Source organism: Ursus arctos, unplaced genomic scaffold (genome assembly GCF_023065955.2).
Source record: "Ursus arctos isolate Adak ecotype North America unplaced genomic scaffold, UrsArc2.0 scaffold_4, whole genome shotgun sequence".
Classification (NCBI taxonomy): Eukaryota; Metazoa; Chordata; class Mammalia; order Carnivora; family Ursidae; genus Ursus; species Ursus arctos.
In genome coordinates this window covers 93,148,237-93,216,946 of record NW_026623056.1, presented here as the reverse complement: position 1 = coordinate 93,216,946, position 68,710 = coordinate 93,148,237, and the positions used below count along the sequence as shown (strand labels likewise).

Below are 68,710 nucleotides of genomic sequence, written 5' to 3'. Positions count from 1 at the left end.
ATGATAATTGTCTTTCTCTCCCCGACTTATTTCACTTAGCATTATCTCCTCCAGTGCCGTCCATGTTGCAGCAAATGTTGAGAATTCGTTCTTTCTGATAGCTGAGTAATATTCCATTGTATATATGGACCACAACTTCTTAATCCAGTCATCTGTTGAAGGGAATCTCGGCTCCTTCCACGATGTAGCTATTGTGGACAATGCTGCTATGGACATTGGGATGCATATGGCCCTTCTCTTCACTACGTCTGTATCTTTGGGGTAAATACCCAGTAGTGCAATCACACAAACACCATCTTGCACGCCAGACCAAGGGTCCCCCATTTTGACTTGGAGACTCCGTGACCCAGAAGATCTTCCCAATGGACCAGAGCCAAGCGGCTGGGCTCCTCATCGGGGACAGCCGTGGCCGTGTCACCCACCATGTCACCCAGTCCCAGCTTTGTGCCGGGCGCCGTGCTAAGCCTTTTACCTGGATCAGCTCATCACTGACTAGTCACCAGTCCTTGCAGCATCCAAGGGGTGGGTGACACTCCACTTACACGGATGTGCAGTTAGATTCCATGATGTGTGCGCGCTCAGCACTGGGGCGAAGAAGCAGGAATTCGAAGCTGCTGGGTCCACGCTGGAGACTGTGGTCTTTACCATTGTGCCAAATTATGCGGGGGCTTTAGAAGTTCAGTAGTGACATATCCTCACGTGGCCCAGTAACAAGTCACACTAGTTAAGTCATTCCAAGACTGTGGTCTCCGGAGCTCATGCTGTGGTCAGAGCAGAGACAACAAATAGCCTGGAGTCCCCCTGAGACCGCACAGCAGTGTGACCTTGAGACCTGTGGACAAGCCACGAGCTCATGAGGTCCGCCGTCCACATGCTCCTCTGTTGGCTCTGACCACAGGTTAAAACCACAGTTAGGACCAAGAGGATTGAGGGCGACCGCACGTGACCACATGTCCAGATGTGACCTAGTAACAGAGTTGCACATTTGCATCGGTCACTGTCGTCCAAGCCAATGAGAAGAACAGAGAGCCTCTTACACTCCCTGCTCCTTCGTCCTGCCCGTAGGGCTCCTCCCAGCCCACCCCCGCCAGCGTTCCTTGTCGCGCACTCTGCTGCTGGTGCTTCTCTTCGCTTTCGTCTTCCCGGAAAGGTTTCATCTCACCCTCTTTCAAAGGACTTTCTCTCTTTTTTGCTGTACATGGAATCCTTGATTGGCCGTGTCTGTCTTCAGCATCTCGACACTGTTCTCCGGTCTCCGCTTCTGATGAGAAGTCAGCTGTTAATGTTTTTTTCTCGTCTATAAAGTGTTTCTCCTCTCACTGCTTTGAAGGCTTTGCTCTGTATTTTTGGTTTTCATCACTGCAACTATTATGTGCCCAGAGATGGTTTTCTTTGTATTTATCTAGCTTGGGTTTTTCTCTAAGATCCTAGGATCTGTAAATTGGTGTCATTTTTTTGTTTTAAGTCAGGTTTGGGAGACTTGTCCATTGTGTCTTCAACACAGTTTTATACTTTGATTTCATTCTCTCCCCCGGAGGTTGAACTTAACCTGTGTGTTAGACTGTCTGACACTGGCTCACAGGCTCTTTTTCTTTTTTTAAAGATTTATGTATTTATTAGAGAGTGAGCGAGAGGGGGAGACGCAGAGGGAGAGAGAATTTCAAGCAGACTCCCTGCTGAGCGCAGAGTCCAATGTGGGGCTCAATCTCACGACCCTGAGACCATGACCTGAGCTGAAACCAAGACCCGGATGCCCAGTGGACTTAGCCACCCTGGTGGCCCTCTTTTTATTTTTCTTAGCTCATCCTTCTCCGTCAGGTTAGATGATTTCTCTTGATGTGCATTCACTTTTACACACTCTACTCTTCGATCTTCCACTTTCCAGTGGACATTTCATGTCCACCTTGTGTTTCAGTTCTAGAATTCCTTTTTTTTTTTGACCAGTTTCCGTTTATCTCCCTAACATTCCCTCTCCATTCAGTCATGAAAATAATACTTTCCTTTAATTCTTTGAACATACCTTCCTTGGATTCTTGAAATGTATTTATAATAGCTGCTCTCCCACCATTGTTTGCCTGGCCAATGTCCAGACCATCTCAAGTTTCATTACCATTGATTGACTTGTTTCTTTAACTGTGGATTATGTTTTCTATATCTCTTATGTCTAGTGATTTTTTAAATTGTATATCGAAATTACTTATGACATAGATATAAGATGTCTGCATTCTCTTTTACTGGCTGTTGATTTTTGTTCTGGTAGATAGTGATTAGCTGGCCATCTCGGACATGTGCAGCCTGGGTCTACTCTTTGTTGGGTGCGTCTGTTCCATCAGCTGCAGGTGTCCAGGAGCGTGGCTAGGTGTGTGGCTTCCAGAACAGAATCAGACAGACTCTCCTGTCGGTGACAAGCTGTCCTGGAACATCGTAGATGACACCCCCACCCCAAAGAGAGGTCTGAGTCCTTATGCTGAGATTGCCCCGTCCAGGCAGACCCCAGCAGGCACACCCCAGCAGGCCCACCAGGCAGGTGGGCCCAGAGTCTCTTTGTGCAAGGAATGAGTGACACGGAGGAGGGGGTGCCGGAAGCAGATAGATGGTGCTCCTCACAGGGGGACTCTAGAGTGGGGACAGTGTCTCCCTGACAAACAGGCTTGGCCTGTGAGTGTATGGGTCCAGGTGTGTGTGCCTCGGTGTGGGTGCCTGAACCTCGCTGAGCTCTGTGTCCGTCTTTGGGGCCCTGCTCTGAAAGATTCTCGTAAACCAGCCCGAGTCTTATAACTCAGCAGCATTTTGCAGAAGTTTTTTCAGAAATACCATCTTTTGCATTAGATTCTAGAGGCGTCCTCACCATCAAGAGAGGGGTGGGAGGGGAATGCAAGACCGTAGGCTCTTTATAAGAGCATGTGGACTCCGGAGGCTCCCAGCCAGAGCCCCACGGGGGCGGACAGTGGTAGAAGTCAGGCGAGAGCCCCAGGAGGAGAGGAAGACCCGCTACCAGACTCAGCCAGCCCTTCTCTGAGTCCCACATGACGGTTGGCATCTGTGGGCCGCATGGGCGCGGCTGGTGTTCTCTCCCACTTCCCGGGGACACCCCTGCTTCTGGTGGGGCTGCGCCTCCCCGCAGGAGGTCCGTGCCTTTGTTTACTGACGATGAGGCTTTCTCAAGACAAGGGCCCGAGGTCGCTGGCGCCAGGAGTTCTCTGCGACCCGTGCCCATCCCTCCACACTCATGCTGTGGGCAGGTGGTTGCCGTGTCCTTCCTGAGTGTCGGCCATGCTTGACCTGCAGCCTGAGGCTCCTGGAACTCTCAGACATGAGTCGGACACACCTGTTCTCCCGGCTTCTGTCCCAGAGCCTTCCCGATGCAGTGGAGGCTGTCCAGGGGCCACCGTCATGTGCACAGGGGGATCGGGACGCCCATGTTTTCAGATCCACACAGAAGTAGCTCTGGCAAAATCGTAAGGAAGGAGGCAGAATCTGCCTGGTGCTGGTGAGACACGGGCAGGCTTCCAAGTGTAACATGTACTTGAAGAGGGGCCATGAGTCATGAAGGTGAGGGCCAAACAAATAAAACATCTGCCACAGAAAACAAACTTCTGGGAGACAGCCCAGAAGAAGCACAAACAAGGAAGACAGCAGTTGCGTCCCATGCTGTCTGGACACCTGCAGCCCGGGTATAAAGGCTGCCCAGGGAAGGAGCCTTCAGACATCACTGCCCTCCTCTCTGACTCCACTCCAATCCCACGCCACCATGTGCCACACCAGCTGCTCCATGGGCTGCCAGGCTTCCTGCAGCACCCCCAGCTCCTCCCAGACGTCCTGCTATGTGCCCGTGAGCTGCCAGCCCACCGTGTCCGTGCCCGTGAGTTGCCAGTCTGCTGTGTCCGTGCCCGTGAGCTGCCAGCCCACCGTGTCCGTGCCCGTGAGCTGCCAGTCTGCCGTGTCCGTGCCCGTGAGTTGCCAGTCCTCTGTGTCTGTGCCCTTGAGCTGCCAGCCCTCTGTGTCCATGCCTGTGATTAGCAAGCCTGCCATGTATGTTGTCCCCTCCTCCCAGTCCTCTGTGTGTGCGCCCGTGAGCTACAAGCCTCTAGTGTTCGTGGCCCTCTCCAGCCAGTCGTCCGGGGGCTGCCAGCCCACCCGCCCCACCCTGCTCTGCAGACCCACCTCCTGTAGCACCCCATGCTGCCTCTGACCACGAGCCTCCCACCCAGCTGCTCCCAGGGCACAGGGGGCCACCCCTGCACCCCTCCTAGAACAAGTCTCCAGTGGCCTCCAGGTTCTGCATGGGGCAGGTGAAGAGCATGCCCAGCAGACCCTCTGAAGCCTGTGGCAAGGATGTAGCAGGGTGATCGGGATCCCTCTGTGACCCTGCGTCTCCCCTCCGGGAGGCCCTGGTTCCCAGGTCGCCTTCTCCAGCATGGAACCAACCCTGTGTGAGCCAAATAAACAAGTCTTCCTGATGCGGCTCTGTATGCCTGTCTTTCTGTTTCTGTTTTCTGCCCACCTAGTCCGTGCTACAAAGGGGGGAAGGCTAAGCCCCTTCTCACAGCAGCTCACAGGAAGTGGGAGCCCCTTGGAGGGAGTGGCAGTGCACGTGGCTGGGGCCGTGGCTCACCCTCTCTCCACGGCTGCTCTTGCTTCCCCTTGGCTGTCGGTTCTTGCCTCAGGGCTGGAGGACGGGCTTTCCCCATCACGTCAGAAGATGTCCTGTGTCTTGGGTCCCGTGTCCCATGTCCCAGAAAGTTGAGTCCAGCTTTTTGCCCTTTTATACCTTAGATCTGCAGAACCCAGTCAGTTCTGGGCCCCAGCTCATGACTCACTTCTGTTGCCGGTCCACATGTGGCCCATTTTTAATTGATTGATGATCAGTTATTGATTATTATAATAACCCCCCATGAACCTAGTTCTTACACGGATGCTAGAACACCATCAATATTTTACCCCTGACTCTCGGGGTAACAAGTGTTAGATTTGTGTGCTCTTTGCTGCCTTTTAAGCAAGAGAGTGGAGCCACCCCTCTGTGCCCCAGAAAAGCGAGTTTTCTCATGCGGGGCTCTGGATGACGGCAGGAGGTATCGTCCTGCACATACTGGCCTGGAACTTACTTGTTCACTGCGTGTGCTGTTGCTAGTGTTCCTTGCGTGTCCCATGTCGTGTGTCCTCTTGACCCTTCCGTGCTCTTCTCCTCGGGGGCTGTTTTAGGTCACACCTGCTCCTGCACCTGGCAGGTGTGGGTGCCAAGGGAACTGGGGCGGGAGGGCCTGGCCGTGGACTGTCCTTGCCCCTCCTCTGGCACCTGTGACCCTTCCACGGAGGCCAGCCGACCTCCCGTCCCTGGCACGGCGTTCATCTGTGCATTGGGCAGCGCCTCAGGCCGGGCAGGAGAGCGAAGGTGCACGGGAGCTGGGCTGTGTGGCCGCGGGAGCCAGTGTCCCACCGGGAACGGACACCAGCTGGAAGTCCCAGGCCACGGTGGAGATTTGGGGAATTCGGGTTCTCATTCACCTTGTCTCCGAAGACACCATAGCTCTAGGCCTTGTTTCTGGGGGTTTGTTTCGTAATGAATTTTCTGGGTCAGAGAGGCAGGTGAGGTTTGAGACCCACCAGCCTGGCACCTCACGGGCCTGTAGCAAGAGGAGGCCTGGCTGCAGGCCCCTGGGCAGCACGGGGACGGGCAGCCACGTGGAAGCTGGCAGGAGGCGCAGCCCTGCCATGCGGGGGGCACCACGCAGGGGGCAAAGCAGCAGCTCCTCTGGCCTGGGGGGGCGCAACAGTGTGGCTCACGGGGGTGAGGCCAGGGTGGGACAGGGTAGGGGACAGCAACACAGAGCAGAACTGCTGTCTCCCTGGACGTTCCTGCCACGCAAGGGTCTGGATTTGGTTGTCGGAGGCTGTGCTTGGGCTGCGTGCGACACCTGTCACAAGCTCTGCAGCCCCTCCCACTGCAGAAGAGGAGCCTGGTCCTCTGTCTCCACGTCAGTTCTGTACTCCACCTCCCAGGCAGCTGTGGTGTGGACAGACCACTGATTTGACTCAAACCCGCCCCAGTGTTGCCTGTCGTGGGCATCAGTGGACCGTGCACCAGGAGACAGCCCAGGAGAGGCCCCTCAGCAGCCCTCCCCAGAACCTCTCGCCTGAGTGCCTCCTGTCTGCCCCCATCTTCTGCCTCACCCACCTCCACCTGGTCCTGTGCCATAGACAACACAGGCACACACATAGGCACACACATGGGCACGCGAGCACACATGAGCACACACAGACACACACATGCATATGTGAGCATGCACACATGGACACACATGCACACACGGGTGCACACACACGGGCACACAGGTGCACACACAGGCACACACACACATGGGCGCACACACGCACACACAAGCACACACACAGACACACACAGGCACACAGGTGCACACACAGGCACTTACACACAGCCCTGTGCTGGCTCCCTTGTTAAACTGGCCGGTGGGAATTCCCATGAAGCTCACAGTGTCGGTGGGACACAGGATGCCTGTGTGGGGAACCTTCGGCTATGTTGCTGCGTGAGAGGCGTGTGGCAAGAAAAAGGCTATTGGCAGAGTCCAGAGAAGGAAAAGGAGTTTTACTGGGTTAGAAAAGCCCTCCCTAGTGCCCCCTGCTGGAACCCCACTTGAGGTTGGGATTGATCACCCCAGTGCGTGTCTTCACCCATGTCTGAAATAATGCATTATATTCTGGCAGGTTTTGAACATTTAAATGACATCATAACTGTGCATCCTTTTGTAACATGCTTTTCTCCCCCCTTAACATGTTGGAGCAATCCATCCCTGAAGATACCTGTGGCCCTTGCCCCTTCTGTTCATGGCTGTATAGTATTCCACTGTACGAATGTACTGCAATCCATTTGTTTTCCTTCACGGACATAAGGTTGTCCTTAATTTTTAGCTACTGCCTCAGACGCTGCCAGTTTCCATTCTTCTAACTTTTCTGGTGCACACGGCCAGTGTTGCTCTCTCCAGAAGTGCTCCTGCTCGTGCACGGCCTTCACCTGCACTGGACCGAGCAAAACACTCCGCAGAGCAGCTGTCCCCACCTCACACACCAGCTTCCACGGCATCAGCTATCCCCGTCTTCAAAAAATTTTTTAAATTTAAATTCAATTAATTAACATATAGTGTATTTTTAGTGTCAGAGGTAGAGGTCAGTGATTCATCAGTTGTAATAACACCCAGTGCTCATTACATCAAGTGCCCTCCTTCGTGCCCATCACCCCGTTTCCCCAACCCCCACCTACCTCCCCTCCAGCAGCCCTCAGTTTGTTCCCTAGAGTTAAGCGTCTCTCATGGTTTGTCCCCTCTCTGATCTCTTCTTGTTTTATTTTCCCCTCTCTTCCCCTATGATCCTCTGTCTTGTTTCTTAAATTCCACATATGAGAGAAATCATATGATAATTGTCTTTCTCTGATTGACTTATTTCACTTAACATGATACCCTCTAGTTCCAGCCACATCACTGCAAATGGCAAGATTTCATCCTCTCTGATGTCTGGGTAATATTCCATTGTATATATGAACCACATCTTCTTTATCCATTCAGCTGTCGATGGACATCTGGGCTCTTTCCCCACTTTGGCTGTTGTGGACATTGTTGCTGTGAACATTGGGGTGCAGGTGCCCCTTCAGATCACTACATGTGTATCTTTGGGGTAAATACCTAGTAGTGTCATTTCTGGGTTGTAGGGTAACTCTATTTTCAACTTTTTGAGGAACCTCCATACTGTTTTCCAGAATGGCTGCACCAGCTTGCATTCCCACGAACAATGTAGGAGGGCTCCCCTTCCTCCGCATCCTCTCCAACATCTGTTGTTTCCCAACTTGTTGATTTTAATTATTCTGACTGGTGTGAGGTGGGATCTCATTGTGGTTTGGATCTGCATTTCCCTGATGCCCAGTGATGTGGAGCATTTTTTCATGTGTCTGTCGGCCAGCTAGATGTCTTCTTTGGAGAAATGTCTTTTCATGTCTTCTGCCCATTTCTTGACAGGATTATTTGTTTTTTGGGTGTTGAGCTTGATTTATAGATTCGGGGTACTAACCCTTTATCTGATAAAACATTTGCAAATATCTTCTCTCATTCCTTCGGTTGTCTTTTGGTTTTGTCGACTGTTTCCTTTGCTGTGCAGAAGTTGTTTATCTTGATAAAGTCCCAGTAGTTCACTTTTGCCTTTGTTTCCCTTGCCTTCGGAGATGTGTCTAGCAAGAAGTGCTGCGGCCAAGGTCATAGAGGTTGCTGCCTGTGTTCTCCTCTAGGATTTTGATGGATTCCTGTCTCACATTTAGGTCTTTCTCCCATTTTGAGTCTATTTTTGTGTATGGTATAAGAGAATGGTCCAGTTTCATTCTTCTGCATGTGGCTGTCCAATTTTCCCAGCACCATTTGTTGAAAAAACTGTATTTTTCCTTTGGATATTCTGTCCTGCTTTGTCAAAGGTTAGTTGACCATAGGGTTGAGGGTCCCTTTCTGGGTTCTCTATTCTGTTCCGTTGATCTGTGTCTGTTTTTGTGCCAGGACCATGCTGTCTTGATGATTGCAGCTTTGTAATAGAACTTGAAGTCCGAAATTGTGATGCCAACAGCTTTGGTTCTCTTTTTCAACATTCCTTTGGCTATTCAGGGTCTTTCCTGGTTCCATACAAATGTTAGGATTGTTTGTTCAAGCTCTGTAAAAAAAGTTGATGGTATTTTGATAGGGATTTCATTGACTGTACAAATTGCTGTAGGTAGCCTAAACGTTTTAACAGTATTTGTCTTTCCAATCCATGGGCATGGAATGTTTTTCCATTTCTTTGTGTCTGCCTCAATTTCTTTCATAAGTGTTCTGTAGTTTCTAGAGTACAAATCCTTTACCTCTTCGGTTAGGTTTAATCCTAGGTATCTTATGCTTTTTAGTGCAATTGTAAATGGTATCGACTCCTTAATTTCTCTTTCTTCTGTCTCATTAATAGTGTATAGAAATGCAGCTGATTTCTGTGCATTGATTTTATATCCTGCCATGTTGCTGAATTGCTGTGTGAGTTCTAGCAATTTTGGGGTGAAGTCTTTTGGGTTTTTCATATAAAGTATCATGTCATCTGTAAAAAGTGGGAGTTTGACTTCTTCTTTGCCAATTCAGATGCTTTTTATTTCTTTTTGTTGTCTGATTGCTGAGGCTCGGACTTCTAGTACTATGTTGAACAACAGTGGTGATAGTGGACATCCCTGTCGTGTTCCGGACCTTAGGGGAAAAGCTCTCAGTTTTTCCCCATTGAGAATGATATCTGCTATGGGCTTTTCATATATGGCTTTATGATATTGAAGTATGTTCCCTCTATCCCTACACTGAAGAGTTTTAATCAAGAAAGGATGCTGTACTTTGTGAAATGCTTTTTCTGAATCTTTTGAGAGGATCATATGGTTCTTGTCCTTTCTGTTTTTAATGTGGTGTATCACATTCATTGATTTGCAGATATTGAACCACACTTGCAGCCCAGGAATAAATCCCACTTGGTCGTGGTGAATAGTCCTTTTAATGTACTGTAGGATCCTATTGACTAGTATCTCAGTGAGAATTTTTGCATCCATGAGGGACATTGGTCTGTAATTCTCCTTTTTAGTGGAATGTTCATGAGGGATATTGGTTTGTAATTCTCCTTTTTAGTGGAATCTTTGGTTTTGGGTCAAGGTAATGCTGGCGTCATAGAAAGAGTTTGGAAGTTTTCCTTTCATTTTATTTTTTGAAACAGCTTCAGAAGAATAGGTATTAATTTTTCTTTAAATGTTTGGTAGAATTCCCCTGGGAAGCCATCTGGCCCTGGGCTCTTGTATTTTGGGAGATTTTTGATTACTGCTTCAATTTCCTTGCTGATTATGGGTCTGTTCAGGTTTTCTATTTCTTCCTGTTTCAGTTTTGGTAGTTATATATCTCTAGGAACGCATCCATTTCTTCCAGATTGCTTAATTGGTTGGGATTTAGTTGCTCATAATATGTTCTTATAGTTGTTTGTATTTCTTTGGTGTTGGTTGTGATCTCTCCTCTTTTATTCATGATTTTATTTATTTGGGTCCTTTCTAGTCTGGCCAGGGGTTTATCAATCTTATTAATTCTTTCAAAGAACCAGTTCCTAGTTTCGTTGATCTGTTCTACTGTTCTTTTGGTTTCTATTTCATTGATTTCTGCTCTAACTTTATTATTTCTCTTCTGCTGGATTTTTGAGACTTTTCTTGTTTCTTGAGAAAGGCTTGTATTGCTAAATACTTCCCTCTTAAGACCGCCTTTTCTGCATCCCAAAGATTTTGAACAGTTGTGTTTTCATTTTCATTTTTTTCCATGAATTTTTAAAATTCCTCTTTAATTTCCTGGTCGACCCATTCATTCTTTGGTAAGATGCTTTTTAACCTCCATGTATTTGAGTTCCTTCCAAATTTTCTCTTGTGATTGAGTTCAAGATTCAAAGCATTGTGGTCTGAAACTATGCAGAGAATGATCTCAATCTTTTGATACAGGTTGAGACCTGATTTGTGACCCCACATGTGATCTATTCTGGAGACTGTTCTATGAGCACTCGAGAAGAACGTGTATTCTGTTGCTTTAGGATGAAATGCTCTGAGTATATCTGTGAAGTCCATCTGGTCCATCTGGTCCATCGGTGTGTCATTCAAAGCCCTTGTTTCCTTTTTGATCTTCTACTCAGATGATGTGTCCATTGCAGTGAGTGGGATGTTAGTCCTCTACTATTATTGTATTATTATCTATGTGCTTATTTAATTTTGTTATTAATTGGTTAATATAATTGGCTGCTCCCATGTTAGGGACATAAATATTTACAATTGTTAGATCTTCTTGTTGGATAGACCCTTTAATTATAATATAATGTCCTTCCTCATCTCTTATTACAGTTTTTGGTTTAAAATCTAATTTGTCCGATATAAGGATTGTTACCCCAGCTTTCTTTTGATGTCCATTAGCATGATAAATGGTTTTCCACCCCCTCACTTTAAATTTGGAGGTGTCCTTGGGTCAAAAATGAGTCTCTTGCAGACAGCATATGGATGGGTCTTGCTTTTTTATCCAATCTGATACCCTGTGTCTTTTGATTGAGGCAGTTAGCCCATTTGCATTCAGAGTAGCTACTGAAAGATGAATTTAGTGCCATTGTATTACCTGTAAAGTCACTGTTTCTGTATATTGTCTCTGTTCCTTTCTGGTCTATATAACTTTTGGGCTCTCTCTTCTCTTAAAGGATCCCTTTTAATATTTCTTGTAGGGCTGGTTTAGTGATCACAAATTCTTTTAGTTTCTGGGGCGCCTGGGTGGCACAGCGGTTAAGCGTCTGCCTTCGGCTCAGGGCGTGATCCCGGCGTTATGGGATCGAGCCCCACATCGGGCTCCTCCGCTATGAGCCTGCTTCTTCCTCTCCCACTCCCCCTGCTTGTGTTCCCTCTCTCGCTGGCTGTCTCTCTCTGTCGAATAAATAAATAAAATCTTAAAAACAAAACAAAACAAAACAAAAAAAAACAAAAAAAAAACAAATTCTTTTAGTTTCTGTTTGTCTTAGAAGATTTTTCTCTCTATCTTGAATGACAGCCTTGCTGGATAAAGTATTCTTGGCTGCATATTTTTCTCATTTAGCACCCTGAATATATCATGCCAGTCCTTTCTGGCCTGCCAGGTCTCTGTGGACTGATATGCTGTCAGCCTTATGTTTCTAGCCATGTAGGTTAAGGACCGCTTGTCCTGAGCTGCTTTCAGGATTTCCTCTTTGTCTCTGAACTTTGCAAACTTCACTATTATATGTTGAGGTGTTGACCTATTTTTATTGATTTTAAGGGGGGTTGTCTGTGCCTCCTGGACTTGAATGCCTGTTTCATTCCCCAGATTAGGGATGTTCTCAGCTATAATTTGCTCTAATATACCTTCTGCTTCCCTCCTCTTTCCTGTTCTTCTGGGATCCCAATTATTCTAATATTGTTTCACTTTATGGTATCACTGATCTCTTGAATTCTCCCCTCATGATCCAGTAGTTTATCTCTCTTTTTCTCAGCTTCTTCATTCTCCATGATTTTGTCTTCTATATCACTAATTCTCTCTTCTGCCTCATTTATCCTAGCAGTTAGAGCCTCCATTTTTAATTGCATCTCATTAATAGCCTTTTTGATTTTGACATGATTAGATTTTAGTTCTTTTATTTCTCCAGAAAGGGATTCTCTAGTGTCTTCTATGCTTTTTTCATGCCCAGCTAGTATCTTTGTAATCGTTATTCTGAACTCTAGTTCCAACATCTTACTTATGTCCATGCTGATTAGGTCCCTGGCAGTCAGTACTGTCTCCTTTTCTCTTTTCTGAGGTGAGTTTTTCTGTCTTGTTATTCTTTCCAGCTCAACAGGCCTGCCTGGGATGTATCCCACATCTTAGACCATGGCCACTACAGTCATGTGATCCACACGTTGGCAGTCTGGTAGTTGTGAGATACATCTTGGGAGTTTTATTTTCTATTTTTTAAAAATAGGATGACATGGAGGAAAGCACACAAAACATAAGGGCACAGAGCTTGATGAACATTCACGAAATGAGTGTTCCCTGTAATCACCACCAGGTCCAAGGAGTGGGCACGCCCTGTGCTCAGACCCTCTGGTTCCTCCCCCACCACCCACCCCCATCCTCCTGGGGTGGCTGCCACCCTGACCTCCAGCATGATTGAGGACTTTCCCCTGCTTCTGAACTTGTGGGAATGGGATTTCTTGCTAGCTTACAGTCTGTTTCTGGTGTTCAGGGTCGTCTGGCTCATAAAACAAGTGAGGGAGCGGTCTCGTTTTTGTGTTCTCTGCAAAAATTTGCACAAGCTTGGAGATGTTTACTCCTTGAATGTTGCCATCAGACACCTATAGATCCTCTGGGTCTGCTGTTGTCTTGGTGGGGACGGTGACTCCTGGTTCGATTTCTGTAATGGTTTCAGGCTATTCAAGTTCTAAATGATTTGTTTTGAAAAGTTATATATTGTTAGAGAATTTATTGGGGTTAAGTTGTTCGTAATAGCCATGGCTGATTTGAAAATCTCCATTACATCTGTAGTCCTGCCACATTTTTATTCCTGATTTCCTGATAGTCTTTATTTGTGTGTCTTTGTTTCATCCTTGTTTCTGTTGATCTGTGTGGTGTAACTCTTTCCCACTTCATTAATTTCTGCCTGTGCTTTTGCTATTTCTATATGGAATGACTTTAAGCACACTTCCATGACACTTTCCGTAGAAAAACTTCAGAAAGCTGCACAAATGCTTTCCATATGTCATAGAGTAGAACAAAGCAAAAAAGGAAATCTAAGTCCCTTGTCTTACAAGGATGATAAACTCAGGTTTTCAACCTGTCATGGCTGAGCGTTGTTTGTTGTGATAGAAACCAGGTTTACTTTTATTATGTTCAGTTAGCCACCGTATAGGACATCATTCGTTTTTGCGGTAGTGTTCCGTGCTTCATTGGTTGCAGAAACCAGCTCGTTTTGATCTTGTTGAAATTCTTTATTGACAGACGTGAAAGAGTCTATGTATAGGCACCATGAACTCAGTGTTCAGGCCATGATGATCTATATCTATATCTATATATGTATATCTATATCTATCTATTTGGCCCAAAAATGAAATACATGATGGCATTTTGTCATATATTTGAAGGTTTTTGAGACAAAACACTCATTGCCAGTGTCTCACTTCATCACGATTCATCTAAAGCTAAAGAAAAGTGTTTGCCATTTTTCAGAGGTGCCCCAGGCGACAGTTTGTAGACGGCAGGGCTGTGACTCACAGCCAGCTCCACCCGGCTGTGCAGCACAGACTTTTAACCGTGGCCAAGTCTCTGGAGATGCGGTGCTAAGCTGCCCTTTGTGGGAGGGATAGGGGAGGGTGGCCCCGGGCAGACCAGGAACCCTGGGAGGAAGGAGCGGCAGTACGAGCACAGCAGGTGCGCTCACACGTGTCCCTGTGCACCTTCCCGTGTTCTGGCCACAGCAGCACCTTCACCGGACCTGCGCGGTCGTCCCCGCCCTGCCTGTGCTGGCTCACGGGCATCCACCCTGAGCCCCACGGTGGTGCTTAGGGAAGAGCAAATGTGGTGTCAGGGGTCAGAGAAGGGCCTGGTGTCCTTATTCTCTCTGTCCCCAAGGGAGCTGCGGCCAGGAGCAGGACAGCCCTGAGATGGTGAGGGCCACCCGTGCACTGCTCGGGAACCTGGCTGAGGAGCCTGTAGGTGCCGCACTCAGACGGGGAGGCCCCACTGCTCCCTGCCAAGGGCAGGTCGGTGGCAAAAAGCACTGACCCGGGGAGCCGAAGGGAAGGGCCTGGCTGGGCTCCACCATCCCCCGTACCACCTTGGGGCTGGTCCCCCAGAGGCAGCCGTGACCCTGCAGTGCTCTCTCACAGACGTGACCACACATCGCAGGCACAGGAACGAGGGCAGCGTGGCGGCCAGCCCTGTGGAGAACAGCGGGTGGGTACCCGGCTCAGGCCACACTCAGAGCGGTCCTCATGAGGACCGGCCAGCCCCAGCCCTTCATCCCAGACCCTGCTTCCAGACAGTGAGGCACCCCTCCTAGCGCAGGGCTGGGGAGGGCCGACGACAACTTCCAAGGAGGGAATGCCTGATCGAGATGGGTTTACTAGCCAGCCCTGGGGGCGGCTCCGAGCTCAGTCACCTGTGGGAGCCGTGCAAATGTCCCGGTGGTCATCCAGAGGCCAGTATGGAGCCTGGAGATGTGGGAGGGGGGCGGGGCTGCAGTGCGAAGGTGTGCAGCGCGGCCCGCTGCCTGCGACCTGGGAGGTGCCGGCTTGCAGCCCCGGCTTCAGCAGGAGGCCGGGATGCAGCAGGGGATGACGGGCACGCAGAGGAGGCCCGCGCAGGGCGGGGTCGCGCACGCCGAGGGCTGGCAGCACACGGGCGCGCAGCAGTCCGGGCCGCAGGCCACTGGGCAGCAGGGGTCCACGCAACCGCAGGCCGGTGGGCAGGAGTCGGTGGTGCTGACCCCCGGCCCACACAGCAGAGCCGCGCAGGGGACACAGCAGAAGGCCCCCTGACCCGGGAGAGGGCAGCAGCCGGGGGCACAGCCCGGGGCAGCGCTGGAGCCGCTGATGGGGCACATGGTGGCGCGGGGCTGGGGCGGGGCCGGGGCGGGTCCGCCGGCCTCCTCCCTGGTTTGCTCGCATCCTGGCAACACGCCTGCTGTTTGTGCTGCTACTGCTGATTTCACTTCCTGTGCTGGGCATTCCGTGAAGCCAGTCCCACAGGAAAACCCCAGACGCGGAGCGCAGCCTCTGAGCTGGGAATGGCCGGGGCCAGGCGTTAGCCGGGGCAACGCGGGGCTGGGCGCCGGGCCCTGCTGGCACGTTGGCCTGTGGCCTGCTGGACAAATGGGCCCCACAGGATCATTCCCCCTGCACGTCAGTCTGCCCGCTCCCTGGGTGTCCCTGCTGGGTGCTGGCACTTGCACCCTGTGGTGTGTCCGTGCATGCTGTGGGCTGGGGGTTGCACTGCCCGGGACCACCGGCTCAGGTCCATCAGCTCCCCATTCTGGGCCTCTTGCTGCGGGGACGGTGGGGCATCCAGCCCACTGGTGTGCGGCCCTGGCCTCGGGAAGCGGGGACGACATGGCTGGATATGCCCTTACTCCTGCCCACAGGGGGCCACGCGGGCCTGGCCCGTGATGGAACTGTTTCCCCCCCCCACCCCTGCCGTACATGGGGCCCAAGGTCCTGCAGCCCTGGGAAGGGCTGACCAGATCACGCCCCAGCCAGCAGGCAACCCACTGGGCAGGATAGACTTCAACCCCACAGGTCCCATCTGCCCCACACTGCAGAGATGTGGGGTCTTTCCACATATGATCTTGATAAAGCTTCACTTTGAGTCTCCAGAGAAAAAAATATTATTCCTGTTGGTACAGTCAAGGCACCCGGTATCTGAAAGGCCGAGAGCTAGTCCCAGGCCAGGCAGTGGCCGGTGACTTGAAGCCATGTTGAGCTGTGTCCCCAGTTGGTGGGCAATCCTGGCACAGGGTGGATGCTGGAGCAGGGGGCAGGGTGGGCCCACCAGGCTTCACGCTCCTGGGCATCGCAGACCCTGCATGTGAGCAGGGCCAGGGAGCAGGGGCCGCGGCTGCCTGTGTCTCTGCTACACACCTGCTCCATTGTCTCTGGGACTTCAGACGGAGCACAAGGTCACAGATGCAAGAGTCGGAGAGAGTGACAGCAGAGAATAAAACCTCTTGGTCCCTTTCATCGTGCTTCTTCTAGAATGCCATAGAAATGGAACCAATAGTCTCTCATGCTTCATTCCCCCTTCTGATTACCCCCCCTTTCTTTATCCCTTTCTTCCCCTACCGCTCTTCCCAGTTCTTATGTTCCATAGATGAGAGAAATCATATGATAGTTGTCTTTCTCTGCTTGACTTATTTCACTAAGCATTATCTCCTCCAGTGCCGTCCATGTTGTAGCAAATGTTGAGAACTCGTTCTTTCTGATAGCTGAGTAATATTCCATTGTATATATGGACCACAACTTCTTAATCCAGTCATCTGTTGCAGGGCATCTCGGCTCCTTCCACGATTTAGCTATTGTGGACATTGCTGCTATGAACATTGGGGTGCATATGGCCCTTCTCTTCACTACGTCTGTATCTTTGGGGTAAATACCCAGTAGTGCAATTACTGGATCATAGGGTAGCTCAATTTTTAACTTTTTAAGGGACCTCCACACTGTTTTCCAGAGTGGCTGTACCAACTTGCATTCCCACCAACAATGTAGGAGGGATCCCCTTTCTCCACATCCTCTCCAACAATTGTTGTTTCTTGCCTTGTCTATTTTTGCCATTCTAACTGGCGTAAGGTGGTATCTCAGTGTGGTTTTGATTTGAATTTCCCTGATGGCTAATGATTTTGAACATTTTTTCATGTGTCTGTTAGCCATTTGTATGTCATCATTGGAAAAGTGTCTGTTCATATCTTCTGCCCATTTTATGATTTGTTTATTTGTTTCTCGCGTATTGAGTTTGAGAAGTTCTTTGTAGATCTTGGATACCAGTCCTTTATCTGTAGTGTCATTTGCAAATATATTCTCCCATTCCGTGGGCTGCCTCTTAGTTTTTTTGACTGTTTCCTTGGCTGTGCAGAAGATTTTTATCTTGATGAAGTCCCACGAGTTCATTTTATCTTTTGTTTCTCTTGCCTTTGGAGATGTGTCATGAAAAAGGTTGCTTTGGCCAATGTCGTAGAGATTGCTGCCTATGTTCTCCTCTAGGATTTTGATGGATTCCTGTCTCACATCGAGGTCTTTCACCCATTTGGAGTTTATCTTTGTGTATGGTGTGAGAAAGTGGTCCAGTTTCATTCTTTTGCATGTTGCTGTCCAGTTTTCCCAGCACCATTTATTGAAGAAACTGTCCTTTTTTCCACTGGATGTTTTTTCCTGCTTTATCAAAGATTAGCTGCCTAAAGAGCTGAGGGTCCATTTCTGGGTTCTCTATTCTGTTCCATTGGTCTATGTGTCTGTTTTTGTGCCAGTACCATGCTGTCTTTGTGATCACAGCTTTGTAGTACAGCTCGAAATCCGGCATTGTGATGCCCCCAGCTTTGTTTTTCCTTTTCAACAGTTCCTTGGCGATCCGTGGCCTTTTCTGGTTCCACACAAATTTAAGGGCTGTTTGTTCCAGTTCTTTGAAAAATGTCATTGGTATTTTGATCGGGATAGCATTGAAAGTGTAGATTGCTCTGGGTAGCATGGACATTTTAACTATGTTAATTCTTCCGATCCATGAGCAAAGAGCCCATCAAAAAGGAGAATTACAGACCGATTTCCCTGATGAATATGGATGCCAAAATTCTCAACAAGATGCTAGCTAATAGGATCCAACAGTACATTAAAAGGATTGTCCATCATGACCAAGTGGGATTCATCCCTGGGATTCAAGGGTGGTTCAACATTCGCAAAGATATCAGTGTGGTAGATCACATCAACAAGAAAAAAGCCAAAAATCATACGATCCTCTCAATAGATGCAGAAAAAACATTTGACAAAATGCAGCATACTTTCCTGATTAAAACCCTTCAGAGTGTAGGGATAGAGGGTACATTCCTCAATCTCATAAAAACCATTTATGAAAAGCCTACAGCAAAAATAATTCTCAATGGGGAAAAGCTGGAAGCCTTCTCTTAAGATCAGGAACATGATAAGGATGCCCACTCTCGCCACTATTATTCAACATAGTGCTAGAAGTCCTTGCAACAGCAATCAGACGACAAAAAGGGATAAAAGGTATCCAAATCGGCAAAGAAGAAGTCAAACTGTCTCTCTTCGCAGATGACATGATACTCTATATGGAAAAGCCAAAAGAATACACCCCCAAACTATTAGAAGTTATAGAGCAATTCAGTAATGTGGCGGGATACAAAATCAATGCTCAGAAATCAGTTGCATTTCTATACACGAACAATGAGACTGAAGAAAGAGAAATTAGGGAATCCATCCATTTACAATAGCACCAAAAATCATACGTTATCTTGGAATTAACTTAATAAGAGATATAAAGGATCTATATTTTAGAAACTACAGATCACTCCTGAAAGACATTGAAGAAGACACAAAAAGATTTTTCTATTCTTTTGAGTGAGGCTTGGATGGGTATGTATTTCCCCCTTAGGACTGCCTTTGCAGTATCCTATAGGTTTTGGACTGTTGTGTTTTCATTCTCGTTGGTCTCCATAAATTGTTTAAATTGATTTTTGATTTCCTGGTTTATAGAATCATTCTTGAGCAGGATGGTTCTTAGTCTCCAAGTGTTTGAGTTTCTTCCAAATTTTTCCTTGTGATTGAGTTCCAATTTCAAAGCATTGTAGTCTGAGAATATGCAGGGAATAATTTCAGTCTTTTGGTATTGGTTGAGACCTGTTTTGTGACCCAGAACATTCTTGAGAATGTTCCATGGGCATTAGAATAGAATGAGTATTCTTTGGTTCTGGGGTGTAGTATTCTATATATGTCTATGAGGTCCAACTCATCTAGTATGGCATTCAAAGCCTTTGTTTCTTTGTTGATTTTCTGCTTAGGTGATCTGTCTATTGCTGATAGTGGAGTGTTGAGGTCCCCTACTATTAACGTATTTTTATCTATATGTCTCTTTATTCTGGTTAAGAGTTGGCTTGTGTATCTTGCTGCTCCCCTGTTGGGGGCATATATACTTATAATTGTCATATCCACTTGTTGGATACATCCTTTAAGAATGATATAGTGCCCTTCTGTGTCTCTAACTATAGTCTTTAGTTTAAAATCCAATCTGTCTGATATGAGAATTGCTACCCCAGCTTTCTTTTGAGGTCCATTGGCGTGAAAGACGGTATACCATCCCTTTACTTTCAGTCTGGATGTATCTTTAGGTTCAAAATGAGTCTCTTGTAGACAGCAAATGGATGGGTCATGTCTTTTTATCCAATCTGCAACCCTGTGGCATTTTATTGGGAGCATTTAGGCCATTTACATTGAGACTGATTATTGAGAGATATGATTTTAATGATGCCATGTTGCCTGTAAAGTCTTTGTTTCTATAGATTGTGACTTTCTGTTCTGTATCCCTCTTGGGGCCTTTTTACTTTTATAGAACCCCCCTTAATATCTCCTGTAGGGCTGGTTTTGTGGTTACGATATTGGTTAGTGACTGGCGATTCTGGAAGGTCTTTATCTCTCCATCAATTCTGAATGACAGCCTTGCTGGATAAAGGATCCTTGGCTGTATGTTTTTCTCTGAAAGAGCTTTAAAAATGCCCCCCCCCCCCAACCCTTTCTCTCATTCCAGGTCTGTGTAGACAGGTCTGACGTAATTCTGATACCTTTGCCTTGGTACATGAGAAATTTTTTTTTTTTTAATTTTAATAATGATTTTTTATTATATTATGTTAGTCACCATACAATACATCCCCGGTTTTCGATGTAAGGCTCGATGATTCATTAGTTGTGTATAACACCCAGTGCACCATGTAATATGTGCCCTCCTTACTACCCATCACCGGTCTATCCCATTCCCCCACCCCCCTCCCCTCTGTAGCCCTCAGTTTGTTTCTCATAGTCCATAGTCTCTCATGTTTCATTCCCCCTTCTGATTACCCCCCCTTTCTTTATCCCTTTCTTCCCCTACTGATCATTCTAGTTCTTATGTTCCATAGATGAGAGAAATCATATGATAGTTGTCTTTCTCTGCTTGACTTATTTCACTAAGCATTATCTCCTCCAGTGCCGTCCATGTTGTAGCAAATGTTGAGAACTCATTCTTTCTGATTGCTGAGTAATATTCCATTGTATATATGGACCACAACTTCTTAATCCAGTCATCTGTTGCAGGGCATCTCGGCTCCTTCCACGATTTAGCTATTGTGGACATTGCTGCTATGAACATTGGGGTGCATATGGCCCTTCTCTTCACTACGTCTGTATCTTTGGGGTAAACACCCAGTAGTGCAATGGCTGGATCATAGGGTAGCTCAATTTTTAACTTTTTAAGGGACCTCCACACTGTTTTCCAGAGTGGCTGTACCAACTTGCATTCCCACCAACAATGTAGGAGGGATCCCCTTTCTCCACATCCTCTCCAACAATTGTTGTTTCTTGCCTTGTCTATTTTTGCCATTCTAACTGGCGTAAGGTGGTATCTCAGTGTGGTTTTGATTTGAATTTCCCTGATGGCTAATGATTTTGAACATTTTTTCATGTGTCTGTTAGCCATTTGTATGTCTTCGTTGGAAAAGTGTCTGTTCATATCTTCTGCCCATTTTTTGATTTGTTTATTTGTTTCTCGTGTATTGAGTTTGAGAAGTTCTTTGTAGATCTTGGATACCAGTCCTTTATCTGTAGTGTCATTTGCAAATATATTCTCCCATTCCGTGGGCTGCCTCTTAGTTTTTCTGACTGTTTCCTTGGATGTGCAGAAACTTTTTATCTTGATGAAGTCCCACGAGTTCATTTTATCTTTTGTTTCTCTTGCCTTTGGGGATGTGTCATGAAAAAGGTTGCTTTGGCCGATGTCGTAGAGGTTGCTGCCTATGTTCTCCTCTAGAATTTTGATGGATTCCTGTCTCACATCGAGGTCTTTCATCCATTTGGAGTTTATTTTTGTGTATGGTGTGAGATAGTGGTCAAGTTTCATTCTTTTGCATGTAGCTGTCCAATTTTCCCAGCACCATTTATTGAAGAGACTGTCTTTTTCCCACCGGATGTTTTTTCCTGCTTTATCAAATATTAGTTGCCCAAAGAGCTGAGGGTCCATTTCTGGGCTCTCTATTCTGTTCCATTGGTCTATGTGTCTGTTTTTGTGCCAGTACCATGCTGTCTTTGTGATCACAGCTTTGTAGTACAGCTCGAAATCCGGCATTGTGATGCCCCCAGCTTTGTTTTTCCTTTTCAACAGTTCCTTGGAGATTCGGGGTCTTTTCTGGTTCCATACAAATTTAAGGACTATTTGTTCCAGTTCTTTGAAAAACGTTCTCGGTATTTTGATTGGGATAGCATTGAAAGTGTAGATTGCTCTGGGTAGCATGGACATTTTAACTATGTTAATTCTTCCGATCCATGAGCATGGAATATCTTTCCATCTTTTTATGTCTTCCTCAATGTCTTTTAAGAGTGATTTATAGTTTCTAGAATAAAGGTCCTTTACGTCTCTGGTTAAGTTAATTCCAAGGTAACGTATGGTTTTTGGTGCTATTGTAAATGGGATGGATTCCCTGATTTCTCTTTCTTCGTTCTCGTTATTCGTGTACAGAAATGCAACTGATTTCTGAGCATTGATTTTGTATCCCGCCACGTTACTGAATTGCTCTATAACTTCTAATAGTTTGGGAGTGGCTTCTTTTGGGTTTTCCATATAGAGTATCATGTCGTCTGCGAAGAGAGACATTTTGACTTCTTCTTTGCCGATTTGAATACCTTTGATCCCTTTTTGTTGTCTGATTGCTGTTGCAAGGACTTCTAGTACTATGTTGAATAATAGTGGCGAGAGTGGGCATCCTTGTTGTGTTCCTGATCTTAAGGGAAAGGCTTCCAGCTTTTCCCCATTGAGAATAATATTTGCAGTAGGCTTTTCACAGATGGCTTTTATGAGATTGAGAAATGTACCTTCTATTCCTACACTCTGAAGGGTTTTAATCAGGAAAGGATGCTGTATTTTGTCAAATGCTTTTTCGGCATCGATTGAGAGGATCATATGGTTCTTGAGTCTTTTCTTGTTGATATGATGTATCACGCTGATTGATTTGCGAATATTGAACCACGCTTGCATCCCAGGTATGAATCCCACTTGATCGTGGTGGATAATCCTTTTAATGTACTGTTGGATTCTATTAGCAAGTATCTTGTTGAGGATTTTGGCGTCCATATTCATTAGGGAAATCGGTCTGTAATTCTCCTTTTTGAGGGGGTCTTTGCCTGGTTTGGGGATCAAGGTAATATTGGCCTCATAGAATGAGTTTGGTAGCTTTCCTTCTGTTTCTATTTTTTGAAATAGCTTTAGGAGAATAGGTATTATTTCTTCTTTGAATGTTTGGTAGAATTCCCCAGGAAAACCGTCCGGGCCTGGAGTTTTGTTATTTGGAAGGTTGTTTATCACTGACTCAATTTCTTCATAATTAATTGGCCTGTTTAAGAAATCAATTTCTTCCTGTTTCAATCTTGGTAGTTTATAGGTTTCCAGGAAGGATTCCATCTCTTCCAGATTGCTTAGTTTATTGGCATATAGCTGTTGATAAAAATTTCTAATAATCCTTCCAATTTCAATGGTGTTCATCGTGACCTCTCCTTTTTCATTCCTAATTTTAATAATCTGGGTCTTTTCTCTTTTCTTTTGGATAAGTCTTGCCAGTGGTCTGTCAATTTTATTGATTCTCTCCAAGAACCAGCTTCTAGTCCTGTTGATCTGCTCTACTGTACTTCTGGTTTCTGCTTGATTGATTTCAGCTTTAATTTTGGTCAACTGCTTCCTTGTGCGTGGATTAGGCCTGTCCCTCTGTTGCTGTTCCAGCTTCTTGAGGTGAGAATATAAAAACTGCATTTTAGATTTTTCTATTCTTTTGAGTGAGGCTTGGATGGCTATGTATTTCCCCCTTAGGACTGCCTTTGCAGTATCCCATAGGTTTTGGACTGTTGTATTTTCATTCTCATTGGTCTCCATAAATTGTTTAATTTGATTCTTGATTTCCTGGTTTATCGAGTCATTCCTGAGCAGGATGGTTCTTAGTCTCCAAGTGTTTGAGTTTCTTCCAAATTTTTCCTTGTGGTTGAGTTCCAATTTCAGAGCGTTGTGGTCTGAGAATATGCAGGGGATAATTTAAATCTTTTGGTATTGGCTGAGACCTGTTTTGTGTCCCAGAACATGGTCTATTCTTGAAAATGTTCCATGGGCATTAGAATAGAATGAGTATTCTTTGGTTCTGGGGTGTAGTGTTCTATATATATCTAAGAGGTCCAACTCGTCGAGTATGGCATTCAAAGCCTTTGATTCTTTGCTTAGTTTTTGCCAGGATGTTCTGTCTATTTCTGAGAGTGGAGTGTTGAGGTCCCCTACTATTAATGTATTTTTATCTATATGTCTCTTTATTCTGGTTAAGAGTTGGCTTGTGTATCTTGCTGCTCCCCTGTTGGGGGCATATATATTTATAATTGTCATATCCACTTGTTGAATACTTCCTTTAAGAATAATATAGTGCCCTTCTGCATCTCTAACTATAGTCTGTAGTTTAAAATCCAATTTATCTGATATGAGAATTGCTACCCCAGCTTTCTTTTGAGGTCCATTTGCATGAAAGATGGTACTCCATCCCCTTACTCTCAGTCTGAATGCATCTTTGGGTTCGAAATGAGTCTCTTGTAGACAGCAAATGGATGGGTCATTTCTTTTTATCCAATCTGCAACCCTGTGGCGTTTAAAGCAAGATTTTAAACCATTAATGTTCAGGCTGAGTACTGAGAGATATGCTTTTAATTCTGCCATGTTGTCAGTAAAGTCTTTGTTTGTATTGGCTGTGACTTTCTGTTTTGTATCACTCTTGGGGCCTTTTTACTTTTATAGAACCCCCCGTAATACCTCCTGTAGGGCTGGTTTCGTGGTTACGAAATTGGCTAGTGACTGTCGATTCTGAAATGTCTTTATTTCTCCATCAATTCTGAATGACAGCCTTGCTGGATAAAGGATCCTTGGCTGTATGTTTTTCTCTGAAAGAGCTTTAAAAATGCTCCCCCAACCCTTTCTCTCATTCCAGGTCTGTGTAGACAGGTCTGACGTAATTCTGATGCCTTTGCCTTGGTACGTGAGAAATTTCTTTGCCCTGGCCGCTTTCAATACTGTATCCTTGGATCTCATATTTGCGAAATGCACTATGACGTGACGTGGTGTAGGTCTGTCATGGTTGAGCTTGGGAGGGGTCCTCTCTGCCTCTTGGACACGAATTTTTGTTTCCCTTGCTAGATTAGGGAAGTTTTCAGCTACAATTTGTTCAAATATCTCTTCTAGGCCTCTGTTTTTCTCCACCCCCTCGGGGATGCCGATGATTCTAACATTGGATCGTTTCGTTGAGTCAGTAATCTCCCGTAGCCAACATTCGTGGGCGTGGATTTTTTTAAGACCATCTTCTATTTTTATTTTTTCCTCTATTAACCCATCCTCCAATTCACTAACCCTTTCCTCCGCTTCGGTGACCCTGGCCGTCAGAGCCTCTAGTTTTGCCTGCATTTGGCTCATAGAATTTTTAATTTCTGTCAAATTCGCTCTCATTTCCGCCCTTAGGGATTCTATATTCTCAGTAATATTTTCCTGAATACTTTTCTCAAGTCTACTCATTATCTTGACCATTGTTACTCTGAATTCCATTTCTGATAATTTGATTACATCCATATCCGTTACTTCTGTGGCAGAGGCCACTGACTCACTGTCTTTTCTTTGCTGGGGGGGGGCTTCTCCTTCTTGTCATTCTGATGAAGAGAGGTTGCGGGGTTTCCAGAGCCCAAAATTATTGACTGGGTCCCAGGCCGTGCCCCTTGTTTTATAGGGATCTTAGAGATGTGGGCTTCTTCTTTAAAGATTTTATTTATTTACTTATCTGAGAGAGGGAGACATACAGTCAGCAAGAACGAAACAGAAGCAGGGGAGTGAGAGAGGAAGAAGCAGGCTCCCAGCGGAGGAGCCCGATGAGGGACTCCTTTCCGGAACGCTGGGATCACGCCCTAAGCCGGAGACAGGCGCTCAATGACGGCGCCACTCAGGCGCCTGGGTTGTGGGCTTCTTGATTTTTCAGCCTGCCTTCTGTGTTCTGGGGGAGGGGCCTGCCGCGCCGATACTCAGGCAACCCTGTTTGGTTAGAGTCTCTGTGTCCCCTGCGGGGTGGGGGTGGGGGGATGGGGATGGGCACTCTCTGAGCCGGTCTTTCCAGGCTTTTGTTCTCTGGCGGCTTTCCCTGGCGGCCGGCTATGCCTCTTCTGAGGGTCAGAGCAGCAGAGGCTGCATTGTCGCAGAACAGAGGGATTGCGGCCCGTTCTCCACTGATGTTCTGGCCACTTTAACTCTATTACTGTTGGTGCTGCTCAACCCTGCAGCGTCCCGGGATGTGCGCCCCACACCCAGCGTCCCTGCCCTCACTTCCAGGGCCGGTGCGTCTCTGTCCTTTGTGTTTCTAATACCGCCAGCCACCAGCCGCCCCCGCGCGCTCCCGGGTCTCCCGGTCTCAGTCTATGCCCAGTGAGCACACCTCGATTCCGGAGTTTCGTGAGAAGCCTGATGGGGCGCGCACCCGGTTCAGGGTCTCAGTCTGCTGTTTCGCGGGTGCCGACCGCGAGTCCGCCCGCTCCCCCGTGCAGGTGGCCCGCCAGCCGCCAGCCGCCCCGTGCGCGCTCCGGGAGTTCCCGGTCTCAGTCTGGATCCCGTGAGCACACCGGGATTCCGGTGTTCCGGGAGATGCCTGGTGGCACGCGTTCACGGCTCACCGGTCTCAGTCCGCTCTCTCGCAGGTGCCCTCTGTGAGTCCGCCCGCTCCCCCGTGCAGGTGGCTGCCGCTTCCCGGCGCCCAAACGCGGTGGCTCCCTCCCCCTTCCGTTTATCTTCCGATATCCATGCACGGTTTACAGCTCCCCTCTTCGTACCTCAATACTCAGCGCTGGAGATGTTCATTTGTAGAGATCCAGATGCATCATCCTGCGTCTCAGGCTGATTCCGTGGTTATTTAGGCTGGTCTGGTACCTATCCAGCTCGACTCAGGGGACCGGCTGAAAAAGGGGTCCCCTACTCCTCCGCCATCTTAAGTCCTCCCCACATGAGAAATTTCTTTGCCCTGGCCGCTTTCAATACTGTATCCTTGGATCTAATATATGCAAATTGCACTATGACGTGACGTGGCGTAGGTTTGTCGTGGTTGAGCTTGGGAGGGGTCCTCTCTGCCTCTTGGACACGAATGCTTGTTTCCTTTGCTAGATTAGGGAAGTTTTCAGCTACAATTTTATTTATTTATTTATTTTAATGTTTTTTTTTATTATATTATGTTAGTCACCATACAGTACATCCCTGGTTTCTGATGTAAAGTTCGATATTCATTACTTGCGTATAACACCCAGTGCACCATGCAATACGTGCCCTCCTTACTACCCATCAATTATCATATGATTTCTCTCATCTATGGAACATAAGAACTAGGAAGATTGGTAGGGGAAGAAAGGGATAAAGAAGGGGGGGGTAATCAGAAGGGGGAATGAAACATGAGAGACTATGGACTATGAGAAACAAACTGAGGGCTTCAGAGGGGAGGGGGGTGGGGGAATGGGTCAGCTATAATTTGTTCAAATATCTCTTCTAGACCTCTGTTTTTCTCCACCCCCTTGGGGATGCCGATGATTCTGACATTGGAATGTTTCATTGAGTCAGTAATCTTCCTTAACCTAGATTCTTGAGATTGGATTTTTTTGAGCCAAGTTTCTGTTTTAGCTTTCTCTTCTACCATCCCGTCCTCCAATTCACTAATTTGTTCTTCTGCCTCATTCACCCTGGCTGTCAGAGCCTCTAGTTTTGACTGCATTTGATTCATAGTATTTTTAATTTCTGCCAGATTCGCTCTCATTTCCGCCCTTAGAGATTCCATATTCTCATTAACATTTTCATTAATACTTTTTTCAAGTCTACACATCATCTTGACCATTGTTACTCTGAATTCCATTTCTGATAATTTGGTTATATCCATATCCATTAGTTCTGTGGCAGAGGCCACAGACTCACTGTCTTTTCTTTGCTGGGGGGGATTTCTCCTTCTCGTCATTCTGATGAGGAGAGGTTGCAGGGTTGTCCAGAGCCCAAATTATTGACCAGGACCCAGGCAGTGTGCACTTGTGTTAGAGGGACCTTAATGATGTGGGCTTCTTGATTTTTCAGCCTGCCTCCTGGGGGAGGGGCCTGCCACGCTGATACTCAGGCAACCCTGTTTGGGTAGAGTCTCCGTGTCCCCTGCAAGGGGGGATGGGGATGGGCACACTGTGAGCCAGTATTTCTAGGCTTTTGTTCTCTGGAGGCTTTCCCTGGCAGTTTGCTGTGCCTCTTCTGAGAGTCAGAGCAGCAGTGGCTGAATCCCAGCCTCTGTCTCAGAACAGAGGGATCGCGGACTGTTCTCCACTGATGTTCTGGCCACTTTAACTCTGTTTCTGTTGGTGCTGCTCAACCCTGCAGCATCCTGGGATGTGCGCCCCACACCCGGCATCACAGCCCTCACTTCCAGGGCCGGCGCGTCTCTGTCCTTTGTGTTTCTAACACCGCCAGCCGCCAGCCGCCCCCACACGCTCCGGAGCTCTGTTTCAGTGTGGTTTGCGCACACTCTGGAGCTCTGGTTTTCAGACTGCTGGCGCGCGTTCCCTGGCTCATGGTCTCAGTCTGCTCTCTCCCGGGTGCTTGTCCGCGAGTCAGGCCGCTCCCCAGTGCAGGTGGCTACTGCTTCCCGGTGCCCGAACGTGGTGGCTCCCTCCCCCTTCCGTTTATCTTTCGATATCTGTGCGCGGATTTATGGCTCTCCAGGTCGTACCTCAATACTCAGTGCTGGAGACGTTCATTTGTAGAGATCCAGATGTATCTTCCTGCATCTCAGACTGATTCCATGGGTGGTCAGGATGGTTTGGTACCTCTCCAGCTCAACTCAGGGGACCAGCTAAAAAAGGGGACCCCTACTTCTCTGCCATCTTAACTCCCGTCTCTCGGGTCTTACTTTTTTTTATCCAATTTAAAAATCTCTGTCTTTTGATTTTGATGTTTAGACCTTTTACATTTAATGGAAGTTGTTGATAAACTTAAATGCAAAATACCATTTGCTGGTTGTGTTCTATTTTTTCCTCTTTTTCTTCTTTTTAGGTTTAGTATTTTTAATTATCCCATTTCATATCTACTTTTGTCCTCATCAGTTACGCATCTTTTCGAAGTGGATTCGTCAAGAGTTTGTAATTTACACCTTTAATAGAACACAATCTACCTCCAAATGATATTATGCTGGTTATCCATAGTGTTGGGACTCCCCAGCAGTGTATTTCTGCATCACATCGTCTGGGGGGGTGTGTCTCCTTTACTTCTACACATGTGAAGGACCCCCAGTGCATTGCAGCAGTGTCTGCTCTAGACAGTAGATTATCTTGTAAAGCTTTTTATATTTAGCTTCTCTTTAGAATCATTTCTAGAGCAGTTTTTCCCCTTGTGTACATCAGGTTTCTCTCTGCTCTCCCAACCACTGGCTTGAAGAAATTTTCTTAATATTTCTGGTAATGGCTGTCTGTGGTTAATCTCTCTCAGTTTTTGTTTATCTGAGCAAGTGTTTATTTCACTTTAATTTTTAAAGATGCTTTCTTAAAAGTTTCATAGTTAACAGATTTTTCTTTTAGTATTTTAAAGATGTCATTCTGTTGTCTTTTGAACTGTATGCTTTCTAATTAGACTCTGAAGAAATTCTTATCTTTGTTCTGTATGGAGCGTGTCTTTCTCATGTGGATGCCTTCAAGATTTCCTTTTCTCTTTTGATTTTACAGTCAGACTTTAATGATGTGTGCATGTCATTATATTTTATAGGTGTTGGGGGTATATTTATCCTACTTGAGGTACTATGAGTTTTTGGATCTATTGCTTTATGTATTTCATTGTTTTTAGAAAGTTTCTCAGCTCTTATCTCTTCAAATATTTCTTCTACCTTATTCTCTCTCTCCTGCTTTTCTGGGACTTTAATTACATGCATTAGTGATGACTTGATATTATCCTAGAACTCTTTGATGCTTTGTCCTTGTCTTTCCTCCCACTTTCTCTTTGTGTGTGTGTGTGTGTGTTTAAAGATTTTATTACTGTTTTTTAAGTAATCTCTACACCCAACATGGGGCTAGAACTTACAACCTGAGATCAAGAGTTGCATGCTTCACTGACTGAGCCAGCCAGGGGCCTCTCTTTGTGTTTTAATACAGGAAATTTCTATTTACTTATCTTCAAATTTAATGATTTCACACTTGGCTGTGTGAAGTGTATGCATGAGCTCATGGTAGGAATTCATCTTTGACCCTGGATTTTGAATTTTATATTATTTGTTTGGCTCTTCCTTATAGTTTCCATCTCTCTGCTGAAATTCCCCATCTCTTCATACATATAGTCTGTGTTTTACACTCTATCCTTTTATGTGTTGTGATACTGTGAGCCTGGAGAGTCATGGAAGCTCTGCACCCTCTCTCCATGCATGCCTTGCCTTCTGCCTCTCTTCTGTCTGGCTGTTGCTGAGCTGTGGCCTTTTATAATAAACTGGTAATCTAGTAAGTAAAAGTTTCTCAGTTCTGAGAGCTGCTCCAACAAATCAGTTGAGCGTTAGGACCTCTGATCTAGAGCTGGTTGGTCAGAAACACAGGTGACAAGCTAAGCTTGCAGCTGGCACCTGAAATGGTGTGGGGTCAGCCTTCTGGGACTGAGCTGTTAACCTCTGGGGCCTGATGCTGCCTCCAAGTAGGTAGTGTCAGAACTGAGCAGAATGTTAGGACACCAAGTGGTGTCCCACAGCACTGTTTGTTGGAGGCATGGGGAAGCATCCCCACACATATATGAAAATTGTGTCTAAGAACCCAATTTATGTACTAATCACAGTTAATTAATTAATTACTTAGAAGCCTTCTTTGCCCTACATGATTCAATGCTTCACTCCATCCCACAGGTAACTATCACCCTAAATTTAATATTTGTCACTCTCATGCTTTTATCTATATATTTACCACATGTCCTCCATAAATATTTACATCTCTTACATATTTGCCACTTTTTTGACTCTTCTTGCGGCATCCTGGATACTTTCTTCGGACCTGACTTCTGATTTTCCTAATTCTCTCTTCAGCTGCATCTAATAGTCTATTTAAGGTATCTGCTGTTTTTAATTTCCATTACTTGACTTTTTTTTTAATTTTTAGAAGTTTTCTTTGTTTCCCTCAACTTTGTTTCTTTCTTCTATTTTACTAGACACTCCGTTCTCCTATTTACATTTCTCTCCTTTATCTCTTTAAATATAATAACGTGTTTTCTTTTACAGTCAGCAGACTGTACATTACATCCCGAGGACTTACTTATTTTGTAACTGGAAGTTTGTATCTTTTGATACCCCTCACCTATTTCACTCTCCCACCCCCTACACCCACCACCAGTTTTGTTCTCTGTATTTATGACCTTGTTTTATTTTGTTTTGTTTCCTTTGTTTTGTTTTTTAGATCCCACATATAAGTGAGATCATACAGTATTTGTCTTTCTCTGACTTATTTCACTCGTCATAGTTATTTTACTGTTTCTCTCTGATAGTTCCAATATCTGGATCATTTTTGAGTCCAGTTTTGTTGATTCCTTTGTCCCCTGACAATGGACAGATTTTTTTTTCCTTGCTTTCTTGTATGTATTCTAACTTTGATTGAGTATCAGCCATCACGTGTTAATTGAAATGGACATAAACAGAGTTTCTTCTGGGAAATGGGTGCGTCTCTTCTGTCAGGTCATCTGTGTGGTGGGGGCAGTTTGGATCAGCCTGCTCAGCTGTTTTCCTTGGTTTGGGTTCTGTTGTTATTGTGGTGACCTTCAGGGTCATTCCTTTGTGGTGGGCTTCCAGTGCCATGTGCTTAGGGCAAGGGCTGGAGGCACAGCGTCCTTGCTCTGCCCTAAGTTTTCAGCTGCCCTGTGTGCCTGACCCATGGAGGGGACCTCTACACGTGCATGCCTCCCCCCAGTGACTGCTGCTGCTCCTGCAGCTGTACCAGCCAAGCTGACTTGGGGCCAGGAGGGCTCCACTGTCCTACCCCAGGGTCAGTCTTGAGCAGGCCCTATGTGCCTGGGTCTTGGAGGGCAAAGCTTTCTCACATTCTGCTGCTCCTCCCTGCCATGTCCAGACTCCACTTTGTAGTTAGGGTGGTTGTGTGAGCTTTCCCTGCCCTCCCAGCTGTAACGGTCTGATTCCTGTTCCCTATTCAGTGGGGGTAGTTATTCCTCTGCCCTTCCCCATATACAAGGTGAGTCCCAGGTGGTGGATGTGGGCAAGACATCTTCCCCCTGCACCCTCCCAGGACCCCCTCCCCACCTCCCGCTGAGCTGTTGGAGAGAGGGCTCTTTGAGGAGGGGCTGCTCTGCTTATGGCTATATATGTCTTTGAGAAAAGAACTTCAAAATACAGGACGATAAAACAGAGGGACAAGCTGTATCAGGAAAGCATGATTTATTTGGCTCACACAGGGTTGGTTCCCTGCTGGAGAAGGGCCTCCCAGAGGGGACACGCAGGGTCACAGAGCGATCCCGATCACCCTGCTACATCCTTGCCACAGGCTTCAGAGGGTCCGCTGGGCATGCTCTTCACCTGCCCCGTGCAGAACCTGGAGGCCACTGAAGACTTGTTCTAGGAGGGGTGCAGGGGTGGCCCCCTGTGCCCTGGGAGCAGCTGGGTGGGAGGCTTGTGGTCAGAGGCAGCATGGGGTGCTACAGGAGGTGGGTCTGCAGAGCAGGGTGGGGCGGGAGGGCTGGCAGCCCCCGGACGACTGGCTGGAGAGGGCCACGAACACTAGGGGCTTGTAGCTCACGGGCGCACACACAGAGGACTGGGAGGAGGGGACAACATACATGGCAGGCTTGCTAATCACAGGCACGGACGCAGAGGGCTGGCAGCTCACGGGCACGGACACAGCGGGCTGGCAGCTCACGGGCACGGACACGGCGGACTGGTAGCTCACGGGCACGGACACGGCAGACTGGTAGCTCACGGGCACGGACACAGAGGGCTGGCAGCTCACAGGCACGGACACGGTGGGCTGGCAGCTCACGGGCACGGACACGGCAGACTGGCAGCTCACGGGCACGGACATGGCGGGCTGGCAGCTCACGGGCACAGACACGGCAGACTGGCAGCTCACGGGCACGGACACGGTGGGCTGGCAGCTCACGGGCACAGGCACGGACACAGCAGACTGGCAGCTCACGGGCACGGACACGGCGGGCTGGCAGCTCACGGGCACGGACACAGCGGGCTGGCAGCTCACGGGCACGGACACGGCGGGCTGGCAGCTCACGGGCACGGACACGGCGGGCTGGCAGCTCACGGGCACGGACACAGCAGACTGGCAGCTCACGGGCACGGACACGGCGGGCTGGCAGCTCACGGGCACGGACACGGCGGGCTGGCAGCTCACGGGCACATAGCAGGACGTCTGGGAGGAGCTGGGGGTGCTGCAGGAAGCCTGGCAGCCCGTGGAGCAGCTGGTGTGGCACATGGTGGTGTGGGATTGGAGTGGAGTCAGAGAAGAGGGTGGTGATGTCTGGAGGCTCCTTCGCTGGGCGGCCTTTATACCCGGGCTGTAGGCGTCCTGGCCACACAGAAGCACAACTGTTGACTTCCTCATAGTTGTTTCCACCATGTTTCCCCCAACATCTTATCGTGGGACGCGCTCTCCTGTGCTACGCTCCACTATAATAAGTTTGGCTTAGAGGCCAACTTCTTCTGTAAACAGGATGTTCTGGTTTGCCTTTATGTGGGCTTTGGGCAATTTCTCCGGGCCGGTACTATGCACACAGCACCCCTGGCTCCGCTCAGCACCGCATCCTCTATTCCTTTCTGTCTCATGCGGTCAGTGGTGACTGTGAGGCAGTAATATATTTTGAGCTTCTATTTTGCACAGGAAAACATTAAACTAGGGATCTGTAAACTGGGAAGCAGGGAAGTCTGTGGGACGAATCTGGCCTGCCTCTTGTTTTGTAAATAAAGTTTTATTGGAAACAGCCATGCTCATTTGCTTACGTATTGTCTGGGGCTTGCACTATAATGCGGAGTGGTTATGAGAGAGACCACGCCACTGCAAAGCCTGAAGTATTTACTATCTTCCCTTTATAGAAACTTGACCAACCTCTGCCTTCTAGTAATCTATGCAGTAACTGATTTGTTCATGCAACAAATATATATGGTGTGCTGGCTACAGAGACGTCTTAGCCTCGTGAGCCTCGTGGGGCAACGAATACACGAGAGCGTGAAAGTTAATGCATGAAATGATGCCAGAGCGGGCTGAGTCCCAGAAAGGAAACCAGGTTCAGCAGGTAGAGAGCAATAGGGGTGCTGGTAGGTGGTTTGGGGACCTCTGTGTGGAGGTGATGCTGAGCTGGCATGTGGGTGATGTGGAGGGGGCAGGGGCGGTGTTCCAAGCAGAAGCAGCCGTGGGACTGTGAGGACACTGCTGCAGAAACGGGCACGTTCCCGAAACAGTGGGAAATCCTGCAGTGTGGGCTCTGGGCTGCAGGTGCAGGTGGACAGGTGCAGACCACTCAGCTTGAGGTCCAGGCATCACAGTCCCAGGCCAATAGAATGAGAAAGACAGTCAATGTGAAGACACGTCAGTAGGAATTACCCAATCCGAAGAAGAGAAAACAGAATTAAGAATCATGAAGAGGGTCTATGGACAATATCAGGAAGTCCAACAGTAAACAATTTCAATCCACGGAGGAGAAGAGAATGACATCGAAGCATAAATAATGGACAAAATTCCCCAATTTTTGTCAAGTAGGCTCCACGCCCAGCGTGGAGCCCAACACGGGGCCTGAACTCACGACCCTGCGATCAAGATCTGAGCTGAGATCAAGAGTCAGACGCTCAACCAGCCGAGTCGTCCACACAACCCCCAAATTCGTTTGTTTTTAAATTCTAACTTACAGATCCAAGAGTCTCAGAAAAACCCTAAAGCCCCCACATAATTTGGCACAATGGTAAAGACCACAGTCTCCAGCGTGGACCCAGCAGCTTCGGATTCCTGCTTCTTTGCCCCAGTGCTGAGCGCGCACACATCATGGAATCTAATTGTGCATCCGTGTAAGTGGGGTGTCACCCACCCCTTGGATGCTGCAAGGACTGGTGACTAGTCAGTGATGAGCTGATCCAGGTAAAAGGCTTAGCACGGTGCCCGGCACAAAGCTGGGACTGGGTGACATGGTGGGTGACACGGCCACGGCTGTCCCCGATGAGGAGCCCAGCCGCTTGGCTCTGGTCCATTGGGAAGATCTTCTGGGTCACGGAGTCTCCAAGTCAAAATGGGGGACCCTTGGTCTGGCGTGCAAGATGGTGCTTGTGTGGACAGAGGACAGGGTGTGCAATCTTGGGGAGGACCTCAAGCATCGCGATGTGGGGTCCCTTGTCCCCAGCTGATGGTCCTTCACCACCCAACCTGGGCTCTGAGCCAGAAATCACAGGGCTTCTGGGTCACGCCAAGCGTCCCGCTGATGCAGTTTCCTGAACCGGGTCACTTCCAGCAGAAACTCCAGGAAGAGACGCACGGAGGAGGAGGAGGAAGAGGAAAACAATCAGGCAACCAGGAGGAGGGCACCTGTGTGGCTGGTGGCCAGGATGCCACAGCCCGGGTATAAAGGCTGCCCGGGGAAGGAGCCTCCAGACCAGCCCTGTCCTCCATCCCGACTCCACTCCAGCCCCACACTACCATGTGCCACACCAGCTGCTCCACGGGCTGCCAGCAGGCCTGCTATGTGCCCAGCTCCTGCCAGACGACCTGCTATGTGCCCAGCTCCTGCCAGACGACCTGCTATGTGCCCAGCTCCTGCCAGACGACCTGCTCCGTGCCCAGCTCCTGCCAGGTGTCCTGCTCCGTGCCCAGCTCCAGCCAGGTGTCCTGCTCTGTGCCTGTGATCTGCAGGCCTGCCGTGTGCCTGCCTGTGAGCTGCAAGCCTGCTGTATGCCTTCCTGTGAGCTGCAAGCCTGCTGTATGCCTTCCTGTGAGCTGCAAGCCCATCGTGTATGTGGCTTCCTCCTGCCAGTCCTCTGGGGGCTGCCAGCCCTCCTGCCCCACCCTGGTCTGCAGGCCTGTTCCCTGTGGCACCCCTAACTGCTGCTGAGCCCATGGCCTCCTAGGACCCCTCCTCCGTGTGGTCAGAAGTAGCACCTCTCCGAACTCCTACAAGGCAGCCCAGACATCATCCACTTCAGACCTCCTGGACCCCATAGACCATCTTACAGCAAAGCCACTTGATCCCCTCTAACCAGGCAGAGAGAGTCGCCCCCAGTGTCCCTGGCCCCGGCCTGGGCCATCCACACAGCACCCACCCTGGCTGGTGCGGAGGGCCTAGGCTCTGCAGCCACCAGCACAGGGTCCAATAAATCCCAGAGTGCATCGATGCCCACTCGCGTGTGTGTGGTGTCTCTCCTTTAACGCCTTTCCCTAAACTGCTTCCTCCAGGGGAACTCCTGGAATCCAGGAAAGCTCCTGCAGAGAAGCCACACGGTACCGGATGCCTGTGCCCAGGGAACTCTTGGGCGAGTGGGCGCTCCTAGCTCAGCCTGATGGGCCCCCAGGGCTTCCTTTGTCCCCCTTTGTCCCTTGAACCTGCGAGGTTATTTTTTACTCTGCTGGGTGGGGCTGAGAGTGAATCTCTAACTCTCTGATCTGACCCCTTTTAGGTAAAAAGGTCCCCTCCTCGGCCATTAATATGCGGAGCCAACCTGGTCTAAAAATTAAAAATGTACGCTCCATCGAGAGTATAGCTCCTCCTTCTCCCTTTCGGGGGACAGGGCTTTGTGGGTAACCTCCGTGGCCCCGGGAGATGCCCACATCTCGTCCCCAGAACCGGTAAATACAGCCCTACAGGCGAGGCGGCTTCCCAGACGGGGTGAACTGAGGGTCTTGCAACGGGAGCCGTCCTGGAACAGTTGAGGGGGACTCCCATCATCCTAGGGACTTGGGAGAAGGGAGAGGAAGGGCTGCCACGGAAGAGGAGACCGCGGGAAGCGGGACACCGCAATGTGGGCTGGGACCACCATCACCTCCGACTCATTCTCTCCTTGGGCAACGGTAGCCTGCTGACCGTGTAGACGCCCCATCTACGAGCAGTTCAGCTGACCTTGTAGACGCCCCCCAGAGCAGGTGGCCCCGCTAGCGGCTCAGAGGGACAGGAGACAGGTTGTGCGGGCGCTCCGGAAGGACCCAGCCCCGCCACACCTTGGTTTCAGCCCGAGAGGCCCTCTCCAGACTCCGGCCTCCGAGCCGTGTCCGCGGGTCCTGCGGCAGCCACCGTGTGCGTGGTCCGTCTCGGGGCCGCGGCACAGACCCCGCCTCTCTGTCGCACAGCCTCCGTCCGCCGCCCTCCCGTGTGCTCCCGCGGGGAGCCTGCACTGTTCCGGGTCGGGAAACCTGGCCCAGAAACCAGACTGGCCCCCGACAGCGCGGCTTAGCCCTGTGGTGTGACCACCGGCCACCCGAGAGCAAGGGCGCTGGGGCCGCCCCGGGCAGGCGGGAGATGCCCAGAGGGGGCACGGTCGTCAGCGCGGGGCAGCCGAGGCACACCAGGGTGCCGGGGGGAGCTGTCTGAGCACCAAGAACTAGCCCAAGAGGAGCGCAGCGGGTCCTTCCTGTGGGGGGACCACGTGTCCACGAATCTGGAGACATCCGTTATCGTGAGGTCGCGGGATAATGAGGAAGGGGCATTCGGGAGCGACTCTCGGAGCACCTACTACGCGCAGCTCTACGTCCCCCTCGGTCCCGTGCGGACCCCACCGCCGGCACCGGCCTCCCCACCACGGGTGCGCGGCCTCGCCTCGCAGACGCCCTCCCTCCAGGCGCGCCCGGCAGCCACGGCGCCACCCACCAGACAGGGGGTGGGGGGCCGCGCCGGCTCCTCAGCGATGCCTTCGAGGGCGGGGACGGTCCAGGCCGGGAGCTGCCCACGGAAGGGCTCGCCGCCATCGCAGGGTCTCAGAGCCCTTGGCGTTGTCGCTGCACCATGAACACGCACCGAAGAGCTTCCCAAAGTAGAGACCCCACCCCCTCCGACTCATTCTCTCCTTGGGCACGGCGGCCCCATTAGTGAGCCCCGTCTGTGAGCAGTCTGTGTAGACGCTGTGTCAGTGAGCGGTCGGGCTGACTGTGTAGACACACCATCAGTGAGCCGTTGGGCTGACTGTGTAGACACTGCCCCACCTGTCTGTGAGCAGTCTGCCTGACTCTGTAGACTCTGTGAGCGGTCGGGCTGACTGTGTAGACACCCCATTAGTGAGCAGTCTGACTGTGTAGACGCCTCGTCAGTGAGCAGTCGGATTGACTGTGTAGATGCCCCATCTGTGAGCAGTCCTACTGACTGTAGACGCCCAGTCTGTGAGCAGTCAGGCTGACTGTGTAGACACCCCATCACTGAGCAGTCCAACTGTGTAGACGCCTCGTCAGCGAGCAGTCGGATTGACTGTGTAGATGCCCCGTCTTTGAGCAGTCCAGCTGTGTAGACGCCTAGTCTGTGAGCGGTCGGGCTGACTGTGTAGACTCCCCACCTGTGAAGAATCTGGCTGACCATGTAGACTCCCCATCTGTAAGCTGTCTGACTGACCGTGTAGACGCCTTGTCTGTGAGCAGTCTGGCTGACTGTGTAGACTCCCCATCTGTGAAGAGTCCAGCTGATTATGTAGATGCCCCGTCTTTGAGCAGTCCAGCTGTGTAGACGCCCAGTCTGTGAGCGGTCGGGCTGACTGTGTAGACTCCCCACCTGTGAAGAATCTGGCTGACCATGTAGACTCCCCATCTGTAAGCTGTCTGACTGACCGTGTAGACGCCTTGTCTGTGAGCAGTCTGGCTGACTGTGTAGACTCCCCATCTGTGAAGAGTCGGCTGATTATGTAGATGCCCCATCTTTGAGCAGTCCAGCTGTGTAGACTTCCCATCTGTGAGCAGTCTGGCTGACTGTGTAGACTCCCCATCTGTAAGCTGTCTGACTGACCGTGTAGACGCCTTGTCTGTGAGCAGTCCAGCTGGCTGTGTAGACGCCCTGGCCGGGAGCAGGGTGTCCGGCCGTGCCTTCTGCAGCTGTGACCGACTTTCCTGCAGGAGCCATCAGGAGGTCCTGGACATTCTCGTGCCGCTGGGCCAGAGCAGGGGTGCGTCCTGCAGGGGCCCCCGCCCGTCCCTCCCATGCACTATTTTGGCGACACTGTGGTTTGCTGGTTTCCATGTGAGTCTACATCCCTGAGCTTCGCTCTTTTTGGTTACGGATGAGGTGGAACCTTCCTCCACGTCTTTAACTCTGTGCTGTGAAGAATCCATCGAGGTCTCTGTCCGTTTATCTATGCAGATGGGCATATTTTTCTTAAAATTTGAATGAACAAGTGGGCACAGGTTTTGGATAAATTCAGGCCAACTGAGGGATTTAACAGCCAAGGTGTGTTTACAACCCAGTCCCTTTCTCTTTAAAGGCCCCCTTAGGGTTTTTGCTCTGTCTCTTCTTCCGTGGGGTAGAGTTAACAGTCTCTGGGAGGAGGTACCATCTATTCCTTCCCCTGTCTGCTGGGCCTGGGCTGTTCTGCTCCTGGGGGCCTCTTCTGTCTGTTCCTGGCACAGGGGGTAAGTAGGAAGCCTGATGCTGACCTGGCTGGTCTGACTGGTGCCCACTTGACTCTCTGGTGCTAGTGGTCCACTGAGACTGCAGGCTCATCCTCTCCCACTGTCCTGAGGATTCGTCAACAAGGCATCTTTTTGCTCCCTGTCTCTCCTCAATCAGGCCTTGAAATCTTGAGTAGAACGAACGATGTCTGAACCGACCCCTGCACCCCTCTTGGGGCTACAGGGATTTGCGGATGCTTCAGAGCGCCAGCCCTTGTGCCCAGACCAGCGTGCAGGCATTCCTTCGTGCGGGCACCTCTCTCCAAGGGAGTCAGCATGTGCGGGGTACTGGACCCTCAGGTGCTCACCAGTTAGGGTCGTGCTGCTCCCCATCTCACCCTTAACCTGCACGGGGAGGGGCCAGGCGAGGGCTGGAGCCCAAAGCCCACTCAGGGTCTAAGCCTTGTACAACTACGCTCACCCCCCAGGGCCCAGGCTTGGAGGGCTCTTCACTGTGGGGAGGGTGGGGCTGCGGGGTGGGGAAGGGACGTGGAGCATGCAGATGGCATCCGCGTTCAGACCTCTTCATCACTCTAGTGTTTTGAACTTGGAATTTGAGAATGTCTTTATTGTTTGCTTCCACCAGACAGAGCTCCACTCTGGAGGGGTCTTTGGGCTCCGAGGAGGAGAAGAAAACAAACACCAGTCTATGTCATGACACAAACATTTTATTGATTATAGCAATCGGCCTTTGTCACGTGGAACACAAGCAACCAATTCTACAAGGAGGGTTCCCAGGGTGCCGCAGTCCACCACCATGGAGGGACTTATGGGCCATCTCTTTGCAGAAAGGGATGGATGGCATGTTCGAATCGCTGGCAGGCAGCATCTGTGTGCTAACTGAGGGGCAGAGGGGTAGTCCTGGCGCCCAGAGGGGCTCCAGGGCTCCTGAGAGAGGAAATTAGTGCCCTGGAGCAGAGATGGCAACACCAGAGGCAGAAGTACGAGCTTCTCAGCAGCAGGACTTCTGGGCCAAGGCGGGGATGCGGCAGGTCTGGCGGGAGCACACGGGGCGACAGAGCAGGGACACGCAGGAGGCCCGGCGGCAGCAGCTGGGCTGGCAGGAGGAGGCGGGGGCACAGCAGGAGGCGGCGGGCACGCAGCAGGTGGGTCTGCACACGGGGCGGCAGAGCAGGGACACGCAGGAGGAGGGTCTGCAGCAGGACGAGGAGCAGGGGCTGGGCTGGCAGCAGGAGGGGGCAGAGCAGGGGGAGGCCCCCGAGCAGACAGGGGTACAGCAGACGGGCTTGCAGCAGACAGGGGTGCAGCAGACGGGCTTGCAGCAGACAGGGGTACAGCAGACGGGCTTGCAGCAGACAGGGGTGCAGCAGACGGGCTTGCAGCAGACAGGGGTGCAGCAGGCGGGCTTGCAGCAGACAGGGGTGCAGCAGGCGGGCTTGCAGCAGACAGACACAAAGCAGTCTTCCTGGCAGGGGGAGGAGCTGCAGCAGGAGGGCTGGCAGCTAGACTGCTGGCAGCATGAGGAGGCTGAGCAGGGTGAGGCCTCCGAGCAGACAGGGGTGCAGCAGTCGGGCTTGCAGCAGACAGGGATGCAGCAGACAGGCTTGCAGCAGACAGGGGTGCAGCAGACGGGCTTGCAGCAGACAGGGGTGCAGCACACAGGCTTGCAGCAGACAGACACACAGCAGTCTTCCTGGCAGGGGGAGGAGCTGCAGCAGGAGGGCTGGCAGGAGCTGGTGCAGGCTGATTGGCAGGGGCTGGACACGCAGCTCGCAGGGGTGCAGAGGAGGGTCAGGCAGGAGCTGGCGGTGCAGGAGCTGGGGGTGCAGCAAGTGGGGGTGCAGCAGGGGGGCTCGCAGCAGCTCTCTGGACAGTCATCCACCTGCCAGGGGGAGTCGGGGCTGGAGTCGCAGGAGCCGGGCAGGCAGACGTGGCTGACGTAGCTCAGGTCGCTGGAGCAGACGGACAGGGTGGACGCGGCCATGGTGGGGGTGGTGGGGGTGGAGGAGGCTGTAAGTGTGAGTGTGAGTGTGCGAGTGTGTGTGTGTGTGAGGTGCCGGAGCTGACGGCTTTTATACCCTCCCAGATGTTTGTGTTGTCCCAGGCAAAGGCTCACCACGCCTCCCTTCCTTGTTGGTGTTTTGGGCTGTGAGGACCATCATTAGGGCCTGTTCTGTTATCATGACATGATCTTGCTCAGCTTACAAACCTTGGACAGTCCGGGGCAGGGCTGGTTGTCCCTGGTGTGAGCCTGGTTCCCCTAGGACACCTGTAGGGAAAGTGTAGGCCCTTGTGGCTGCCTGTGTGGCTTCCACCTGGCAGGTCATGTTCTGGGGCTCTGGGTGATGGCCCTGGGCTCATGGGACAGCTCCATGTCGACCCAGCCTGGGGGTGCAGACCTCACTTGCAGCAGCGGGCCTGGCCTGTGATCGGGAGAAAGGAGGACAGAGGTGCATATTTTGGGGCACAGGCAATGTGCCTTCCTGGGTGGCCTTGTGAACTTCTGTGGTGCCAGCGTCAGCCAAGGCCTGTGACGAGGAGGAGGATGCCCGTGAACAGGACCGGACGTCTCCTCCCCAAGAAGGAGCCAGAATGTCCCAGTGAGGCCTGCACTCCCTAGGTCATTAGGAGAATCAGATTCAAGGACTGACCTTTGGGTCCTAACACTCTTCTCTGGAGCCTGGGGTCAGTGGTCCCTGGTGGGGGCCTGAGGGTGGGCTGAGATTTTATCTGGAGGAGGCAGGTGTGGAGCGAGGATGATGTGGGACAATCCATCCAGGACAATCCATCATTGCTTTATTTCAAAATCCAAAAAGATTCTTTCTGGAGTACAAATTGAGGATATTGAACTACCAGAAAATATTGGCAATATGCCTGATGGGTGAAAATGAGAAAGTCCTCAGAACGAAAGCATGTACAAAAGAATCAAATACAAAATTCAAAACATTCAGATTTCCAATAAGCGTATGGCAAGCTACTTGAGCTCATTATAATCAAATGTATTCAAATTAAAACATAAATGTCCCACCTGTAAGATCAACCCGACTTTACCATGTTATTAATTTCCGGTGCTGCTGAGCGTGGGGGCCCCACTCCTAGAAACCCCTAGCTGGCATGATTTTTACAGATTGAGCTCATAATATATAAAATGTACGATTTTTTCCATTTTAAAGTGTACAAGTCAGTGGCATTTAGCAAAGACACAGTATTGTGCAACCATGACCACCATCTAGTTCCAGAACATTCTCATCACTCCAGAAGGAAACCCTGAACTATTGAGGAGTCCCTCCGCAGCCCCCGTCAGTCACTAATCTGCTTTCTGTCTCTACGGATTTGCCTATTCCCCGCCTTCCACACATAAGGAACCACAAAGCACGTGGCCTCTTGTGTCTGACGTCGTTCACCGAGCATCACGTTTTCCAGGTGCGTCCGTGTTGTAGCCTGTGCCCGTGCGCCACTCCTGTTCCTGGCTGAGTAATATTCCAGCAAATGGGTTCACCACATTTTATTTCTCCGTTCCCCAGTCAGTGGACTTCTGGGTTGTTTCCACCCTTTGGCTGTTGTGGATAGTGCCGCTGTGGACATTTGTGTCCAAGTTTTTGCTTGAATGCCTCTTTCCAGTTCTTCCGGTGTGTACCTAGCGGTGGCATTGCTGGGTCAGATGGTAACTCTATGTGTAACTTTTGAGACTGCTTTCCACAGCAGCTGCACCACTTCACATTTCCAACGGCGAGATCTGATGTTCCAGCGTCTCCACGTGCTCCCCGGCACTGCTTCTGTTCTCTGCTTTTAAAAAAAAACTGTGGCCACCCTAGTGGGTGTGAAGTAGCAGCTTATTGTGGTTTTGACTTACATTTCCCTGATGACCCATGATATTGGGCTTCCTTTCAAGTGCTCGTTGGCCATTTGAATATTTGCTTTGGAGAAATGTCTCTCAAAGTGCTTTGCCATTTTTAATTGGGTTATCTGTTTTTTTTTTATTGAGTTATAGGAGTTCTTTATGTATTCTGGATACTAAGCCTTTATCAGAATTATGCTTTCCAAATATTTTCTCTCACTCTATGGTTTGCCTTTCAGTTTCTTGATAACATCCTTCAACGCACAAAACTTTTTGAAGTCCGACGTATCTATGTTTTCTTTTGTTTGGTGTCATAACCAAGAAAATTGTTGCCAAATCTGTCATGCAGATTGACCCCTATGTTTCCAAGAGTTTAATAGTGTTGGCACTTATATTTAGGTGTTTGATTGATGTTTGAGTTAATTTTTGTATATGGTGTGAGGTAGGGTTCAACTTTATTCTTTTGCACGTGGCTGTCCAGTTGTCCCAGCACCATTTGTTGAAGAGACTATACTTTCCCCACAAAATGATCTTGGCACCCTTGTTGAAAATCAGTTCACCAGATATGTATGGGTTTATGTCTACACTTTCAATTTTATTCCATTGACCGATACATCTATCATTATGCCAGGACCACTGTTTTGATCACTGTAGCTTTGTAGTAAGTTCTAGGTCTCCTTTCTAATTTGGATGTCTTTTACTTGTTTTTTCTTGTCAAATTGCTCTGGTCAGCACTTCCAGCACAATGTTGAATAGAAGTGGTGAAAACGAGCATCCTTTCCTGTTCCTGGTTTAGGGGAAGGCTTTCAGTGTCACTATAGAGGCTGATGTTCCCTGTGGGTTTTTCACCTACCCTCTGTTATGTTAAGGAAGTTCTCTTCTCATGGTTTGTTGAAGGTTTTATTATGAGAGGATTTTGGCTTTTGTCAGATGCTTTTTCTGCATCAGCTGAGATGATCATGCCCCCCCCCATTCTATTAATGTGGTGCATTACTCTGATTGTTTTTTGTATAATGAATTACTCTTGCGTTCTTGGGACAAACCCACTTGGTTATGTATAATTCTCTTAACATGCTGCTAGATTTTGTTTGATTGAATTTTATGGAAGTTTTAAAAATCTTAATCTATAAGGAATTTTGGTTTGTAGTTTTCTTTTGTTGTCTTTGTCTGGCTTTGATATCAGGATAATGCAGACCTCATAGAATGATTTAGAAAGCGTTCCCTCATCTTCTGCTTTTTGGAGGAATTTGAGAAAGTTTAGTATTTACTGTTCTATAAATGTTGAGCAGAGCTCAGCATGAAACCATCTGGTCCTGGGCTTTACTTTTGGGGGAGGTTTTAGATTACACTGTGATCTCATTACTTGTTGTATGTCTATTCAGTTTGCCAGTTTCTTCTTGAGTCAGTTCACTCACTTCAGATTCAAAAATACAAATAGATTGAAAGTGAAAGGATAGAAAAAGATATTTTATGCAAGTAATAGCCAAAAGAGAGATGGATGGCCATAATAAAATCAGACAAAATGGACTTAGAGTAAAATATTGTTGTAAGAGACAAGAAAGGACATTAAATACTGATAAAAGAGTCAACATATCAAGAAGATATGACAATTATAAACATATATGCACCCAGTAACAGACTCCCAAAATACATGAAGTAAAAATTACGGAATTGAAGAAATGGTTTCAGTTCTACAGTAATAGTTGGAGAGTTCAATAAATCATTTCCACTAAAAAAAATGACATGATAGAACAACTAGATCAAAGACAAGTAATGAAACAGAAGCCTTGAGTAACACTATAAACCAACTAAACCCAACATGTATACAAAATAACAACAGCAGAACGCATGTTCTTCTCAAGTGCCCATGGGATATTTTCCAGATTAGACTATATGTTAGGCCACAAAACAAATCTCAGTAAATTTTAAAAGGTTGAAATTATGCGAAGTTCTCTGGCCACAATGGAAAGACACCAGTAACAGAAGAAAAGTGAGAAAATTCACGAATAAATGCAAATTAAACAACACACACTGAAACAACCAATGGGTGGTAGAAGAAATCGCAAAAGAAGTTAGAAAATACTTTGGATGAAAGCAGATGACAACACAATGAACCAGTGCTTATGGGATGCAGCAAAAACAGTGCTCAGAGGCAGGCTAATAGCTGTCAACACTTAACTTAAAAAGAAGAAGTATTTAAACCCATAACCTAACTTTACATCTTAAGGAACTAGAAAAGAAGAGCAGACTAAACCCAAAGCTGCCATAGGAAGGAAACAAAGCACGGATTAATTAGAGCCCAGAACTACTACAGAGATAATCAATGAAATCAAAAGTTGGTCCTTTGAAAAGAGCAACAGAATGGACAAACCTTTAGCTAGGCTGACTAAGAAAAAAAGAGAGAACACTCCAACTGAATAAAAATGGAGACATCACTACTGACCTTGCATAAATGAAAAAGGTTATGTGAGAGTACTAACTGGACACCAAAGAATTAGATGTAATGCACAAATCCTTGTAAACACGCAAACTACCCAAACTAACACCCTTGCTGGAGTTATTTATTTCTAACTATGGCTCCAAGTTACTGATTACTGACCTTTTATTTCAGCCTGAATTATCATTTCTTATAGGGCAGGTCTATCTACTAGCAATGAACTCTTTTAACGTTCATTTACCTTGAAGTGTCTTAATCTTTCTTTGCTACATTTGTTTTGGTTGGCAGTCCTTCTTCCAGCACTTTAAACTCACCATTACACTGCCTCCTGCCCTGACATTTCTGATGAGGAATCGACTGTTAATCTTCCCTCTTGCTGGTTTTACGATTCTCTCTTTGTCTTTGGATAGTTTGATAATCATGTATCTTAGTGTGGTTGTCTCTGGATTTATTCTACTTGGAGTTCATTGAGCTTCTTGGTTGTGTAGAATCAGATGTTTTTGTTTTTGTTTTTGTTTTTTTAGTTTGGGAAGTTGTTGGCCATTATTTCTTCAAATATTTTTTCTGCCCCTTTCTCTCTCCCCTCTCTTTTGGAGATTCCTGTCAAGTGCATGTTGGTCTACTTGATGGTGTCCCACAGGTCTTGTTATCTCTGTTCATGTATCCTTATCCCCTTTTCCCATGTACTGCTCAGACTGGAGTATTTCAGCTGCCCTGTCTTCATATTTACCAATTCTTTCTTCTGCCTGTGCACATGTGCTATTGAGCTCCTCTAGTGAGGTTATCATTGCAGTCATTGCAATTGGTTCAATAACCCTAGAATTTCTATTTGGTTCCTTTTTTATACTTTTGTCTCTTTATTAATATTCTCAATTTGGTGAACATTATGCTCTTGGTTTCTATTAGTTCTTTGTCCATGGTTTTCTTTGACTCTTAGAGTATATTAAGAGAGTTTATTTAAAGGTTTTGTCTAGAAAGTTCAGTCCTTGGGCTTCCTCAGGGGGATTTTCTGCTAACTGCTTTTCCCCCCCTGTGAATGAGCCATCCTTTCTTCCTTCTTTGCATACTTCATATTTTTTGTTGAAAACTGGACACTTTGAGTATTATAATGCAATAATTCTGGATATCAGATTCTCACCTTCCCTATAGTTTGTTGTTGCTGACTGTTGTAACCTATCATTGTGTTTCTATTTAGTGCCCTTTTGTTTTGGCCTCACTTATCATTTCTTGTAGGGCAGGTCTATCCACTAGCAATGACCTCCTTTAACTTTGATTTACCTAAACTGTTTTTTAATGACTGCACTCTTTGTCACGTGTGGTCACCATTCTATTATAGTGGTCAGATAGTGATTTGACAGAGAGTTCCTTAAACACCTGGAACCAAACACTATTTTTTCCCCAGTTTTTGTGGCTGGGCTCTGCTTGTGTTGGGACCATGTCCACAACCCTGGGCCAGGCAGTTTACAGCTCTGCCTTCACCTTCACTTCCTGCCCACCAGAGCTGGATGTGTAGCCAGCGGTGAGTGCTCAGGGCCTTCTCAGGTCCTTTCTGAACACGGGCCCCTTGTGGGCATGTGTGGGGTCTTCTGGACTCCCAGTCACCTGTGGAAGCTTGAAAGCCTTATTCCTCCAAGCATTTCATTCCCCAGCTTTCTGTCCTTAGCATTTTGGGATGTCTTCTCTTTGCCACAACTGATACCCTTGTCCCATGCAACGGTGGGTTCATTTGACAAACACTCTCTGTGTAGCTGCTTCTCTGCCTTGAAAGAGTTTCAAGTTATGAGAAATAAAGCCAAGCCTTTGGTGTGGGCACCTCCAGAGCCACTGCACAGACAGCCACACTTCTCAGAGAATGGGGCCCACTCTCTCCCTCCAGAACCAGGGCCCTCACTGGGACCCAGTGCACCAGGTTGCAGTTGCTTTTGTGTTGATGAAGCATTCCCTTAATTGTTGTGAACCTTTCACCATTTTCCATAGTTCAGGTGAAATTGTTTCTGGCGGCTTTGCCAGTTTTTCAGTGCTCCTGTGGGGCTGAGGAGGGGGGCCCTTAGAGTCCCCATTCCTGATGTTCTCCAATGTCACTATTAGTAGGCACAGTTTGGAAAGTCCTTTTGAGGGCATTTGTTGATATCTCTCAGAATTTAAAATCAGCAAACACTCTGACCTGGAAGTCCCACTTCTAGGAATTTAGACACAGTGAAAGTATACACTAGTGCACACAGGTAAGCATGGTGGTATTGTTTGTAATAATCAAAACTAGAGAGACTTCAGATGCCTGTTCCCCTGTTGCTGCATGAATCAATAATGGTGTATTCAGCCTTTGGAATGTTATGTGTCTAGGCAAAAGGAACAATGATAAGGTATTATTCCTTATCAAGCTGGCAAAGATAGAAAAATGTAAGGCCCCATGCTGTGAATCTGTGCTGTTATTAAGAGGATCCAGACCCTGATGACAAGTGATGTGGAGCATTTTTTTCACGTGTCTGTTGGCCATTTGTATGTCTTCTTTGGAGAAATGTCTGTTCATGTCTTTTGCCCATTTCTTGACTGGATTATTATGCAACTGATGAGTCACTGGGCACTACATCTGAAACTAATCATGTACTATATGTGAGTTAATCGAATTTAAATTAAAAATAAAATAGAGGACCCAGACCCTCTTGAGGGCAATGTGATTTCCACGCCTCCACCATCTGACCTGTTGCTCTGCAGTTCCAGGAGCTCATTCTCAGATTTGCTCACGTGTGTGGGAAGATGCATCTGGCTACATCTGGACATGTGTGTTCACACGTCCTCCCACCTTCTGGTCTGGACATGTTCTCACACTGTTTTGGCCTTTCTCCACTATTGCTGTCCCTGATCTTCCTTTCCCAGCTGCTCTCTGCTAACCCAGCCCAGCAGACGGGAGCTCCACAGGCTGTGTCCTGTTCTCTGCCCTCTGCATCCCAGCAGAACGCCCGGTGCTGGAACACAGGGTATTCCAGTGTCTGTGAATGTAGGCATGAGTCTGGGATGCCCACCTGTCCCAAAATTACCATCCGGGCCCTGGACAAGCCAACTGCCAGTCTCCTCTGTCCCCACCTCCCAGCAAGACTGTGGCCTTGCTGACCTCTGGAACAGCCCACACCTGTGCATGGGGAAGAGCTGCTTCTACTCACGGTGGATTGGAGTTTTTGTTCTCAGCCCACGGGATTTTCCTGGAGCACAGTTTCAGACCTGTGATGGTGGCCAGACAGCAGAGCAATGACCTGAGGTAGACATGGCTGGCAGGCGGAGCTTCTGGTCCCCCAAATGTGGCAGTATAAGCCCCAGAGAGGAGTGGCAGGGCCCTTGGGTGCTGGCTAATGGTCACAGGTCTCCGCTGAACACCCCATTCCCAGATGAGCTGTGGGTTCCCTTTGTCAGTGAAACCACCACAGGAAACAGAGGGGAAGGGTGTGAGACTCTAAAGTATTCATTGGGGTTATCCTGCGGACAGGTAGTTGCATCGTCTGACCGACCTGGGGTGGTGTGGGGCTGAGTGAGTCTCCTGTTGCCTATCAGGCCCAAGAGGGTCCATGGTCTCTGCCTTTCAGGGCATCCTGGGGGTGCTTTGGGAGCATTTTCTGGGGGGAATGCAGATGTGGCTGGGTCAGCCCTGGAAGGAGTTTCGTGATGACAGAGTCATTGGCTGTGAAAGGGAAGGGCTGGGCTTGGTGGCTTCTTCCTGAGTCGAGGGTGGGCTTGGGGAGGTCCTGGCTTGGCAGCAAGCAGGGGTACTTTAGGTGATGGTCCAAGTGAGGTGGGCAGGACCCCACGGGAAATCTCATGGGCTTGTAGCCAGCTGGGCTGCAGGGGAGGGCTGGGCTCACAGGAGCTGGCACAGCAGAGCCGTGCAGGCGTCTGGCGGCCACGGGCGCTCCCATAGCCCAGGGGAGGGGAGCAGGTGGGCCGGGGACAGGCTGGCTGGCAGCCGCAGCCGGAGTGGCATGTGGTGACCTGGGGCTGGGTGGGATCAGGTTGGAGGTCGGGGCTGGTCAAGGGCCCCTTTCCTGGGCAGCCTGGCAACAAGCCACATGGGTGTTTCTTTACTGTGTTTCCCCAACACTTCGTCCCTCAGTCTCCTCCTCAGAAAGAGGGGACGAGGGGCTCAGACCTCAGAGAGCAGCTGTGAGATTAAACCCTGGTCTTTTGGGTGCCTGCAGGGGTGCAGGCCCACGAGAACGGTTACGGCTGGGTGAAGCCGGTGTTTATTGTGAATAAATCAAAGGATTAGCACATGGGCTCAGGGCGCTCGACACCACAAGACGTATGGAAGTGAGACTGCAGAGCAGGGTGACGACCTAGCGCAGAGGGCCCGAGCCTGAGATACACTCCAGGTGCCATCACCAACGTGGGGCATGGGTGTTCATTAGCGCCCCCGCAAGGGGTCTACATGGCTGAGTGGGCGGCGCACACGGCTGGGTGGTGTGGACTGAAACCGAAGGGTTTTCACCAGCGGCAGCAGCATTGCCCAGGAGCCTGGGGAAAAGCCTGGACAATCCCAGGTCACTTGTGTAAACCACTCAGGACAAGTGTTCCTGCGGTGGGGGTGGGGGCCTGGGTGGGACAGTACCGGCCACACTGGCAGGTGATCTTGCTGGATGTCCCCTCCCTTGTCCACTAGTGATCTCACGTGAGGCCACTGTCATCCTGACTTCGGAGCAGGCCGCTGTCCACAGCAATCGAGGCCTGATGGGCTTCCCAGTTCACAGGGAAGATCCCGCACCATGACTCCATGTCCCTCACACTCCCGGGCGGAGTCCAGACCTACCAGATGACGGCCCTCAGAGTCCTGCCCAGGACGGGATCCTGGGGGTCCTTCTACCCACCCTTAATATTTTGTTTCAGACCTAGTTGTTTTCTTCAGGAGCTTGGAGCATTGTCTCCCCCATGACACCACCCTTCCCCCTCTACCTTTCCGGGAAGAGCCCGCGGGAGGACCCCAGGGGGACCCCGGGCCCATAGGGTCTGTGCTGCCTGCAGCCCACAGGCCAGCTTGTCTGGGGTCGGATTGCCCAGCGAGGGCAGTGGGTGGAAATGGGCCAGAGGCTGAGAACCCCCAGACCACGACCCGTGGGCAGGCAGCCAGCCTCGGGAAGCCCTGGGCACGCAGCACCCAGCAGCACTGACCTTCCTGGGTGAGGGCATGACCCCGCCCCCCCACCCCCGGGGCCCTGGCCAGAGGAGTTAGGCCCCTGCCCTTCGCGACTTCTCAGTCCCTCATTCCCAGCAATGTCTGCAGCTGGAGGAGACCAATGTCCGCTCAAAACCCTGGGTTCCCCCGCCCCCATGAGGGTCAGATGAAAGGAAGCAGATCCGTTGGGCAAGTGAGTTTATTGGGGTGCCCGAGGAGGGGCTGACAGGTCAGACGTTGAGGCCAAGGGACCCGAGCAGAGACACTGGGAGGGAAGGACAGGGACCCAGAACAAGTGGAGGCGCCTCCTGGGAGCAGGAGCCCCAGGGAGCAGCGGGGTCAGCGGTCTGGGGATGCAGGAGGTCAAGATCAGGTGAGGAGCGTGGACACATGGGGGACCCTGTCCTGGGTGCGGGCAGCCACCTAACACAGGTCAGGACTGGACTGAGGGGGCGCTGGGAGGACCACCGTCACTTGGTGGGTCCTGAGCCCAGCTGGCCCTGGGGGGAGAGATGTGCCCAGTCAGCAGCAGGACTTCTGGGCCGAGGCGGGGACACAGCAGGCCTGGGGGGAGCACACGGGGCGGCAGAGCAGGGACACGCAGGAGGCCCGGCGGCAGCAGCTGGGCTGGCAGGAGGAGGCGGGGGCACAGCAGGAGGCGGCGGGCACGCAGCAGGCGGGTCTGCACACGGGGCGGCAGAGCAGGGACACGCAGGAGGAGGGTCTGCAGCAGGACGAGGAGCAGGGGCTGGGCTGGCAGCAGGAGGGGGCAGAGCAGGGGGAGGCCCCCGAGCAGACAGGGGTGCAGCAGACGGGCTTGCAGCAGACAGGGGTGCAGCAGACGGGCTTGCAGCAGACAGGGGTACAGCAGACGGGCTTGCAGCAGACAGGGGTGCAGCAGACGGGCTTGCAGCAGACAGGGGTGCAGCAGGCGGGCTTGCAGCAGACAGGGGTGCAGCAGGCGGGCTTGCAGCAGACAGACACACAGCAGTCTTCCTGACAGGGGGAGGAGCTGCAGCAGGAGGGCTGGCAGCTAGACTGCTGGCAGCATGAGGAGGCTGAGCAGGGTGAGGCCTCCGAGCAGACAGGGGTGCAGCAGTCGGGCTTGCAGCAGACAGGGATGCAGCAGACAGGCTTGCAGCAGACAGGGGTGCAGCAGACGGGCTTGCAGCAGACAGGGGTGCAGCACACAGGCTTGCAGCAGACAGACACACAGCAGTCTTCCTGGCAGGGGGAGGAGCTGCAGCAGGAGGGCTGGCAGGAGCTGGTGCAGGCTGATTGGCAGGGGCTGGACACGCAGCTCGCAGGGGTGCAGAGGAGGGTCAGGCAGGAGCTGGCGGTGCAGGAGCTGGGGGTGCAGCAAGTGGGGGTGCAGCAGGGGGGCTCGCAGCAGCTCTCTGGACAGTCATCCACCTGCCAGGGGGAGTCGGGGCTGGAGTCGCAGGAGCCGGGCAGGCAGACGTGGCTGACGTAGCTCAGGTCGCTGGAGCAGACGGACAGGGTGGACGCGGCCATGGTGGGGGTGGTGGGGGTGGAGGAGGCTGTAAGTGTGAGTGTGAGTGTGCGAGTGTGTGTGTGTGTGAGGTGCCGGAGCTGACGGCTTTTATACCCTCCCAGATGTTTGTGTTGTCCCAGGCAAAGGCTCACCACGCCTCCCTTCCTTGTTGGTGTTTTGGGCTGTGAGGACCATCATTAGGGCCTGTTCTGTTATCATGACATGATCTTGCTCAGCTTACAAACCTTGGACAGTCCGGGGCAGGGCTGGTTGTCCCTGGTGTGAGCCTGGTTCCCCTAGGACACCTGTAGGGAAAGTGTAGGCCCTTGTGGCTGCCTGTGTGGCTTCCACCTGGCAGGTCATGTTCTGGGGCTCTGGGTGATGGCCCTGGGCTCATGGGACAGCTCCATGTCGACCCAGCCTGGGGGTGCAGACCTCACTTGCAGCAGCGGGCCTGGCCTGTGATCGGGAGAAAGGAGGACAGAGGTGCATATTTTGGGGCACAGGCAATGTGCCTTCCTGGGTGGCCTTGTGAACTTCTGTGGTGCCAGCGTCAGCCAAGGCCTGTGACGAGGAGGAGGATGCCCGTGAACAGGACCGGACGTCTCCTCCCCAAGAAGGAGCCAGAATGTCCCAGTGAGGCCTGCACTCCCTAGGTCATTAGGAGAATCAGATTCAAGGACTGACCTTTGGGTCCTAACACTCTTCTCTGGAGCCTGGGGTCAGTGGTCCCTGGTGGGGGCCTGAGGGTGGGCTGAGATTTTATCTGGAGGAGGCAGGTGTGGAGCGAGGATGATGTGGGACAATCCATCCAGGACAATCCATCATTGCTTTATTTCAAAATCCAAAAAGATTCTTTCTGGAGTACAAATTGAGGATATTGAACTACCAGAAAATATTGGCAATATGCCTGATGGGTGAAAATGAGAAAGTCCTCAGAACGAAAGCATGTACAAAAGAATCAAATACAAAATTCAAAACATTCAGATTTCCAATAAGCGTATGGCAAGCTACTTGAGCTCATTATAATCAAATGTATTCAAATTAAAACATAAATGTCCCACCTGTAAGATCAACCCGACTTTACCATGTTATTAATTTCCGGTGCTGCTGAGCGTGGGGGCCCCACTCCTAGAAACCCCTAGCTGGCATGATTTTTACAGATTGAGCTCATAATATATAAAATGTACGATTTTTTCCATTTTAAAGTGTACAAGTCAGTGGCATTTAGCAAAGACACAGTATTGTGCAACCATGACCACCATCTAGTTCCAGAACATTCTCATCACTCCAGAAGGAAACCCTGAACTATTGAGGAGTCCCTCCGCAGCCCCCGTCAGTCACTAATCTGCTTTCTGTCTCTACGGATTTGCCTATTCCCCGCCTTCCACACATAAGGAACCACAAAGCACGTGGCCTCTTGTGTCTGACGTCGTTCACCGAGCATCACGTTTTCCAGGTGCGTCCGTGTTGTAGCCTGTGCCCGTGCGCCACTCCTGTTCCTGGCTGAGTAATATTCCAGCAAATGGGTTCACCACATTTTATTTCTCCGTTCCCCAGTCAGTGGACTTCTGGGTTGTTTCCACCCTTTGGCTGTTGTGGATAGTGCCGCTGTGGACATTTGTGTCCAAGTTTTTGCTTGAATGCCTCTTTCCAGTTCTTCCGGTGTGTACCTAGCGGTGGCATTGCTGGGTCAGATGGTAACTCTATGTGTAACTTTTGAGACTGCTTTCCACAGCAGCTGCACCACTTCACATTTCCAACGGCGAGATCTGATGTTCCAGCGTCTCCACGTGCTCCCCGGCACTGCTTCTGTTCTCTGCTTTTAAAAAAAAACTGTGGCCACCCTAGTGGGTGTGAAGTAGCAGCTTATTGTGGTTTTGACTTACATTTCCCTGATGACCCATGATATTGGGCTTCCTTTCAAGTGCTCGTTGGCCATTTGAATATTTGCTTTGGAGAAATGTCTCTCAAAGTGCTTTGCCATTTTTAATTGGGTTATCTGTTTTTTTTTTATTGAGTTATAGGAGTTCTTTATGTATTCTGGATACTAAGCCTTTATCAGAATTATGCTTTCCAAATATTTTCTCTCACTCTATGGTTTGCCTTTCAGTTTCTTGATAACATCCTTCAACGCACAAAACTTTTTGAAGTCCGACGTATCTATGTTTTCTTTTGTTTGGTGTCATAACCAAGAAAATTGTTGCCAAATCTGTCATGCAGATTGACCCCTATGTTTCCAAGAGTTTAATAGTGTTGGCACTTATATTTAGGTGTTTGATTGATGTTTGAGTTAATTTTTGTATATGGTGTGAGGTAGGGTTCAACTTTATTCTTTTGCACGTGGCTGTCCAGTTGTCCCAGCACCATTTGTTGAAGAGACTATACTTTCCCCACAAAATGATCTTGGCACCCTTGTTGAAAATCAGTTCACCAGATATGTATGGGTTTATGTCTACACTTTCAATTTTATTCCATTGACCGATACATCTATCATTATGCCAGGACCACTGTTTTGATCACTGTAGCTTTGTAGTAAGTTCTAGGTCTCCTTTCTAATTTGGATGTCTTTTACTTGTTTTTTCTTGTCAAATTGCTCTGGTCAGCACTTCCAGCACAATGTTGAATAGAAGTGGTGAAAACGAGCATCCTTTCCTGTTCCTGGTTTAGGGGAAGGCTTTCAGTGTCACTATAGAGGCTGATGTTCCCTGTGGGTTTTTCACCTACCCTCTGTTATGTTAAGGAAGTTCTCTTCTCATGGTTTGTTGAAGGTTTTATTATGAGAGGATTTTGGCTTTTGTCAGATGCTTTTTCTGCATCAGCTGAGATGATCATGCCCCCCCCCATTCTATTAATGTGGTGCATTACTCTGATTGTTTTTTGTATAATGAATTACTCTTGCGTTCTTGGGACAAACCCACTTGGTTATGTATAATTCTCTTAACATGCTGCTAGATTTTGTTTGATTGAATTTTATGGAAGTTTTAAAAATCTTAATCTATAAGGAATTTTGGTTTGTAGTTTTCTTTTGTTGTCTTTGTCTGGCTTTGATATCAGGATAATGCAGACCTCATAGAATGATTTAGAAAGCGTTCCCTCATCTTCTGCTTTTTGGAGGAATTTGAGAAAGTTTAGTATTTACTGTTCTATAAATGTTGAGCAGAGCTCAGCATGAAACCATCTGGTCCTGGGCTTTACTTTTGGGGGAGGTTTTAGATTACACTGTGATCTCATTACTTGTTGTATGTCTATTCAGTTTGCCAGTTTCTTCTTGAGTCAGTTCACTCACTTCAGATTCAAAAATACAAATAGATTGAAAGTGAAAGGATAGAAAAAGATATTTTATGCAAGTAATAGCCAAAAGAGAGATGGATGGCCATAATAAAATCAGACAAAATGGACTTAGAGTAAAATATTGTTGTAAGAGACAAGAAAGGACATTAAATACTGATAAAAGAGTCAACATATCAAGAAGATATGACAATTATAAACATATATGCACCCAGTAACAGACTCCCAAAATACATGAAGTAAAAATTACGGAATTGAAGAAATGGTTTCAGTTCTACAGTAATAGTTGGAGAGTTCAATAAATCATTTCCACTAAAAAAAATGACATGATAGAACAACTAGATCAAAGACAAGTAATGAAACAGAAGCCTTGAGTAACACTATAAACCAACTAAACCCAACATGTATACAAAATAACAACAGCAGAACGCATGTTCTTCTCAAGTGCCCATGGGATATTTTCCAGATTAGACTATATGTTAGGCCACAAAACAAATCTCAGTAAATTTTAAAAGGTTGAAATTATGCGAAGTTCTCTGGCCACAATGGAAAGACACCAGTAACAGAAGAAAAGTGAGAAAATTCACGAATAAATGCAAATTAAACAACACACACTGAAACAACCAATGGGTGGTAGAAGAAATCGCAAAAGAAGTTAGAAAATACTTTGGATGAAAGCAGATGACAACACAATGAACCAGTGCTTATGGGATGCAGCAAAAACAGTGCTCAGAGGCAGGCTAATAGCTGTCAACACTTAACTTAAAAAGAAGAAGTATTTAAACCCATAACCTAACTTTACATCTTAAGGAACTAGAAAAGAAGAGCAGACTAAACCCAAAGCTGCCATAGGAAGGAAACAAAGCACGGATTAATTAGAGCCCAGAACTACTACAGAGATAATCAATGAAATCAAAAGTTGGTCCTTTGAAAAGAGCAACAGAATGGACAAACCTTTAGCTAGGCTGACTAAGAAAAAAAGAGAGAACACTCCAACTGAATAAAAATGGAGACATCACTACTGACCTTGCATAAATGAAAAAGGTTATGTGAGAGTACTAACTGGACACCAAAGAATTAGATGTAATGCACAAATCCTTGTAAACACGCAAACTACCCAAACTAACACCCTTGCTGGAGTTATTTATTTCTAACTATGGCTCCAAGTTACTGATTACTGACCTTTTATTTCAGCCTGAATTATCATTTCTTATAGGGCAGGTCTATCTACTAGCAATGAACTCTTTTAACGTTCATTTACCTTGAAGTGTCTTAATCTTTCTTTGCTACATTTGTTTTGGTTGGCAGTCCTTCTTCCAGCACTTTAAACTCACCATTACACTGCCTCCTGCCCTGACATTTCTGATGAGGAATCGACTGTTAATCTTCCCTCTTGCTGGTTTTACGATTCTCTCTTTGTCTTTGGATAGTTTGATAATCATGTATCTTAGTGTGGTTGTCTCTGGATTTATTCTACTTGGAGTTCATTGAGCTTCTTGGTTGTGTAGAATCAGATGTTTTTGTTTTTGTTTTTGTTTTTTTAGTTTGGGAAGTTGTTGGCCATTATTTCTTCAAATATTTTTTCTGCCCCTTTCTCTCTCCCCTCTCTTTTGGAGATTCCTGTCAAGTGCATGTTGGTCTACTTGATGGTGTCCCACAGGTCTTGTTATCTCTGTTCATGTATCCTTATCCCCTTTTCCCATGTACTGCTCAGACTGGAGTATTTCAGCTGCCCTGTCTTCATATTTACCAATTCTTTCTTCTGCCTGTGCACATGTGCTATTGAGCTCCTCTAGTGAGGTTATCATTGCAGTCATTGCAATTGGTTCAATAACCCTAGAATTTCTATTTGGTTCCTTTTTTATACTTTTGTCTCTTTATTAATATTCTCAATTTGGTGAACATTATGCTCTTGGTTTCTATTAGTTCTTTGTCCATGGTTTTCTTTGACTCTTAGAGTATATTAAGAGAGTTTATTTAAAGGTTTTGTCTAGAAAGTTCAGTCCTTGGGCTTCCTCAGGGGGATTTTCTGCTAACTGCTTTTCCCCCCCTGTGAATGAGCCATCCTTTCTTCCTTCTTTGCATACTTCATATTTTTTGTTGAAAACTGGACACTTTGAGTATTATAATGCAATAATTCTGGATATCAGATTCTCACCTTCCCTATAGTTTGTTGTTGCTGACTGTTGTAACCTATCATTGTGTTTCTATTTAGTGCCCTTTTGTTTTGGCCTCACTTATCATTTCTTGTAGGGCAGGTCTATCCACTAGCAATGACCTCCTTTAACTTTGATTTACCTAAACTGTTTTTTAATGACTGCACTCTTTGTCACGTGTGGTCACCATTCTATTATAGTGGTCAGATAGTGATTTGACAGAGAGTTCCTTAAACACCTGGAACCAAACACTATTTTTTCCCCAGTTTTTGTGGCTGGGCTCTGCTTGTGTTGGGACCATGTCCACAACCCTGGGCCAGGCAGTTTACAGCTCTGCCTTCACCTTCACTTCCTGCCCACCAGAGCTGGATGTGTAGCCAGCGGTGAGTGCTCAGGGCCTTCTCAGGTCCTTTCTGAACACGGGCCCCTTGTGGGCATGTGTGGGGTCTTCTGGACTCCCAGTCACCTGTGGAAGCTTGAAAGCCTTATTCCTCCAAGCATTTCATTCCCCAGCTTTCTGTCCTTAGCATTTTGGGATGTCTTCTCTTTGCCACAACTGATACCCTTGTCCCATGCAACGGTGGGTTCATTTGACAAACACTCTCTGTGTAGCTGCTTCTCTGCCTTGAAAGAGTTTCAAGTTATGAGAAATAAAGCCAAGCCTTTGGTGTGGGCACCTCCAGAGCCACTGCACAGACAGCCACACTTCTCAGAGAATGGGGCCCACTCTCTCCCTCCAGAACCAGGGCCCTCACTGGGACCCAGTGCACCAGGTTGCAGTTGCTTTTGTGTTGATGAAGCATTCCCTTAATTGTTGTGAACCTTTCACCATTTTCCATAGTTCAGGTGAAATTGTTTCTGGCGGCTTTGCCAGTTTTTCAGTGCTCCTGTGGGGCTGAGGAGGGGGGCCCTTAGAGTCCCCATTCCTGATGTTCTCCAATGTCACTATTAGTAGGCACAGTTTGGAAAGTCCTTTTGAGGGCATTTGTTGATATCTCTCAGAATTTAAAATCAGCAAACACTCTGACCTGGAAGTCCCACTTCTAGGAATTTAGACACAGTGAAAGTATACACTAGTGCACACAGGTAAGCATGGTGGTATTGTTTGTAATAATCAAAACTAGAGAGACTTCAGATGCCTGTTCCCCTGTTGCTGCATGAATCAATAATGGTGTATTCAGCCTTTGGAATGTTATGTGTCTAGGCAAAAGGAACAATGATAAGGTATTATTCCTTATCAAGCTGGCAAAGATAGAAAAATGTAAGGCCCCATGCTGTGAATCTGTGCTGTTATTAAGAGGATCCAGACCCTGATGACAAGTGATGTGGAGCATTTTTTTCACGTGTCTGTTGGCCATTTGTATGTCTTCTTTGGAGAAATGTCTGTTCATGTCTTCTGCCCATTTCTTGACTGGATTATTATGCAACTGATGAGTCACTGGGCACTACATCTGAAACTAATCATGTACTATATGTGAGTTAATCGAATTTAAATTAAAAATAAAATAGAGGACCCAGACCCTCTTGAGGGCAATGTGATTTCCACGCCTCCACCATCTGACCTGTTGCTCTGCAGTTCCAGGAGCTCATTCTCAGATTTGCTCACGTGTGTGGGAAGATGCATCTGGCTACATCTGGACATGTGTGTTCACACGTCCTCCCACCTTCTGGTCTGGACATGTTCTCACACTGTTTTGGCCTTTCTCCACTATTGCTGTCCCTGATCTTCCTTTCCCAGCTGCTCTCTGCTAACCCAGCCCAGCAGACGGGAGCTCCACAGGCTGTGTCCTGTTCTCTGCCCTCTGCATCCCAGCAGAACGCCCGGTGCTGGAACACAGGGTATTCCAGTGTCTGTGAATGTAGGCATGAGTCTGGGATGCCCACCTGTCCCAAAATTACCATCCGGGCCCTGGACAAGCCAACTGCCAGTCTCCTCTGTCCCCACCTCCCAGCAAGACTGTGGCCTTGCTGACCTCTGGAACAGCCCACACCTGTGCATGGGGAAGAGCTGCTTCTACTCACGGTGGATTGGAGTTTTTGTTCTCAGCCCACGGGATTTTCCTGGAGCACAGTTTCAGACCTGTGATGGTGGCCAGACAGCAGAGCAATGACCTGAGGTAGACATGGCTGGCAGGCGGAGCTTCTGGTCCCCTAAATGTGGCAGTATAAGCCCCAGAGAGGAGTGGCAGGGCCCTTGGGTGCTGGCTAATGGTCACAGGTCTCCGCTGAACACCCCATTCCCAGATGAGCTGTGGGTTCCCTTTGTCAGTGAAACCACCACAGGAAACAGAGGGGAAGGGTGTGAGACTCTAAAGTATTCATTGGGGTTATCCTGCGGACAGGTAGTTGCATCGTCTGACCGACCTGGGGTGGTGTGGGGCTGAGTGAGTCTCCTGTTGCCTATCAGGCCCAAGAGGGTCCATGGTCTCTGCCTTTCAGGGCATCCTGGGGGTGCTTTGGGAGCATTTTCTGGGGGGAATGCAGATGTGGCTGGGTCAGCCCTGGAAGGAGTTTCGTGATGACAGAGTCATTGGCTGTGAAAGGGAAGGGCTGGGCTTGGTGGCTTCTTCCTGAGTCGAGGGTGGGCTTGGGGAGGTCCTGGCTTGGCAGCAAGCAGGGGTACTTTAGGTGATGGTCCAAGTGAGGTGGGCAGGACCCCACGGGAAATCTCATGGGCTTGTAGCCAGCTGGGCTGCAGGGGAGGGCTGGGCTCACAGGAGCTGGCACAGCAGAGCCGTGCAGGCGTCTGGCGGCCACGGGCGCTCCCATAGCCCAGGGGAGGGGAGCAGGTGGGCCGGGGACAGGCTGGCTGGCAGCCGCAGCCGGAGTGGCATGTGGTGACCTGGGGCTGGGTGGGATCAGGTTGGAGGTCGGGGCTGGTCAAGGGCCCCTTTCCTGGGCAGCCTGGCAACAAGCCACATGGGTGTTTCTTTACTGTGTTTCCCCAACACTTCGTCCCTCAGTCTCCTCCTCAGAAAGAGGGGACGAGGGGCTCAGACCTCAGAGAGCAGCTGTGAGATTAAACCCTGGTCTTTTGGGTGCCTGCAGGGGTGCAGGCCCACGAGAACGGTTACGGCTGGGTGAAGCCGGTGTTTATTGTGAATAAATCAAAGGATTAGCACATGGGCTCAGGGCGCTCGACACCACAAGACGTATGGAAGTGAGACTGCAGAGCAGGGTGACGACCTAGCGCAGAGGGCCCGAGCCTGAGATACACTCCAGGTGCCATCACCAACGTGGGGCATGGGTGTTCATTAGCGCCCCCGCAAGGGGTCTACATGGCTGAGTGGGCGGCGCACACGGCTGGGTGGTGTGGACTGAAACCGAAGGGTTTTCACCAGCGGCAGCAGCATTGCCCAGGAGCCTGGGGAAAAGCCTGGACAATCCCAGGTCACTTGTGTAAACCACTCAGGACAAGTGTTCCTGCGGTGGGGGTGGGGGCCTGGGTGGGACAGTACCGGCCACACTGGCAGGTGATCTTGCTGGATGTCCCCTCCCTTGTCCACTAGTGATCTCACGTGAGGCCACTGTCATCCTGACTTCGGAGCAGGCCGCTGTCCACAGCAATCGAGGCCTGATGGGCTTCCCAGTTCACAGGGAAGATCCCGCACCATGACTCCATGTCCCTCACACTCCCGGGCGGAGTCCAGACCTACCAGATGACGGCCCTCAGAGTCCTGCCCAGGACGGGATCCTGGGGGTCCTTCTACCCACCCTTAATATTTTGTTTCAGACCTAGTTGTTTTCTTCAGGAGCTTGGAGCATTGTCTCCCCCATGACACCATCCTTCCCCCTCTACCTTTCCGGGAAGAGCCCGCGGGAGGACCCCAGGGGGACCCCGGGCCCATAGGGTCTGTGCTGCCTGCAGCCCACAGGCCAGCTTGTCTGGGGTCGGATTGCCCAGCGAGGGCAGTGGGTGGAAATGGGCCAGAGGCTGAGAACCCCCAGACCACGACCCGTGGGCAGGCAGCCAGCCTCGGAAAGTCCTCGGAACGCAGCACCCAGCAGCACTGACCTTCCTGAGCGAGGGCATGACCCCGCCCCCCACCCCCGGGGGCCTGGCCAGAGGAGTTAGGCCCCTGCCCTTCGCGACTTCTCAGTCCCTCATTCCCAGCAATGTCTGCAGCTGGAGGAGACAAATGTCCGCTCAAAACCCTGGGTTCCCCCGCCCCCATGAGGGTCAGATGAAAGGAAGCAGATCCGTTGGACAAGTGAGTTTATTGGGGTGCCCGAGGAGGGGCTGACAGGTCAGACGTTAAGGCCAAGGGACCCGAGCAGAGACACTGGGAGGGAAGGACAGGGACCCAGAACAGGTGGAGGCGCCTCCTGGGAGCAGGAGCCCTGGGGAGCAGCGGGGTCAGCGGTCTGGGGATGCAGGAGGTCAAGATCAGGTCAGGAGCGTGGACACATGGGGGACCCCGTCCTGGTTGCGGGCAGCCACCTAACACAGGTCAGTACTGGACTGAGGGGGCGCTGGGAGGACCACCGTCACTGGGTGGGTCCTGAACCCAGCTGGCCCTGGGGGGAGAGACGTGCCCAGTCAGCAGCAGGACTTCTGGGCCGAGGTGGGAACACAGCAGGCCTGGTGGGACCACACAGGGCGGCGGAGCAGGGACACGCAGGAGCCCTGGCGGCAGCAGCTGGGCTGGCAGGAGGAGCTGGGGGCACAGCAGAAGGAGGCGGGCATGCAGCAGGCGGGTCTGCACACGGGGCGGCAGAGCAGGGACACGCAGGAGGAGGGTCTGCAGCAGGACGAGGAGCAGGGGCTGGGCTGGCAGCAGGAGGGGGCAGAGCAGGGGGAGGCCCCCGAGCAGATAGGGGTGCAGCAGACAGATGTGCAGCAGACGGGCTTGCAGCAGACAGGGGTGCAGCAGGCGGGCTTGCAGCAGACAGGAGTGCAGGAGACGGGTTTGCAGCAGACAGGGGTGCAGCAGGCGGGCTTGCAGCAGACAGGGGTGCAGCAGGCGGGCTTGCAGCAGACAGACACACAGCAGTCTTCCTGGCAGGGGGAGGAGCTGAAGCAGGAGGGCTGGCAGCTAGACTGCTCGCAGCAGGAGGAGGCTGAGAAGGGGGAGGCCTCCGAGCAGACAGGGGTGCAGCAGAGGGGCTTGCAGCAGACAGGGGTGCAGCACACCGGCTTGCAGCAGACAGACACACAGCAGTCTTCCTGGCAGGGGAAGGAGCTGCAGCAGGAGGGCTGGCAGGAGCTGGTGCAGGCTGATTGGCAGGGGCTGGACACGCAGCTCGCAGGGGTGCAGATGAGGGTCAGGCAGGAGCTGGCGGTGCAGGAGCTGGGGGCGCAGCAAGTGGGGGCGCAGCAGGGGGGCTCGCAGCAGCTCTCCTGGCAATTGTCCACCTGCCAGGAGGAGCTGGTGCAAGTAGTGGGTGAGCAGACGCGGCTGCCACAGCTCAGGTCGCTGGAGCAGACGGACAGGGTGGACGCGGCCACAACGTAAGTCCTGGAGCAGCAGGTGTCGGCCATGCTGGAGTTTTGTGCTGGGAGGTGAGCTGGACAGGGGTGTGTGTGACAGGTGCGTGAGAGAGGTCCTCTGGGCATCGGGTTTTTATATCTGTCCCTGGGGTGCTGAGCCTCACCTGCGTCTCAACCAGCCTTCCTTTTCCTTGTTATTGCCCAGAGTGTGTTTCCTGACAACCCTTATTAGTTTATTTGTTGTAAGATGTTTGTTACACCAACCCCAAGACCCTATGTCTGGCGATGGCTGTTTGCTTGTGTCCGGAAAGCAAAACTAGGATGCAGAGCTCCTGTAGGTCGGGTGTATCTGAAAACCTGGGCTCCTCTTTCCATTTTTGCTTGTGTATCTTTGGTGTGAAATCTGGTCTGCTCCACACATGGCCCAAATGCTCCTCACTGAACAAGGGTGTGTTGGCTGCGGGGTCGGGGGGAGCACCCCCTCCCCTGCTCCACCTGCAGACTCTGGCGGGGTGACTTCCACAGTCCGTCCCAGACACTGTTGTTGTTCCCCTGTTTATCTCACAATTACCAAATGACGTGCATATTCTGCTCTTTCTTGACTTTTCAGTTTTTTTTATTATAATCATATTTTTTATTATATTATGTTAGTCACCGTACAGTACATCCCTGGTTTCTGATGTAAAGTTTGATGACTCATTAGTTGCATATAACACCCAGTGCACCATGCAATACGTGCCCTCCTTACTACCCATCACCGGTCTATCCCATTCCCCCACCCCCTCCATTCTGAGGCCCCCAGTTACTTTCCCAGAGTCCATAGTCTCTTGTGCTTCATTCCCCCTTCTGATTACCGACTTTTCAGTTTTATTTTTTATTTTTAATTTTTAGCTTTTAAAAGTTTTTATTTTAATCACGTGGTGCTCATCATGACAGGTGCTCCCCCTAATCCCCATCCCCTGCTTCCCGCACCCCCCACCCAGCTCCCCTCTGGTGACCAGCAGTAGGCTCTCGGCAGTTAAGAGTCTGTTTCACTGTTTGTCTTTTCTTTTACCCCCTTTGCTCATTTGTTTTGTTTCTTCAAGTCCAAGTCAAGTCGTATGAGTGAGATCATATGGTATTTGTCTTTCTCTGACTTATTTCACTTAGTATAATACCCTCTAGCTCCATCCATGTCTTTGCAAATGCCAAGATTTCATTCTTTTTTAAAGCTGAGTGGTATTCCACTGTGTGTATTCACACCACGTCTTCTTTATCCGTTCAGCTGGAGATGGACACTCGGGCTGTCTCCACAGTTTAGCTGCTGTACATAACGCAGCTGTAAACATTGGGGTGCACGTGTCCCTTTGAGTTAGTATGTTTGTATCCTTCGGGTAAATACTCAGTAGCACAATTGCTAGATCATAGGGCAGCTCTATTTTTAACTTTTTGAGGAACGTCCATCCATACTATTTTCCAGAGTGGCTGCACCAGTTTGCATTCCCACCAGGAGTGCACGAGGGCTCCCCTTTCTCCACATCCACACCAACATCTGTTGTTTCCGGTGTTGTTCATTTTAGCCACTCTGACAGGTGTGAGGTGGGATCTCATCATGGTTTGGATCTGCGTTTCCCTGATGCTGAGTGGTGTTGACCATCTTTTCACATGTCTGTTGGCATCTGGATGTCTTCTTTGGAGAGATGTCTGTTCATGTCTTCTGCCCATTTTTTGATTGAATTATTTGTTTTTTTGGTGTTGAGTGTGCAAGTTCTTTACATATTTGGGATACTAACCCTTTATCAGATATGTCACTTGCAAACATCTTCTCCTATTCCGTAGGTTGCCTTTTAGTTTTGTTGGTTGTTTCCTTTGCTGTGCGAAAGCTTTTTATTTTGATGAAGTCCCCATAGTTTATATTTGCTTTTGTTTCCCTTGTCTCAGCAGGCATATCTAGAAACATGTTGTTATGGCCGATGTCACAGAAATTACTGCCAATGTTCTCTTCCAGGATTTTGATGGTTTCAGGTCTCACATTTAGGTCTTTCATCCACTTTGAGTTTACTTTTGTGTATGGTGTAAGAAAATAGTCAAGTTCCATTCTTCTGCATGCAGCTGTCCAGTTTTCCCAACACTCTTTGTTGAAGAGACTGTCTTTTTTCCATTGGATATTCTTTCCTGCTTTGTCAAAAATTAGTTGACCGTATGGGTGAAGGTCATTTCTGGGTTTTCTATTCTGTTCTGTCGAGCTATGTGTCTGTTTTTGTGTCAGTACCATACTGTCTTGATCACTACAGCTTTGTCATACAGCTCGAAGTCTGGTATTGTGATGCCTCCAGTTTTGATTTTCTTCTTCCAGATTGCTTTGGCTACTCAGCGTCTTTTGTGGCTCCATACAAATGGTAGGGTTGTTTGTTCCAGCTCTGTGAAAATGCTGGTGGTACTTTGATAGGCATTGCACTGAATATGTAGATTGCTTTGGGGAGTATAGACATTTTAATGATATTTTTTATCCAGTCCATGAGCATGGAATGATTTTCCATTTCTTTGTGTCATCTTTAATTGCTTTTCTCAGAATTCTGTAGTTTTCAGAGTACAGGTCTTTCAACTGTTTGGCTAGGTTTGTTCCTAAGTACCTTATTATTATTTTAAAGATTTATTTATTTATTTGAGAGAGAGAGAGTGTGGTGTGTGCATGAGCAGTGGGGAGGGACAGAAGAGAGAGAGAGAGAGAGAGAGAAGCTTAAGCAGACTCCCTGCTGGGTGGGGAGCCTGACTCGGGGCTGGATCTCACCACCCTGAGATCATGATCTGAGCCAAAATGAAGAGTTGGACACTTAACTGACTGAGCCACCCAAGCACCCCAGTATCTTATTATTTTTGATGCAATTGTAAATGTGATTGATTCCTTAATTTCTCTTTCTACTACTTCATTACTGATGTGTAGAAATACAACAGATTCCTGTACATTGGTTTTGTATCCTGCCACTTTACCGAATTCATGGATCAGTCCTAGCAGTTTTTCGGTAGAGTCTTTGGAATTTTCTAGAGTACCATGTGGTCTACAAATAGTGAAAGTTCGTCTTCTTCCTCGCTGATCTGCATGCCTTTTATTTCTTCCTGTTGTCTGATTGCCGAGGCCAGGACTTCGGTTCTCTGTTGAATACCAGTGGTGAGAGTGGGTATGCTTGTCTTGGCCCTGACCTTAGGGGAAAAGCTCTCCGTTTCCCCCGCTGAAGACGGTGCTCACTGCGGATTTTCTTCTATGGCCTTTATTATGTGGAGGTCTGTTCCCTCCATCCCTACATTGTTGAGGGCTTTTATCATGAATGGACGTTGTACTTTGTCAAATGCTTTTTCTGTGTCTTCCGAAAGGATCACGTGGTTCTTACCCTTTCTCTTGTTGATGTCGTGTATCACATGGATTGATTTGCAAATACCGACCCACCCTTTACACTGAATAAATCCCACTCGATTGTGGTGAATGATTTTTTAAATGTTTTGTTGGACCCAGTTTGCTAGTATCTTACCGAGGATTTTTGCCTCCGTGTTCATCAGGGATATGGGCCTGTAGTTCTCTTTTTTAGCAGAGTCTTTATCTGGTTTCAGATTCAGGGTAATGCTGGCCTCATAGGATGAATTTGGAAGTTTTCCTTCCTTTTCTGTTTTTTGAAATAGTTGGAGAAGAACGGGTAGTAACTCTTCAAGTGTCTGGTAGAGTTCCCCTGGGAAGCCATCTGGTCCTGGGCTTTTGTTTGTTGGGAGATTTTTGATTATTGATTCAATTTCTTTGCTGGTTATGGGTCTGTTCGAGTTTTCTTGTTGCTTCCTGTTTCAGTTTTGGTAGTTTGTATGTTTTTAGGAATTTATCCATTTCTTCTAGGTTGTTAATTTGTTGGCATATAGTTTTTCACTACATTCCCTTATAATTGTTTGTATTGCTGTGGGGTTTGTTATGATTTCTCTTCTCTCATTTGTGCTTTTATTTTTTGGGTCCCTGTCTCTTGCTCTCTCTCTTTTTTGATAAGTCTGGCTAGGGATATGTCAATTTTATTGATTTTTTTCCAAAGAACCAGCTCCTGGTTTAAAATTGATCTATTCTCTGTTTTTTTAGTTTCCGTATCATTTCTTTCCACTCTAATCTTTATTATTTCCCTTCCTCTGCCAGCTTTAAGCTTCATTTGTTGTTCCTTTTCTGGCTCCTTTAGCTGTATGGTTAGGTTGTGTATTTGAGATTTTCTGCTTCTTGAGGTGGGCCCGTATTGCAATATGCTTCTCTCTTAGAACTACCTTTGCTGTGTCCCAAAGGTTTTATTTAGACGGTCATGTTTTCATTTTCATTTGCTTCCATGTATTTTCTTATTTCTTCTTTAATTTCCTGGTTAACCCATTCATTTTTTAGTAGGATGTTCTTTAACCTCCACGTGTTTGTGTCTTTCCAAATTTTTCCTTGTGTTTGACTTCAAGTTTCACAGTGTTGTGGTCTGAGAATATGCATGGTGTGATCTCAGGGTTTTTGTACTTGTCGAGGGCTGATTTGTGACCCCGCATGTGATCTATTCTGGAGAATGTTCCATGTGCACTCAAGAAGAACGTGTATTCTGTTGCTTTAGGATGAAATGCTCTGAATATATCTGTGAAGTCCATCTGGTCCAGTGTGTCATTCAAAGCCCGTGTTTCCTTGTTGATCTTCTGCTTAGATGATCTGTCTATTGCTGTGAGTGGGGTGTTAGAGTCCCTACTATTATGGTATTATCAATGTGTTCCCTCGTGTTCAGTATTAACTGTTGTATATATTTGGATGTTCCCAAGTTAGGGGCACAAATATTTACAGTTGTTAGATCTTCTGGTCTTCTTTTTGGATTGTCCCCCTTATTATGATGTAGTGTCCTTCTTCATCTCTTGTTACAGTTTTGGGTTGAAAATCTAGTTTGTCTGATATAAGTATGGCTGCACTGGCTTTCTTTAACATCCATTTGCATGATAGATATTTCTCCATCCCCTCACTTTCAATCTGCAGGTCTATTTACATCTCAAATGAGTCTCTTGTAAGCACCATATGGATGGGTCTTGTTGGTTTTTTTTAAATCCACTATGACACCATGTGTCTTTTGATTGGAGTGTTTAGTCCATTTACATTCAGAGTAATTATTGACAGATATGTGTTTAGTGCCGTTTTAATGTTTTGTGGTTGTTTCTGAAGATTTTCTCTGATCCTTTTTTGTCTTTCTCTCTTTCATGGTTTGCTGGTTTTCTTTAGCGATATATTTGGATTTCTTTCTCTTTATTCTTGCATAGTGGTTTTGATATATGGTTTAGGTTTGTATATAACCTCTTCTGCATATAGCAGTCTGTATTAAGTTGATGTTCACTCAAGTTTGAACCCATTCTTTACTCCTCTCCCTCCACATTTTAGGTATATGTTGTTATATTTTACTTCCTTTTATTTTGTGTGTTCCTTGACTGATTTTTTACAGAAATATTCATTTTTACTGCTTTTGTGCTTCCTGCCCTCATACTGTCTCTGTGATCTTTCTTTTGCAGTCAAAGAGTCCTCTTTACTATTTCTTGCAAGGTTTGTTTAGTTTTTGTTTGCCTGGGAAACTCTGTATCTCTGCTTCTATTCTGAATGACAGCTTTGATGGACAGAGGATTCTTGGCTGCAGTTTTCCCATTCAGCACTTTGAACACATCATGCCCCTCCCTTCTGGCTTGAAAAGTTTCTGCTGAAAAATGCCCTGCTAGCCTTATGTGTTTTCCCTTGTAATTTACTGTCTTCTTTTGTCTTGCTGCTTTTAATATTTTTTCTTTATCACTATGTTTTGTCATTTTAATTACAATATTTCTTGGTGTGGATCTGCTTTTCTTGATTTTGGTGGGAGTTCTCTGTACTCTCTGGATCTGAAAGTCTGTTTCCTTCCTCAGATGAAAGAAGTTTTCAGCTATTATATCTTTAAAAAAAAGATAGATAAATAGATAGATTGATTGATTTATGACAGAGGAAAAGAGAGAACAAGCAGGAGGAGGGT

The 68,710-nt window shown here is 48.7% G+C and overlaps 6 protein-coding genes across 12 annotated transcripts; 2 read left to right on the top strand and 4 right to left on the bottom strand.

Annotated features, from left to right (window-relative positions):
* Window positions 1-3,728: 3,728 nt before the first annotated feature.
* On the top strand, window positions 3,729-4,460 carry LOC130542655 (keratin-associated protein 12-2-like). The gene has a single exon (XM_057306820.1). The coding sequence runs from the start codon at window positions 3,752-3,754 to the stop codon at window positions 4,190-4,192; it is 441 nt and encodes a 146-aa protein (XP_057162803.1). The 5' UTR covers window positions 3,729-3,751; the 3' UTR covers window positions 4,193-4,460.
* Window positions 4,461-31,746: 27,286 nt separating this feature from the next.
* On the bottom strand, window positions 31,747-32,826 carry LOC113255605 (keratin-associated protein 12-2-like). Its single transcript, XM_026499240.4, has one exon. The coding sequence runs from the start codon at window positions 32,798-32,800 to the stop codon at window positions 31,994-31,996; it is 807 nt and encodes a 268-aa protein (XP_026355025.4). The 5' UTR covers window positions 32,801-32,826; the 3' UTR covers window positions 31,747-31,993.
* A 2,149-nt stretch (window positions 32,827-34,975) lies between these two features.
* On the top strand, window positions 34,976-35,696 carry LOC113255612 (keratin-associated protein 12-1-like). Its single transcript, XM_026499251.3, has one exon. The coding sequence runs from the start codon at window positions 35,007-35,009 to the stop codon at window positions 35,415-35,417; it is 411 nt and encodes a 136-aa protein (XP_026355036.1). The 5' UTR covers window positions 34,976-35,006; the 3' UTR covers window positions 35,418-35,696.
* Window positions 35,697-39,605: 3,909 nt separating this feature from the next.
* On the bottom strand, window positions 39,606-40,895 carry LOC113255620 (keratin-associated protein 10-12-like). Of its 4 annotated transcripts, none has more exons than XM_048215057.2 (3): window positions 40,484-40,895; window positions 40,356-40,429; window positions 39,606-40,217 (listed from the first exon to the last, which is right to left on the bottom strand). In XM_048215057.2, the coding sequence occupies exons 1-3, from the start codon at window positions 40,884-40,886 to the stop codon at window positions 39,894-39,896; spliced, it is 801 nt and encodes a 266-aa protein (XP_048071014.1). In that variant the 5' UTR covers window positions 40,887-40,895; the 3' UTR covers window positions 39,606-39,893. The 4 variants fall into 4 exon arrangements, with proteins under 4 accessions (XP_048071014.1, XP_048071015.1, XP_048071013.1 ...); XM_048215058.2 differs by having other exon boundaries at window positions 39,606-40,277; window positions 40,586-40,895; XM_048215056.2 differs by having other exon boundaries at window positions 40,356-40,895.
* A 9,959-nt stretch (window positions 40,896-50,854) lies between these two features.
* On the bottom strand, window positions 50,855-51,856 carry LOC130542619 (keratin-associated protein 10-12-like). 4 transcript variants are annotated; one of them, XM_057306663.1, is made up of 3 exons: window positions 51,445-51,856; window positions 51,311-51,390; window positions 50,855-51,178 (listed from the first exon to the last, which is right to left on the bottom strand). In XM_057306663.1, the coding sequence occupies exons 1-3, from the start codon at window positions 51,845-51,847 to the stop codon at window positions 50,855-50,857; spliced, it is 807 nt and encodes a 268-aa protein (XP_057162646.1). In that variant the 5' UTR covers window positions 51,848-51,856. The 4 variants fall into 4 exon arrangements, with proteins under 4 accessions (XP_057162646.1, XP_057162647.1, XP_057162645.1 ...); XM_057306664.1 differs by having other exon boundaries at window positions 50,855-51,208; window positions 51,547-51,856; XM_057306662.1 differs by having other exon boundaries at window positions 51,311-51,856.
* A 9,858-nt stretch (window positions 51,857-61,714) lies between these two features.
* Window positions 61,715-62,756, bottom strand: LOC113255641 (keratin-associated protein 10-8-like). The gene is made up of 2 exons (XM_048215060.2): window positions 62,256-62,756; window positions 61,715-62,123 (listed from the first exon to the last, which is right to left on the bottom strand). Exons 1-2 carry the CDS (start codon window positions 62,754-62,756, stop codon window positions 61,815-61,817), a joined length of 810 nt encoding a protein of 269 aa, XP_048071017.1. The 3' UTR covers window positions 61,715-61,814.
* Window positions 62,757-68,710: the final 5,954 nt, after the last annotated feature.

Coding starts and splice junctions, on each gene's coding strand:
- LOC130542655 (XM_057306820.1), top strand. CDS start 3,752: ATGTGCCACACCAGCTGCTCCATGGGCTGCCAGGCTTCCTGCAGCACC.
- LOC113255605 (XM_026499240.4), bottom strand. CDS start 32,800: ATGTGCCACACCAGCTGCTCCACGGGCTGCCAGGCTTCCTGCAGCACC.
- LOC113255612 (XM_026499251.3), top strand. CDS start 35,007: ATGTGCCACACCAGCTGCTCCACGGGCTGCCAGCAGGCCTGCTATGTG.
- LOC113255620 (XM_026499262.4), bottom strand. CDS start 40,886: ATGGCCGCGTCCACCCTGTCCGTCTGCTCCAGCGACCTGAGCTACGTC.
- LOC130542619 (XM_057306661.1), bottom strand. CDS start 51,847: ATGGCCGCGTCCACCCTGTCCGTCTGCTCCAGCGACCTGAGCTACGTC.
- LOC113255641 (XM_048215060.2), bottom strand. CDS start 62,756: ATGGCCGACACCTGCTGCTCCAGGACTTACGTTGTGGCCGCGTCCACC. Junction 62,124..62,255: donor AGGAAGACTGCTGTGTGTCT/GTCTGCTGCAAG, acceptor GTCTGCTGCAAG/CCCGTCTGCTGCACATCTGT.